Consider the following 69,194-nt stretch of genomic DNA (forward strand, 5'->3'; position numbering starts at 1 on the left):
ACATGCAAAATATTTTAAAAAGTTCCCAGGATACACACCTTCAATCTAGGTGTCTTTAATGCAGTCATGTGACAAGCCCCCCTCACATCAGTGTGTCCCCATCAGCAGCCCCCTTCACATCAGTGTGTCCCCATCAGCAGCCCCCTTCACATCAGTATGTCCCCATCAGTATGTCCCCATCAGCAGCCCCCTTCAGATCAGTGTGTCCCCATCAGCAGCCCCCTTCAGATCAGTGTGTCCCCATCAGCAGCCCCCTTCACATCAGTGTGTCCCCATCAGCAGCCCCCTTCACATCAGTGTGTCCCCATCAGCAGCCCCCTTCACATCAGTGTGTCCCCATTAGCAGCCCCTTTCACATCATGGTGTCCCCATCAGCAACCCCCTTCACATCATTGTGACCCTATCAACAGCCCCCTTCACATCAGTGTGTCCTCCCTCTCCTACGTGTACTCACAGTTTTGAAGGCAGCTTCTCGTTCCTCTCTCCAGTAAGGATGAGCTCAGGCGTGTTCGCAAGCCGTACGTGCAGAGCCCACCAGGAAGTCGGCACTGCGGAGCGCTAAGCAGTGAGACATTTCCCGATCTCTGCAGCCAGGCATTGGGCCAATGTCTCACTGCTTGTGATTAGCACTGTGCAGTGCCGACTTCCTGGCGGGCTCTGCACATTTGGTTTGCGAACACGCCTGAGCTCATCCTTACTCTCCAGTCATGTAATAACAAGTGATAAGGGGAGAGAGGAAGGAATGTCTGCCGGCTGTCTATCTCCCCCTGCAGGCTGGAGGGAGCATAAAGCCTAATGCTCTCTTCAGCTAGTGACGGCAGCTGCTCCTCCTGACAGGAGTGAAATCGCAATCACTCACTGTCAGTGGAGAGCGGCTTCAGGACTGCACCTGACCGGCCCACTGAGCCATCGGCCCACCGGGAAACTCCCGGTAGTCCCGATGGCCAGTACATGCCTGGTTACGAGGGAGCTACAGAGCACAAGGTCTTAAGAGCGAAGAGGATCGTTTGGGTGATAGATTGAGATGAGATTGGTGATCTAGCTGAGGGCAGACTTCTGGGTAGCTTTGTACGTTGTTAGTATTTTGAATAATATAAGTAGTATAGGGTAGTATACAGTAAGCAAAGTGCTGAACAAGGTTAGGGGTATTCCAGCTCTGCTGCTATGCATACAGAGGACTGAAAGGAATAAACAGTAGAGAGGAAAGGAAGGGGGCCAGATGGGGTAGGCCCTACAGTGCTTACATTGTTAGGAGGATGTTTTTCTTAGGTCACTGATAGGGCTGAAGGTGAACAGAGCTGGACTTTTTAGAGAGAAAGCCCACCACCAGCTGATCATTTTGTTGTCAGGAACAGCAATGCAGACAGGTAAGAAAAGAAAAAAGAGGGGGTCCCTTCTCTGCATTATTCAGCAGTGTGGGTAATTCCTTTTACTGCTATGCAGGTCTATTCATAGCATAGGCCAGGGATATGCAATTAGCGGACCTCCAGCTGTTGCAGAACTACAAGTCCCATGAGGCATAGCAAGACTCTGACAGCCACAAGCATGACACCCAGAGGCAGAGGCATGATGGGACTTGTAGTTTTGCAACAGCTGGAGGTCCGCTAATTGCATATCCCTGGCATAGGCTATTCACATGATAGCAGTAAAGTCAGCTAACCTAGAGCTAGATGTGCTGACTTCACCAGGTGAATATAAAATGTTAATTTCCTATCCACCAAAAATAAAAAGAAATAATTCCAATTTCAAAATGTATGTAAACCCAATAGTTAAAGTCAGAAGTGTTAACAGGTACACTCTATTACCAAAAGTATTGGGACACCTGCCTTTACACATACATGAACTTTAATAGAATCCCGGTCTTAGTCTGTAGGGTTCAATATTAAGTCGGCCCACCCTTTGTAGCTATAACAGCTTCAACTCTTCTGGGAAGGCTGTCCACAAGATTTAGGAATGTGTCTATGGGAATGTTTGACCATTTTTCCAAAAGCGCATTTGTGAGGTCAGGCAGTGATGTGGATGAGAAGGCCTGGCTCACAGTCTCTGTTCTAATTCATCCCAAAGGTGTTCTATCCGGTTGAGATCAGGAATCTGTGCAGGCCAGTCAAGTTCCTCCATCCAAAACTCGCTCATACATGTCTTTATATATAGATACGTTTTCACCATGTCAGAGATTGTTGTGTTGTTGCCACATCCCTGTTGTATAGGAAAAAAGGAAACCACCTTGCTTGCGACTTTAAAGGCAACAGCAACACACAAGTATAAAGTAAAAAAGCATTTATTATTACACATAAAATTTGATCATACAAGCATGTCATGATCAGTTAAAAACAAGACATAACAAAAAAACCAAGAGAACAAAAACGTAACAAAATTGCATAGCAAGCATAGAATTGTATCATAAATACTCTCCGATTATTATACTTGTACCTGACACATTTCTGGTTCAAGCCCTTCATCAGGGATATTGGATAGGAGAATATGTAGTCATAGTTTATCTAATAAAGGAAATAAAAAACGGATATCATAGCAATATGACATGGATTATGGCAGCCATAAAAGAAGAGGACAAAAAGTTGTTCATGGGAAACCTACCATAAGGTAAGCAAAAGCTGATGTGAAGGAGTATACTGTACTATGCGAACAGAAGAAGATGATAAGACACTGCAGAGGATGGCGTTAATGGAAGCCTATTGACACTGCCCCACGGATTCAAACAAGTGTCTTGTGGGGGCCCTCCATGAACTGGTTGGTCACAGATCAAGGTGATATATGAAGTGTAGCAGAGGAGGATCTGTGACCAACCAGTTCATGGAGGGCCCCCACAAGACACTTGTTTGAATCCGTGGGCAGTGTCAATAGGCTTCCATTAACGCCATCCTCTGCAGTGTCTTATCAATGTCTTCTGTTCGCATAGTACAGTATACTCCTTCACATCAGCTTTTGCTTACCTTATGGTAGGTTTCCCATGAACAACTTTTTGTCCTCTTCTTTTATGGCTGCCATAATCCATGTCATATTGCTATGATATCCTTTTTTTATTTCCTTTATTAGATAAACTATGATTACATATCCAATACCCCTGACGAAGGGCTGGAACCAGAACGTGTCGGGTACTGGAAATTTTCAATAATCGGACAGTATTTATGATACAATTCTATGCTTGCTATGCAATTTTGTTACGTTTTTGTTCTCTTGGTTTTTTGTTATGTCTTGTTTTTAACTGATCATTACATGCTGAGTGTCATGAGGGGTGACAACAGTGGGCCATGCAGGCATAGTTGGAATTAGCTGCTAAGAAGCTGCAAGGAGATCAGCAGGACTAAGATGCAACAAAAGATGTAAAAAAAGTAATACCAATTTTTTTTTTATTGGAAAAAAAGGCAACTACTGCTAACACACCTTGCTTTAACAAAGAGAATATCATTGGATGGAGATATTTACTAACTTTATTGAACACAGACACAACATACAGTCCCTTTAGGAGAAACGTAAGCCTGCAGCGCCACCCAGCGGACAGCCGCAGGAACTTCTGTCTACCAATACCCTGGTCTTCTCCTCAGCGGCGCCGCTCTCCCTCTTTAGCACAGCGCTGACTGTGAACCCCACACGTCTCCCTCCATAGGGCTCTCCCACGTGACCTCTGCCGTCCCCACCACTGACAGCTGTCACCTGAAACGTCCTCCTGTTCCGCTGGCGTCATGTGACGGAGATAGGCCGACTTCCGGGGTACGGCTGCCGGGCGGGTTCATCTCAAGCGAGCTGCGGAGGTATCGGGCGCTGAGCTGTGAGTGGGGTTCGGGTATAGGGCGCTGTGTGGGGAGAGAGTTCTGTGTACAGGCCCTACTCTTCCCTGTCCCCAACACCATTGGAGCCGTCACCATGGTGACCTGACCCAGGAAGGAGAGTCTCACTCAACACTGACAGCCATGGGCTGTGTCCTCCAGGGTTATGTACATTGGTATACTGGGGTCTTCCTATATGAAGGGATCTGGGATACACTCTCCATTTTTGGGAACCTTTCCTTCCTTCAGAGCCGGGGTCTCCAAACTTTCTCAACAAAGGGCCAGTTTAATGTCCTTCAGACTTTGGGGGGGTCGGACTAGGGCCACTGAGAGGGAAAAAGGTCCTGGCATCCAGTGGGAGTAAACAAATGCCCCATCTTTGGTGTTAGTGAGAGAATTGTGCCCCGTTGTTGGTGTCCCGGGGAGGAACTGTGCCCCGTTGTTGGTGTCCCGGGGAGGAACTGTGCCCCGTTGTTGGTGTCCCGGGGAGGAACTGTGCCCCGTTGTTGGTGTCCCGGGGAGGAACTGTGCCCCGTTGTTGGTGTCCCGGGGAGGAACTGTGCCCCGTTGTTGGTGTCCCGGGGAGGAACTGTGCCCCGTTGTTGGTGTCCCGGGGAGGAACTGTGCCCCGTTGTTGGTGTCTCGGGTAGGAACTGTGCCCCGTTGTTGGTGTCCCGGGTAGGAACTGTGCCCCGTTGTTGGTGTCCCGGGTAGGAACTGTGCCCCGTTGTTGGTGTCCCGGGGAGGAACTGTGCCCCGTTGTTGGTGTCCCGGGGAGGAACTGTGCCCCGTTGTTGGTGTCCCGGGGAGGAACTGTGCCCCGTTGTTGGTGTCCCGGGGAGGAACTGTGCCCCGTTGTTGGTGTCTCGGGTAGGAACTGTGCCCCGTTGTTGGTGTCCCGGGGAGGAACTGTGCCCCGTTGTTGGTGTCCCGGGGAGGAACTGTGCCCCGTTGTTGGTGTCCCGGGGAGGAACTGTGCCCCGTTGTTGGTGTCCCGGGGAGGAACTGTGCCCCGTTGTTGGTGTCCCGGGGAGGAACTGTGCCCCGTTGTTGGTGTCCCGGGGAGGAACTGTGCCCCGTTGTTGGTGTCCCGGGGAGGAACTGTGCCCCGTTGTTGGTGTCCCGGGGAGGAACTGTGCCCCGTTGTTGGTGTCCCGGGGAGGAACTGTGCCCCGTTGTTGGTGTCCCGGGGAGGAACTGTGCCCCGTTGTTGGTGTCCCGGGGAGGAACTGTGCCCCGTTGTTGGTGTCCCGGGGAGGAACTGTGCCCCGTTGTTGGTGTCCCGGGGAGGAACTGTGCCCCGTTGTTGGTGTCCCGGGGAGGAACTGTGCCCCGTTGTTGGTGTCCCGGGGAGGAACTGTGCCCCGTTGTTGGTGTCCCGGGGAGGAACTGTGCCCCGTTGTTGGTGTCCCGGGGAGGAACTGTGCCCCGTTGTTGGTGTCCCGGGGAGGAACTGTGCCCCGTTGTTGGTGTCCCGGGGAGGAACTGTGCCCCGTTGTTGGTGTCCCGGGGAGGAACTGTGCCCCGTTGTTGGTGTCCCGGGGAGGAACTGTGCCCCGTTGTTGGTGTCCCGGGGAGGAACTGTGCCCCGTTGTTGGTGTCCCGGGGAGGAACTGTGCCCCGTTGTTGGTGTCCCGGGGAGGAACTGTGCCCCGTTGTTGGTGTCCCGGGGAGGAACTGTGCCCCGTTGTTGGTGTCCCGGGGAGGAACTGTGCCCCGTTGTTGGTGTCCCGGGGAGGAACTGTGCCCCGTTGTTGGTGTCCCGGGGAGGAACTGTGCCCCGTTGTTGGTGTCCCGGGGAGGAACTGTGCCCCGTTGTTGGTGTCCCGGGGAGGAACTGTGCCCCGTTGTTGGTGTCCCGGGGAGGAACTGTGCCCCGTTGTTGGTGTCCCGGGGAGGAACTGTGCCCCGTTGTTGGTGTCCCGGGGAGGAACTGTGCCCCGTTGTTGGTGTCCCGGGGAGGAACTGTGCCCCGTTGTTGGTGTCCCGGGGAGGAACTGTGCCCCGTTGTTGGTGTCCCGGGGAGGAACTGTGCCCCGTTGTTGGTGTCCCGGGGAGGAACTGTGCCCCGTTGTTGGTGTCCCGGGGAGGAACTGTGCCCCGTTGTTGGTGTCCCGGGGAGGAACTGTGCCCCGTTGTTGGTGTCCCGGGGAGGAACTGTGCCCCGTTGTTGGTGTCACTTTCGTTGGTGTCACGGGGAGGAACTGTGCCCCATTGTTGGTGTCAGAGGATGAAATATTGCCCCAAGGGCTGGATAAAAGTAAGCAAAGGGCCACAGTTTGGAGACCCCTGCTTTAAAGGCATAGTTCACCTTTACCCCAAAACTGCCTATGCAGATAAGGGGTGTCTATAGATAAAAACTAACTGTGCAGCTTTAACCAAATCTGAATAATGCCTTTCCTATAAAGTTAAATTCTACTTATGTACCTCATACATTTATGTGTTTATTTACCTCCAAAAAGCCTGACTGGAAAACTTCCAGGACGTTGCTAAGAGAGTTCAAACCATTACTTTTCACCTTAAAGCGGAGTTCCACCCAAAAATGGAATTTCTGCTTTAAGGGAAGGTGACCCCCTGACATGCCACATTTGGCATGTCATTTTTGGGGGGGGGGGAGGGGAGCGGAAACCCTCTAAAAAGGTTTCAGCTCCCACTTCCTCTTGGGGCTCCACGCCACCCCGGAAGGAAGTTCACCTCTCCCCCCTCCCTCTCGCCAATCATCTGGGACATGTCACAGGTCCCAGGTGATTGCCCGGCCAGTCAGAGCGCACCGTGCGGCTCGCGCATGTGCAGTACATGCCCAGCTGTGAAGCCACAGCCGGGCACCCACAATGACAATGCTGGCGTCGCAGAGAGGAGGGGGGAGACGAGTGGGGCTTCGTTCCCCAGCATCGCTGGACCCCGGGACAGGTAAGTGTCCGGTTATTAAAAGTCAGCAGCTGCAGTATCTGTAGCTGCTGACCTTTAAGTTTTTTTTTTTTTTAAGCAGAACTCCGCTTTTACCATCACAGGCTCCAACACTGAGCTCAGAGCTACTGCATTAGGGAATAGAAAGCACACGTGAAGGGGTTTGAATCAAAGTAAGAGCTCACTGATGACCTCTGTGATGGTGAAGGTGAACAGTAATAGCTTGGCATCTCTTAGCAATGTCCTAGAAGTTTTCCAGTCACACTTCATGAGGTATATAAACAGCCTACATCTATAGCAAGGGCAATATTCTGCTTCGCTCAGAGCTGCACAGTTTGTTTTTCATCTACAGACACTGCTTATCTTGATGGGCAGCTTTTTGATAAAGGTGAACTATATCTTTAACCATTTCAATACTGGGCACTTTCACTTCCTTCCTGCCCAGGCCAATTTCCAGCTTGCAGCACTGTCACGCTTTGAATGACAATTACTCAGTCCTGCAACACTGGACCCAAATGAAATTGTTATTTTTTCACACAAATAGAGCTTTCTTTTGGTGGTTTTTAATCCCTGCTGAGCTTTTTTTATTTTTTGCACTACAAATGAAAATGGTTTCTGTTTTGCAAAAAAGTAATTTTTCGTCATAAATTTTGACCAAAATTTATACTGCTACATTAATTTGGTAGAAATAACCCAAATCAGTGTATATTATTTGGTCTTTGTGAAAGTTATAGAGTCTACAAGCTATGGTACCAAGCGTTGAAAATTGATCACACCTGGAGTACTAATGGCCTATCTCAATTATTGAGACCCCAACAAGCCAGGAAAGTACAAATATCCCCCAAATGACCCCTTTTTGGAAAGTAGACAGTCCCAAGGTACTTAGTTTGAGACATGGCAAGTTTTTTTTTTTAAATTGTAATTTTTTTCCCCACAATTCTTTGGAAAATAAATAAATTGCTCCCCCCCCACCCCACAAATGTCATATTAAACACTTACGGACCGCCCGCCGTCATTATACAGCGGTTCTTTGAAGAGGGATATCATTATGGCAGCAGCTAGCTACCATAACCCCGGTATCCTCTTCTTCAGTGGGCAGTCCGGTTTCAGATAAAAGTGGTCTCTGGGTCGATTCCCCGCAAGATCACTTTTATCCGCGGGAGGAGAGGGCCCCTCCCCCTTCACGCCGCGCTCTTCTGCTCTCCGCCGCCGGCAGAATCGATCGGGTTCTTCTCCCTGTTTGGTATGGAGACGAGTGAGGGAAAGATGGCCCCCACCCATCTCCATACCATTGCAGGGTGGAAGCGACGTCAAAATGTCACTTCCGCCCATAGCTCTTTTTGTTTAAAATAAAATTTTTTTTTTTTTTTTTTTTTTAATTGCATTTTAGTCTAAATATAAAATCTGAGGTCTTTTTGACCCCAGATCTCATATTCAAGAGGTCATGTCATGCTTTTTTCTATTACTAGGGATGTTTACATTCCTTGTAATAGGAATAAAAGTGACACAATTTTTTTTTTTTTTTAAAGAACAATGTAAAAATAAAAATTAAAAGGTAAAATAAATAAGAACATTTTTTTATTTTTTAAACGCGCTCCGTCCAGCCGAGCCGCGTGCAGAAGCGAACGCATACGTGAGTAGCGTCCGCAGATGAAAACTATGTTCAAACCACACATGTGAGGTATCGCTGCGATCGTTAGAGCAAGAGCAATAATTCTAGTCCTAGACCTCCTCTGTAAAAACATGCAACCTGTACAATTTTTTAAACATCGCCTATGGAGATTTGTAAGGGTAAAAGTTTGTAGCCATTCCACGAGCGGGCGCAATTTTCAAGTGTGACATGTTGGGTATCAATTTTCTCGGGGTAACATTATCTATCACAATATAAAAAAAATTGGGCTAATTTTACTGGTGTCTTATTTTTTTAATTCAAAAAAGTTTATTTTTTCCAAAAAAAGTGCGCCTGTAAGACCGCTGCGCAGATATGGTGTGACAAAGTATTGCAAAGACCGCAATTTTATTCTCTAGGGTGTTAGAAAAAATACATATATAATGTTTGGAGGTTCTCAGGATTTTATAGCAAAAAAACCTGTTTTTAATTTGTAAACAACAAATCTCAGAAAGAGGCTTGGTCCTTAAGTGGTTAACAAGTTATTTCTCACACACAGCATAGGCATACTTGAAACTACACCCCAAAACACATTCTGCTACTCCTCCTGAGTATGGCTATACTACATGTGTGAAATTTTTTACACAGCCTGGCCACATAGAGAAGCGCAACATCCAAGGAGTACCTTCAGGCTATATCCACTTTAGGACTGCATTCACACCTGAGCGTAGCGTCTTTGAGCATTTTTCCAGCGTTTTATACGCTTATCCTCAGTACACATACTTGCGCAGCAAAACCATTGTTGCCCTGCTGTAATCTTGTGCTCTGCTGGCACACACACCAAGTCCTGTGCCGCCATCTTCCTTTCCTATGTCATCAGGAGCCAGCTGTCTCTTCCACTTTCTTGCAGGTGACCCCCCAGGGATGCGTCACCAGGACCAACCTCCAGCAACTGCGTGTCCCTGTTCCTGCATACTCCTGGGATTATACAGGAGCTGGGACACTACATTCTCTCCTAAGCAAGAATGGAGGCTGGGGGGTGCCGATACCGAGCATTTGCAGGAGTCCTTTCCTCCCGCAAATGCTCCGGATGCCTAATCTGATACCTGGACGCTCAGGGATGATCGGTGCGGCAGTGGGGGAAGTTATAATTACCGATCTCCCTGTGTGGCTTTCAATAAAGCAGCTGACAGCCGCTTTTCCTTCTGTCCCCTCCGTGGCTGTCAGCTGCTTTATTGAAAGCCACACAGGGAGATCGTGATAACTTCCCCTGCCGCCACCCAGATCGTTCCTGAGTGTCCCTTATTTCCTCCTCCAGCTCCCCTCTGTGTACTCCTCCGTGCTCCCCCCCCCCCCCCCGTCTTCCGCTCCCCTCCATCTGCTCCATTGCCCCCCCTCTGTGGGCTCCTCTGCTCCCCCTCTGTGGGCTCCTCTGGTCATTCTCTGCCCCCCGTCCCCCCCTCCCGTCCCAGATCTTTCAGGATGGAGAGTGGAGGAAGGAGCCGGTAAATCTGTCATTTACTGGCTCTTTCCTTTTCCAAATGCACAGAGTCAGTGATCACTGACTCTGTCCATTCACAACTGAGCATCGTAAACTGTAATGCTTCAGTTTATGAATGGAGAGAAGCCGCTGTCTCCTGTCCATTCATCTTCAGTGCAGCTAAGGCTGCAGAGAAAGGGACTGAGGAATCTGTGTTCTTAGTTTCTTTCCATGTGTCAAAGTGGAGATGTCAGAGGTCTGTTTAGACACCTGACATCTCACCAAAGCCCCTCCTATTTTTAACCACTTCAACACCGGCAAATTCTGACACATCTCACATATATGTAAAAAGCTATTATTTTTTTTGCTAGAAAATTACTTAAAATATATATATATATATATATATATATATATATATATATATATATATTAAGCAGAGGCCCTAGAAAATAAAATAGTGGGTGGTGCAATTTTTTACGTTACATGGTATTTGCACAGCAGTTTTTCAAATGCACTTATTTTGGAAATAATACACTTTAGTGAATTTTAATGCACAAAAACACAATATAATACCCAATTGTTTGATAAAATGTAAAAGATTATGTAACCTTGAGTAAATAAATACTTGTCACACTTTAAAATTGTGCTCACTTGTGAAATGGCGGAAAACTGCGCTTCTTACAAATCTCAACAGTCCAAAGGGTAACCACGACACTCTATGCTTGAGGTACAGTCCCAGGTGCTCACCCACAAAGAAGTCCATACAAATCCAAAACCAATATAGAGGCATTCATGGGTCTTGCAGAGGAGGTAGATCAAAACAGCAGTGTTTTTATTGTCGTTTCAATAAAGCTCAGTCCATCTTTCTCAAGACTTGCTTACAAATCTCCATAGGCGACAATTTTATAAGCCTTTTACAAGTTATCAGTTTAGCGTTACAGAGGAGGTCTGGTGCTAGACTTATTGCTCCCACTATAACGTTTGCGGCGATACCTCACATGTGTGCGTGACATACGTATGTTTTTTCCATTGCGTGCGAGTACAGGGGCTCGTTACTTTTTTTTATTATTATTATTATTTTATTAAAAAAAATGACACTCTATCTTATTTAATTTTTTTAAAATCTCTGTTATTGCTATAAGAAGGGATGAACAACATCCGTTGTGATAGCATAGACCATGACAGAGAGATCTGGGGTCTATTACACCTCAGATCTCTCCTCTGCCCTCCAAAACATCTGATCAAACCAAGATCCAAGACTGAAACCGTAAATTATGAAATCCTCATTGCTTCCGGTTTCTGATGTCACACAGTCGCATCCTTACCAGGCTCCCCGATCATACCAGACTCCCCCCATCCTTACCAGGCTCCCCGATCATACCAGACTCCCCCCCCCCCCCATCCTTACCAGGCTCCCTGAGGTAAAGGTGGTAGCTGGAGTGGGGTGGTACCCCCTTCCACCACCAGTAAAAGTAATCCAGTGGCTTCTTAGCCACTAGGATTACTTTTACATTAAATGGAAATTCTCCAGCCCCAAAGAATGATATCTCCATTATTGCTTCAGCAATGATGGAGATCTCACCCTTCCGATCCAGCAACATACCAGTATGTTGCTGGTCGGCAAGTGGTTAAAGTAGAAGTCCAGTAAAAACCTAAAAAAGCTTAAATCTGCTTTTGCCCCCAGTTCTATACTATCCTGTAAAGGAAAGATGCCTACTTACAGTATGTAATGGAAGAGCTCTCTGGTCCGGTCAGTACCGGTTTCAGAGGGGGGACAGCCGACAACGGATGCCCCATATAAGCCTATGGGTGACGTCATTGCCCAGGCTCTGCTGCCAGTATCGGCAATCTCTCCTGTCCCCTGAAGCCGGCCACTAAGGGGATCACATGACCAGACTGGAGCGCCCTTAGACTAGGTAAGTATAAGCAGCTTACCTCTACAGCAGTGTTTCTCAACCGGTGTTCCGTGGAACCCTAGGGTGCCAGGAGAGGTCCCCAGGGGTTCCGGCACAATCCGCCGTTCATCACAAGCAGATAAATGGCAGATCACATCCCAAAACATCTGACAGGCTGCAGAGGAAAACTGACATCACTGTCCTGCACCTGTTGCGGGCAGCCCCCCCCCCCATCCATTCTAGGAGCCTGTGTGTAGATGTGACATCACTCGGGAGGGGAAGGAGGGTTGTGAATCGGTGCACGAGATAACCAGCAGCTTCCCTGAGCTACTCTGCATGAGGTTCACGGTGAACCACTACAGATTCCAACATAGTACCCTCCAGTTTCCTCCTGCCCCCCCCCCCCCCCGTACTATACTTTTCTCTCCTGGCCCCCCTGTACTACTCTCTCTTGGCTTCCTGTACTATTCTCTTCTACCCCCCCCCCCCCCCGTGTACTATTCTCTTCTGCCCCCCCCTGTGTACTATTCTCTTCTGGTCCCCCTGTGTGCTATTCTCTTCTGGTCCCCCTGTGTGCTATTCTCTTCTGGCCCCCCTGTGTGCTATTCTCTTCTGGTCCCCCTGTGTGCTATTCTCTTCTGGTCCCCCTGTGTGCTATTCTCTTCTGGCCCCCCTGTGCTATTCTGTCCTGGCCCCCCCTCTATACTGTTCTCTCCTGGCCCCCCCCTCTATACTGTTCTCTCCTGGCCCCCCTCTATACTGTTCTCTCCTGGGCCCCCCCCACCCGTGCTGTTCCCTCCTGGCCCCCCCCCGTACTGTACCCTCCTGGCCCCCCCGTACTGTTCTTGTTCTCTCCTGGGCCCCCCCGTATTGTTCTCTACTGGGCCCCCCCCGTATTGTTCTCTCCTGGGCCCCCCCCGTATTGTTCTCTCCTGGGGCCCCCCCGTATTGTTCTCTCCTGGGCCCCCCCCGTATTGTTCTCTCCTGGGCCCCCCCCCCGTACTGTTCTCTCCTGGGCCCCCCCCCGTACTGTTCTCTCCTGGGCCCCCCCCCCGTACTGTTCTCTCCTGGGCCCCCCCTAGTACTGTTCTCTCCTGGGCCCCCCCTAGTACTGTTCTCTCCTGGGCCCCCCCTAGTACTGTTCTCTCCTGGGCCCCCCCTAGTACTGTTCTCTCCTGGGCCCCCCCTAGTACTGTTCTCTCCTGGGCCCCCCCCCCGTACTGTTCTCTCCTGGGCCCCCCCGTACTGTTCTCTCCTGCCTCCCCCCTCGTGCTGTTCTCTCCTGCCTCCCCCCTCGTGCTGTTCTCTCCTGCCTCCCCCCTCGTGCTGTTCTCTCCTGCCCCCCCCCCCTCGTGCTGTTCTCTCCTGCCCCCCCCCTCGTGCTGTTCTCTCCTGCCCCCCCCTCGTGCTGTTCTCTCCTGCCCCCCCCCTCGTGCTGTTCTTTCCTGCCCCCCCCTCGTGCTGTTCTTTCCTGCCCCCCCCTCGTGCTGTTCTCTCCTGCCCCCCCCCCTCGTGCTGTTCTCTCCTGCCCCCCCTCGTGCTGTTCTCTCCTGGGCCCCCCCCCGTTCCCCCCCCCAGTACTGTTCTTTCCTGGTTCCCCCCTCAGTACTGTTCTCTCCTGGCCCCCCTGTGCTCTCCCCCCCCCCCCCGTACTGTGCTCTTCTCTCCCCCCCCCGTACTGTGCTCTTCTCCCCCCCCCCGTACTGTGCTCTTCTCCCCCCCCCCCGTACTGTGCTCTTCTCCCCCCCCCCCGTACTGTGCTCTTCTCCCCCCCCCCCCCCGTACTGTGCTCTTCTCTCCCCTCCCCCCCCGTACTGTGCTCTTCTCTCCCCTCCCCCCCGTACTGTGCTCTTCTCTCCCCTCCCCCCCGTACTGTGCTCTTCTCTCCCCTCCCCCCCGTACTGTGCTCTTCTCTCCCCTCCCCCCCGTACTGTGCTCTTCTCTCCCCTCCCCCCCGTACTGTGCTCTTCTCTCCCCTCCCCCCCGTACTGTGCTCTTCTCTCCCCTCCCCCCCGTACTGTGCTCTTCTCTCCCCTCCCCCCGTACTGTGCTCTTCTCTCCCCTCCCCCCCGTACTGTGCTCTTCTCTCCCCTCCCCCCCGTACTGTGCTCTTCTCTCCCCTCCCCCCCGTACTGTGCTCTTCTCTCCCCTCCCCCCCCGTACTGTGCTCTTCTCTCCCCTCCCCCCCGTACTGTGCTCTTCTCTCCCCTCCCCCCGTACTGTGCTCTTCTCTCCCCTCCCCCCCGTACTGTGCTCTTCTCTCCCCTCCCCCCCGTACTGTGCTCTTCTCTCCCCTCCCCCCCGTACTGTGCTCTTCTCTCCTCTCCCCCCCCGTACTGTGCTCTTCTCTCCCCTCCCCCCCGTACTGTGCTTTTCTCTCCCCTCCCCCCCGTACTGTGCTTTTCTCTCCCCTCCCCCCCGTACTGTGCTTTTCTCTCCCCTCCCCCCCCTACTGTGCTTTTCTCTCCCCTCCCCCCCGTACTGTGCTCTTCTCTCCCCTCCCCCCCGTACTGTGCTCTTCTCTCCCCTTCCCCCCCGTACTGTGCTCTGCTCCCCCCCCCCCCCCATACTGTAATGTGCTCTTCTCCCTACCCCCTCCCCCCTGTACTGTGCTGTGCTCTTCTCACCCCCTCTGTACTCCCCCTTCCCGCCTCCTGTACTGTTTCCTCCTGTGCTCTGCCCTGCTGACCCCCTGTACACTGCTTATCTTAGGTTTGACCCAGAGTTGAGCATCTTTGCAAAAAAAAGCAAGCACAAGTTTCACATTGATAAGTAAGTAAGGTAAGTTTTAATATTTATTCTGTTGCTTAATGCTATTTCTAAGCATAATTGGTGCATAATTGATGTTCTATCTACAGCTTGCTGATCTCACCAATGTTCCGTGAGCTGTAGATAAGAAAATTATTTTGGAGGTTCCCCCGAGCTCTCAGGCTTGTCGCCAGGGGTTGCTCTAAGGTAAAAAGGTTGAGAAACGCTGCTCTACAGGATAATTAGTATAGGGCTTAGAATGGCGTTGGGAGCAGGTTTAAGCTTAGTTAGGATTTGACCGGACTTTCACTTTAACACCCAAACCTAGTTTTGCAACTTTGACGTTTGTTAGTAAAACTGTACATATTATTGCAACTACTTAGTGCATCCAGGTGAATTATAGCTTGTTTTTTTTTTTTTTTTTTTTAGGACAGATTGAACTTTCATTTGGTGTAAATGGTTATGGACATCTCCTGAATATGTTTTATTATGAAAGGAAAACTGGCCCAAAATAGTAAAAAATATAATTTTGTAAACTTTAGCTGTATATTTTCATGCCTTTACCATGACCCACCACCAAAAAAAAACCCTGCAAAATTAAATTCTCCCTCTCCTGACATTTGTTGCGATAACGCATACAGTATATCACAAAAGTAAGTACACCCCTCCTCTCACATTTTCGTAAATATTTTATTATATCTTTTCATGTGTACAGCTTCTATAACAGTGTAAATTTGCTGTCCCCTCAAAATAACTCAACACACAGCCAATAATGTCTAAACCGCTGACAACAAAATTGAGTACAAAAGTGAAAATGTCCAAATTGGGGCCCATTAGCCCCGGTGTCATGTGACTTGTTAGTGTTACAAGGTCTTAGGTGTGAAAGGGGAGCAGGTGTGTTAAATTTGGTGCTATTGCTCTCACGCTCTCATACTGGTCACTGGAAGTTCAACTTGGCACCTCATGGCAAAGAACTCTTTGAATTGTTGATCTACATAAAGATGGCCTAGGCTGTAAGAAGATTGCCAAGACCCTGAAACTGAGCTGCAGAACGGTGGCCAAGACCATACTGCGGTTTAACAGAACAGGTTCCACTCAGAACAGGCCTCGCCATGATTGACCAAAGAAGATGAGTGCATGTGCTCAGCGTCATATCCAGAAATTATCTCTGGGAAATAGACGTATGAGTGCTGCCAGCATTGCTGCAGAGGTTGAAGGGTTGGAGGGTCAGCTCAGACCATACGCTGCACACTGCATCAAATTGGTCTGCATGGCTGTCGTCCCTGAAGGCAGCTTCTTCTAAAGATGATGCACAAGAAAGCCCACAAACAGTTTGCTGAAGACAAGCAGACTAAGGACATGGATTACTGGAACCATGTCCTGACGTCTGATGAGAACAAGATAAACGTATTTGGTTCAGATGGTGTCAAGCGTGTGTGGTGGCAACCAGGTGAGGAGTACAAAGACAACTCTGTCTTGCCTACAGTCAAGCATGGTGGTGGGAGTGTCTGGGGCTGCATGAGTGCTGCCGGCACTGGGGAGCTACAGTTCATTGAGGGAACCATGAATGCCAACATGTACTATGACATACTGAAGCAGAGCATGATCCCCTCCCTTCAGAGACTGGGCCGCAGAGCAGTATTCCAACATAACGATCCCAAACACACCTCCAAGATGACCACTGCCTTGCTAAAGAAGCTGAGGGTAAAGGTGATGGACTGGCCAAGCATGTCTCCAGATCTAAACCCTATTGAGCATCTGTGGGGCATCCTCAAATGGAAGGTGGAGGAGTGCAAGTTCTCTAACATCCACCAGCTCTGTGATGTCATCATGAAGGAGTGGAAGAGGACTCCAGTGGCAACCTGTGAAGCTCTGGTGAACTCTATGCCCAAGAGGGTTAAGGCAGTGCTGGAAAATAATGGGGCCACACAAAATATTGACACTTTGGGCTCAAGTTGGACATTTTCACTTAGGGGTGTACTCACTTTTGTTGCCAGCAGTTTAGACATTAGAGGCTGTGTGTTGAGTTATTTTGAGGGGACAGCAAATTTACACTGTTATACAAGCTGTACACTCACTAATTTATATTGTAGCAAAGTGTCATTTCTTCAGTGTTGTCACATGAAAAGATATAATAAAATATTTACGAAAATGTGAGGGGTGTACTCACTTTTGTGAGATACTGTATGCGTGCATTATTATTTCTTTGTGCCCATAGTAGGTTCAAAAAACAATAGTGCACAGTTTTGTTTTTTAATTGTCCTACCTAAACACACTAAAGCCTAGTACACTGAGTTTTTTTCGGGCTGAAGGAAAAAAAACGATCGGAGCCGCTGTACTAACTATCCAATGTTAGTACAGCGATCTCCCCCGGCTTCTGTTGGACCGGCTGGCATGCACACGGGCTGAGTGTCGGCCTTTTTTTTTTTTTTTTTTTTTTTTAACCGGCTGATGTAAAGTCACATTTTATTTTTTTAAAGTTTTGGATAGAGAAGGTAAAGTGTTAGAACAACTGTGAAAGGGTCTCTCTATTTGTAGACCATTGTCACTGAGAGCCAAGTGAGAGGAAAGCCAAAGGTGTGAGTTGCAAGAAGAATAAGGGAGAAATATTCCAACAAAGCCACTTGTTTTGGTGACAACTAAGGCCAGGGCCATCTTAAAAGCATTATAGGCCCCCGGCAATACAGTGCGCTGGAGCCCTGTCTACACAATCACACACGAGAATAAAAATGCAAATTATCAATAAGGCTATATTTATTGGTACTTCCAACAAAATCACATGTTTAAACATTAACACAACGTTTGGACAATATAACACGAGCTTGAAAAGCAAGAAATTGAAAAACAAGAAATTACAGATTGAAATGGGACAGTACAAAAGCACTAATTATTTATTAAATTTGCGATACTTCTTTGTAGAGGATTCCTTTATAAATGGCTTGAAGTCAATGGTTTTTAGGATGTCATTTGATGGGCACCGTGGCTGCGTTTGATGGGCACCGTGGCTGCGTTTGATGGGCACCGTGGCTGCTTTTGATGGGCACCGTGGCTGCGTTTGGGCACAGTGGTAGCTTTGATGGGCAGTGGGCACAGTGGCAGCTTTTGATGAGCACAGTGGTGGCAGCTTTGATGGGCAGTGAGCACAGTGGCTATGTTTGATCGCTGTGTTAAACACAGCCACTGTGCCCATCAAAAGCTGCCACTGTGCCCATCAAACACAGTGTGTTTGGGCACAGTGGCTGCGTTTAATGGGCACAGTGGCTGCGTTTAATGGGCACAGTGGCAGTGTTTGGGCACAGTGGCTGCTTTTAATGGGCACAACTTCACTTGATCTTACTTAAGTCTGACTTACACAGTTAGACTTACTTGAGAGGTCTTCAGAAACTGAAGGTTTCGCTCCGCTGAGTCCGCTCCACTCCTTCTGAGCCACGCTGGCTAGACGACCCTGTGTACATGTACTCATTTAACATAGAGGAGAGTTCAGGAGCAGTTGAAAAAGAATGCCCAACTGCTCCTAAACGTCCTTATAGCAGCAACAGTATACATGAGGCCTAAGAGAAGATTTCCCTTCATTTGGAGAGATCTTATCTTACTTTCTGTTGGGTATTGAGAGAGGAAGCCAAATTGTATCTATATTTATAACTTTTCTTAGTTTTGGATGGAATGGAGGAGTGGAACCCCTGTCAGATTGTACTAGTAACTATCTGGGGGCTCCATAGGAGAGATTTCCCATCCTGTCCTGGGGACAATTGGTTTTTTTTACCAGACAGGAAGTGAAGGAATGTCTCCAACGGAGCCTCTGACTGCAGTAAAATCTCACAGGAGTCCTAATCCATCTCCACTCTTTCCAAAACTAAAGAAAAGGTTTGGCTATAGGTACAGTTTAGGCTTAGCCCTTTAGGAGGTTTCTGATGCCGGGAGGCTGGGCGGGGTTTCTGATCATGTGACCACCGTGATTGGCTGTCACAGCAGTCCCATGATTGGTAAGCTCCCAATCGCAAGTAGAGATCAAGAGCCACCAGTAACTGTTCCAGGAGTGCGCAGGGCAAACGCTCTCGGCACAGCTCTGTTTAAATTCTGGTACGCATATATGCGGCCTCTTGGCGTTAAGGCCCACCCTCCGAGAAGCCACATATATGCCTACCGCCAGCGCGAAGAGGTTAAGTAAAATCTTCCCGGGGGAACACAGGCCACAGAATACAACCTAATGGGTTTTAAACATTCTCTACAACTATATTAAAAAGCAGAAAGTTTTTGAGCTCATGGGTTTTAAACATTCTGTATCCTATCTAGGGCTGAAACAACTAATCGATTTATCGACAACTAATAGATTATGAAATTAATCGATTACTATTTTCATAATCGATTAATCGGCCAGCCAATTAGTTGGCCTGCATACAGAATGCATTATTTGTTTAGATATCAGGTATTACAGTGCAGCACACATACAGCTCAGTACACTGTCCATACATTTGAAGTAAACTTTTATCAGCATTGTGTATTATATTTAAAATGATTATATCCATGAAAAAAAAAGTCTCAGCTTTTAGTACTACTTTATTTTTTTTTTTTTAAATAGAAATCTTTTATAAGTAGTACTATCTCCCTTCCACCCTTCATATAGCTTCATGTCTGACTCCTAGTTATAATGCCCATATATCCTACTTGTGGGTGTATTTATTATTATATATATGATATAAGTAATATTTATTACTTTCACTGTTCCACGGTAAAAAATAAACCCCTTTACAGTAGAGATTATTTGCTCTTTTTGTACTATAAAGGGCTCATTTTAGTTTTTTTTTACCCCATTATGACAGGTGATACAAATAAAAGTAAGCTGCTGCTACTAAACATCTTAGGCCTGGTTTATACTTATGCGTTTTTTGGTGCTTATTGCAGAAACGCACTACAGTTCATTTAACATGGTTTCCTATGGGACTCACATCTATGCTTTTTTCAGCCGCTGCGTATTTGGAAAGGGTGAAGGACTTTTTTCAAGTCAAAACTGCTTTTTTGGTTCAATATACTTCAATGGAGAAACTGCAGAAAAGCATGTAGTGCCTTTTTGCAGCAATTTTGTGTTTTGTTTTTTTAATCTGCCCAACAACAAATCGGCCAAAAAAAGCATAACTAAATACGCAAATCGCAGCAAAATCAAGTGCGCAAAAAACAAAACCGCACAGCAAAAAGCACTGCAGAAACAGACCAAAAGCAAACTGCATAGGTGTGCACCAAACCTTATGCTGGCACATGGTTACATGCCTTTAACATTCTGTTTTTAGACATTCTATCTTAAATGAATGTAATTTCTGAATGAAAACCACATACACTGTCTGAAAATTCCTGTGACCAAGAAGTTTTTTATTTCAAAATTTTCCCTTGTTGCTTTCTTGGTGCTTCAAAGCATCTTCAATGCCTTCATAGAAATCTATGACAAAGCTCACTAGCAGCACCTGAAGCTTTTGAGAGGCTTCTATTCAGCTTTAGCTTCGTTTGGTTTTGGAGGTATTGCAGGTGTGAGATATCCCTGGATGCACTGGGAAACCAATAAGTGAACTGTAAAGATGTCATTAGCAATCACTTCTGGCGCAGACATAATATCTGTTGTGTAGTGAGGAGTAGCAGGAAGGTGAGTGGGGTCCTGACTGGAGCAAATAGACAGCATACACGGTGTGCAATATGGGAATGCTGTAGCGGAAGGTGAACGGGGTCTGGAGAGAGAGAGAACTGAGCGGCAGAGGATCAGCAGAGCTAGGGGACCGGAGCAGGAGAAACTAGCAACGTCACATGTGGTACACAGCATGGGAGCAACATAGCGGGAGGTGAGCGGGGACCAGAAACGAGGATCAGCAGAGCTGGGAGTTACTACTGGGTAGGGGATCAGCAGAGCTTGGGGATACTACTGAGTGGGGCATCAGCAGAGCTAGGAGTACTACTGAGCAGGGGATCTGCTGAACAAGGATACTAATAAGCTGGGGATCTGCTGAATGAGGGTACCAATGAGCTGGGGAATCTGCTGTACAGGGGTACTAATAAGCTGGGGATCTGCTGAACGAGGGTACCAATGAGCTGTGGATCTGCTGCACAGGGGTACTAATGAGCTGGGGATCTGCTGCACAGGGGTACCAATGAGCTGGAGCATCTGCTGTACAGGGGTACCAATGAGCTGGGGATCTGCTGTACAGAGGTTCTAATGAGCTGGGGACTTGCTGAGTGGGGGTTCTCCTGAGCTGTTGTTCTACTGGGTCCCTCTTAAAACAAATAGAAAATCAACACACACACAGGGCATTTGCCAAGCTCCATTAAAGCATCACTGAAGCATCAAAAATGCATACAAAAGCATGTTGAAGTGGTAGGCGCATTAATGTGCGTTGAAATTGAAGCAAGTGTAAATGAGCACTACCTGTATGAAAATGTGCAAAAAAAAAAATAAAGTGATTCCCGAATATCCACCAGTTTTTGGTACCAATACCCCTTGGCATTAATACATAAATAAACAAACCCCCTAAGGATACTACTTCCAGGTCTGGTATATGTCATTTCCTTTTTTTAAACCTTATAAATATATTGACAAACAGACGTACCCTTTGAACCCATCAGAATTACCCCTATGAGAACTTGTAGTGTAATCTGCCATAGTGTTAGGTCCTCTTTTTACATTCATCTTGCTGTGATTATAAGTATGATAACCTTAGAGATCATTGGCTTTTTAGCAAGGACTCCACAGAAAGGCCAACTTTTGGGGAGGTTCTCCCTTTAGGTCAGCCACTATCGGCACACCTTTGGTTGCTTGGCTCTGCCCTGAGTTTTTTGAATGTCGGCCACATGCTTCACTTCAGTGGGATGACTGCTTTAATTCATACTGTAGCACTGAATCCTAAACTGCACAGAGAGCAGAGATTTTGCTATATCGTTTTGAAGCCAAGGACACAAATAGGACTTGAAACTCACAGATTACACTTGTCTCCCCCAAATGCTGCAGAGGATACATTTCTGAGATTTAATTTCTTTAGTAGTGAAGTATATTGTGCATTCTTCCATCTTTTTAGGATGAACAGGGACTTTTCATCACCTGCAGCAGAGATGGCGGAGATGAACCGCATGCAGTATGAGATTGACTACACAGAGGGTATCAGTCAGAGAATGCGGGTCCCCGAAAAGCTGAAGGTTGCTTCAAGCAACACTGAATCAGATCCCAAAGCAGATGGTGAAATTTCTTACCCTGGTTCTATTATGCAAGTACCAGAGAGAATTGTGGTAACAGGTGTGTATTATGTATATTGTTTTAAATTACACATCATAGAAAACGGTTAGACTGAGTTCACACATATGCGGCCGCGGGTTCCCAGCATGGGGTCCAGTGCGTCCTTGTTCACCAGCTCAGGTGCGAATCGGGTCCAAATTTTTGCCTGAATTCGCACCTAAATCGTACCAGAAGTGACAGTGACTTGTAAGGGCCCTCCCCCTTGATACTCGCCTTGTCAAAACTCCCCAGCCTCATTTTCTCCATCTCAACTGGCACCAAAATACCTGTTGTTGAAGGCAAGGGGGACTGGTGATGTCACCTCCCCCCACTGTCATGTGACAGTGCTTGGTCCTGGCAGCCACTCTCTAGGCCCAAGTACTCTCACCTGGGGGTAGGTCATTCACCTATGCAGAATGTTTGGTGCTCCCTGTCAGCCACACTTATGAAGCCACAGTTGTGAGCACAGGGTCTATCTCAATTTAGCTTACAGAACGTGTGGGACAATATGTGATAGATACCTTACACTTATCTGCAGCTTGGCATGACACTATTCATCTGGGCAGCAGCACAATGGGCTTTCAAGCACTGCGCTGCTATTCCAGAGGTGACAAGGAACTCATTTAAAGGCAGCCTTTCTGTCACGTACTTCATATTTGTTACATGAAGTAGTTATTCTTAAGTGAAACCTGCGTGGGGTGTAATGCTGATCCTATGGCTTCAGTACTTTCTGAAGCACTGACCTAAAACAAGTTTGTAGATTAGGGGCTCAGACGTTTTTGATTTACAGACTTGTTTTAGGTCAGTTTCTCAGAAAGCGTTGAAGTCTGAAAACCAGTATTTTCAGAAGGTCAGTACTGGCAACAAAGTTTTCTTTCTTGGTGGAGAAGAGATTTGACCTGCTTCAGCATACATACTGTATAATAACCCTACCCCATATACTTCAATAAGAAGTTGATTAGGTAACCTAGTTATGTTTAAATGACAAAATGTTCATGTATATTTATGTTGTCTGTAAATAAACTATTGTACAGGTCAAAGTGAAGATGGATCTTTCTCAAGGCCTGCAGATCTGGACCTTATTCAGACCACCCCATTTGAGCCCTTGTCTCTGAAGACTCCACCGCGGGTTCTGACCCTCAGTGAAAGGCCGCTAGACTTCCTGGACTTGGAAAGAACCACAGCAGCCACTCCACAGAGTGAAGAGGTAAAGTGTCACTGTCCAAGTAAAAACATGAAGCCAGTTCCTCCTGTCAAGCTATAAGTAGCTTTGTTTTGTTGAGGGGGTGGATACTTGGGAGCTTTCTGTTTACATTTTATTAACCTCATACAGTTATCAAAATGCAATATTTTCCTGATGAAAACTTGGTAAAAAATATAAAGGTGCGTGACAAAAAGATTGCGTATGCTGAATCTTTGTGATGAAGGTTGTTTTATTAGCTAGTAACACTTTGCAATAAGTGGCTAACCATCACTAGAAGGATTGTCTTTCACTTTTGTGTATAGCATATTTATTTTGCATTATATCAGTACTCTAAATGTGGTGGCCCATCTTATGACATATTCACTTGTCAGTTAGAACTTGATAAACATGCCATCTCATGAATGACAAGTTGGCAAAGGGATTTTGTCATTTAGCAATGCCTCCATTGTATACAGATTCCCATGACCCAAGTCTTCCATCCGTGTGTGTGTGTACTAGCAAACACCCCAGCAGTTTTCTAGAGAATAAGCAAGTATGACTATAGAGGAAAAGAATCTGGTCAGCCGCACATCCGACAAAATCACCTTTATTTGGATAAATTCAAGAAAGACTCTCTACACTACAATCAAGGGAGTGCTATGTTCCCCTTATTGTAGTGTAGAGAGTTATTCTTGAATATGTCCAAATAAAGGTGATTTTATCTGACGTGCAGCTGACCAGATTATTTTCTTCTACTGTGAAGCCTGTGATGAACAGGGCCAGCACCTGCTAGCTTGCAGTGGAGGTGATACTGGTGGAAACCAACGTTTGAGCGATGATTATCTTCTAAGTAAGTATGACTTCTCCCACTTCCTGCCTCTAAAATCATAAGTTGTCTTTTAAAATTGGATTACCATCTGGCAATGCAACTTGCTTGGAACACAATCTGAAATCTTTGAGGCTCTGCTGGTCAAGACTTATCAGGGGAAATAGTGATTGGACTGCTTAGAAAACATTTTCCAATTGCAGCTGTTTTTCCTCCAATAAGCTGCCACTGGAACTGTCTACAGCATGCCTCCTCTGCCTCTCTGCATGGACTAATCACAGATGTTCACAAGACAATCTTTTGTGTTTAAGGTTGCCATCACAGAAGCTTAAGGATAGTTTTAATTTTGACTGCATATCCAAAACTCTTTACTTTATAGACCAGCTATGAACCCACTGTGCTTGTTTATCCTTTTCATGACTAAGCCTATTTTTGAAATGTAGTGTTTACAAGTTAAAATCCATATTTTTTGCTAGAAAATTACTTAGAGTTCCCAAACATTATATATATTTTTTTAGCAGAGAATCTAGAGAATAAAATGGAGATTGTTGCAATATTTTATATCACGCGGTATTTGTGTACCGGTGTTTTAAACGCAAATTTTTGGAAAAGGGACACTTTCATGACTTTTAAAAAATCCAAACAGTAAAGTTACCCCAATTTTTTTGTATAATGTGAAAGATGATGTTACGCCGAGTAAATAGATACCAAACATGTCACCCTTTATAATTGCACGCGCTCGTGGAATGGCGACAAACTACGGTACCTATGAATTTCCATAGGCGACGCTTTAAATTTTTTTTATGGTTACCAGGTTAGAGTTACAGAGGAGGTCTAGGGCTAGAATTATTGCTCTCGCTCTGACGATCGCGGCGATATCTCACATGTGTGATTTGAACACCATTTACATATGCGGGCGCAACTTCCGTATGCGTTTTCTTCGCTGCGCGAGCTCGCGGGAACGGGGGCGCTTTAAAAAAATTTTTTTTCTTTAATTTATTTTTTTTTTATACTTGTAAATTGCGTTTAAAAAAAACATTTTTTTTTTTTAATTTTATTGCTGTCACAAGTAATGTAAACATCCCTTGTGACAGGAATAGGTGGTGACAGGTACTCTTTATGGAGGGATCGGGAGTCTAAAAGACCCCCGATCCCTCCTTTGCACTTCACAGTATTCAGATCGCCGAAAACGGCAATTCTGAATACTGTGTATTTTTTTAAATTCAGCGCCATTGGCAGCCGAGTAAACGGGAAGTGACGTCATGACGTCGCTTTCGCGTTTACATTCAGAAGGCTGGAACGAAGCTTCGTTCCAGCCTGCCCCCAGCCGCCGAAGGCGGACGATTGGACACTGGGCTTCCCGATCGCACGGGAGGCCCGGTAAGAGCGGCAGGAGGGGGGGGATATCCCCTCCCGCTCCTCCGGTATAACAGCCGAGCGGCTTTTAGCCGCATCGGTTGTTATACTCAGATAGCCGATCGCCCGCTCTAAACAACGGTACCGGGATGATGCCTGCAGCCGCGGGCATCATCCTGGTATAACCCCCGAAAGCCGAGTACGCAGATGTGCGTACGGTCGGCGGGAAGGGGTTATGGAAAGCTCTTTTTGCCAAGTACCACTTGATGTAATGATGTTTAAGTGTGAGTGGTCTGTCAAAGAAAAGTTTTTCATCATACACTAAGCATACTTTTCCTTTTTGTCATACAAAAACTCCTATTCTCCTAGTCTCATTTCCTTTTCCTTAAAGGCTGCCATAGATGACTGCTAGCATTACCTAAGCTTGCAAGGTATATTAAAGTGTCATTGCTTTTCTACCAATATTCTTGTCCTAAATTTCTAGGTGCGTCACATGGGGCGTCAGAAGAGAGAGAGGTCAGTTAGTGAAAACACCATACGACAAAATGGGCAGTTGGTCAGAAATGACTCAATGTAAGTAGATAGAGAAGGATCTTCAGCTTGTGTGTATGATTATCTCTGTGCTTTAATTATCTTAATCATGCTTCCTGAAATCATTCATTTGCTATATGTATCGTGAAAGCCTTATACTGTCTGTTTTCCGTTTCTCCTGCAGCTTAATTTTCACAAGCATGTAAGGGCACCTTGTGGACCTTAACCACTTGCCCTCCGAGAGATTTACCCCCTTCATGACCAGTTCATTTTTTGCGATACGGCACTACAATATTTTAACTGACAATTGCACAGACGTACGACGCTGTACCCAAATAAAGTTGATGTCCTTTTTTTCCCACAAATAAAGCTTTCTTTTGGTGGTGATCTGATCACCACTGCGGTTTTGATTTTTTGCGCTATAAACAAAAAAAAGACCGACAATTTTGAAAAAAAACTATTTTTTTTACTTTCTTAAAAAAAGTCTAATTTCTTCATCAATTTAAGCCAATATGTATTTTGCTACATATTTTTGGTAAAAAAAATCCTAATAAGTGTATATTGATTGGTTTTGCGCAGGGTGGATTTGATTTAAATTAACTCGATTTAAATCATAATTTTTAAAGAGCAACTGTCATCTCTTTCCCTCATCGGCTCCTCCTCTGACCCGCTCTTGACTCACCGACAGTCCCATTCACTTTAATGGGACAGCTGGTGATGCGGCAGTGACACAACAAGGTGAGGGACGTGGCGACAGTAGGCGAGTGGACACCCACTAACAGGCGCTGCCATGATGGATCTGAAATAACAGGTCCTCTTTAAATGTAAGGTCTTATCCTTGCTGGTAGTTAGAAACTTTAATACTTGCAAACAAAATGAAGGTTTCCTATTTATAATAAGCTTAGGTTAGTAAAACAGCGATGTCAAATCTGATTTAATCATACAGTTTGTAGTGTACATAGATTTGCAAAACGATGGGATAAAGGAATATTCCTGAACTTTGTTTTACTGTGAAATTGTGTGAATGCATCAATGCAGTGCATGTTATCTCAACTTGCAGAGCTTGGATTAATTGAATGAGTTTACCAAAAATGTAAAAACTGCAGAACATGCTACATAACAAAGCTCCATTTCATGCTGAATAAACTAAATTATAAATGTGTCTTAAATAGAAAATTATCTTTGGATACATTTTTTACTCCAAAAGCATTTTATTAAAGTAAATTTGATAAAAATAAAAAAAATCTGATTTTTTTTTTTTTTTTTTTAGATCATTGATTTATATCCACCCAGGTTTTGCACAAAAGTGGCTGGGAATGGGTTAAACACCAGGGGCGATCAAAGGGTTAACTGTGTGCCTAACTAGTGTGTTAATGTAGTGTGGGAGGTGCTTTTACTAGGGGAAGGCATTGATCCATGTTCCTGCTTTGCAAGAACACAGGATCAATGCCTTCCCTTCTGACAGAATGGCGATCTGCCTTGTTTACACAGGCAGACTGCCGTTCTGGCTCTCTGCCTAATGATCGGCGGGTGCCGGCTGACATAAAGTCTGCGGTACCCGCAGATCAGCTCCAGCTGTGTCTAATCGCGGAAACCAGTCGCTGGCGACGCACATGAGCGCCCCAGCCTGGAAGTGTTGGATCACGTACTAGGTACGTGATTCAGCGCAGAGCGGCCACCCTGCCACAGAATATTACGGTGGGCAGTCTGCAACTGGTTAAGGACCCGTTCATGTCAGGTGTGCTGGGGCTATGCTGACTTGGAAGTGGAGGTTGGGGAATGAGACCATGTTTTATATTAAATGAATATAAACAATGAGAACCGGCGCCAATAGTGAATAAATTACTGATTACAATGCTGCACCAAAAATTTGTATAAACTAATAAAACACAAAATAATAAACAAATGGGTGCAAAAAACCTCTAAATCACACAACATAGCATGAATATAATGATACACCATAAATAAAAGTTTCAACACAGTCCAGCACATATATATGTGTGTATGTGTGTGTGTATATATATATATATATATATATATATATATATATATATATATATATATATATATATATATATATAAAACTATGCAGTGATGCAAATCTTCTATATAGTGTTCTTCCAACACCGTGCCTTCTAAAGTGCAATGTGCCCAAATCTTCAAAAAATCAAACGTGCTTCACCCGAAGTGACATATAGATGTGCTCAGCAGATATCGCCGGCCACAGAGTGACCACCAGGCATATAATGGAGAGAATCCCTTCTCATTTAAATCGAACTTTCCAAGCCACATGCTATTCTGATCGGCTGTTTCCAGAGATCAATCAGACTCCACTTCAATCATGAATGTAAAAAAGATTTTCTAGCTAATACATTCTAGGATGCATATCCACAGCTCCTTCCATAGAAATCTGTGAATTTGGGCTCCCCAAAAACGAGCCACAGAGGCAATATAGTAGAATATTGTCTTTAATAAAAGCACTTACATACGTATGTAAGGCGCAAGTAGATAGCAGCACAGCTGTAGGATGAGGCGGGGGCCGGTCCGTCACTCTGTGGAGATGCAGAAAGCGCGGCATGTGTCTCAGATGAAAATGAAAGAGGAGAGCTCCTGTATAGGACGAGACAGCCTCAATTTCTATGCATTTCGTGCTCTAGCGCTAGAGCACGAAATGCTAATAATCTTAATTCACATCAATGCGTGTCTCGTGAGGGCAGCATGTTTACTGTGCGGGAAATGGTCATGAAACACACTTTTCCCACACCGTGTTCTGGTTTGAATGGGCACTAAACTTTGTACTTTGAAGTGATATTCATTTGTTTTTTGCTTTTTACTTCTCTGTTTACTGTAAACATTGTTATTTTAGATGAGTTTGTATTCTGAGATTTACTCCAGAATGGGGAACAATGAAGGAAAAGGATCTAGGAAAGATATGTGTGCTCTGGGTTGGGTGGGAATTTGATTTCCATGGTTCAACATCTTGAAGTGGAAGTTCACCCATTCCCATTAAATTTATCCATAATTTGCCACTTCTCTTTGGTCTTTTATTAAAGGAAAACATACTCGCAAACTCAGCAAATTCTGAGTTGTCATTTTATCCCCTTGCCACTCTTCTGCTGTACATCCTGTCCCACACCGCTTTCCTTGTTTACTTTGTCAACAGGAGCCAGCTGTCTCTTCTGGGCTCCTGGTGTCGTGGGGAAGCCTTCTGCAGCCTCCTGGGATATGTGGTGTGTATCCCAAGAGGATGCAGGTAGAGGCTTCATTTTATCCTCTCCTAGGTGAGAATAACAGCATGGCGAGGATTAAATAGAGAAAAATAAGTTAAATAAAAATATTTTAAAAGATTTTATTAAATAGTTCTGCAGGATACTTTCTGCCAGGGTTTTCAGTATCAAGGCTATAGAGAAAATGCAAGGTCACCTTTGCAGTTGGAAGTGAATACATTTACAGAGCCTCTAAATACAGCTCACAGGCATTTTTTGTGTTACCATAACATTCAACTGTTCTCCTCATGATGAAAATGCTTATCTATTTTTTAATGTTTGCTCCTGAGCTGTCATTCTTTTTATCCTGTTTAGTGAGTCACTGGCAAAGACATGTATGTGCACATTAGGTCCTAATATCTCACATGCTTGTTCCAAGTCAGTGACTTACCAAGTGAGCAAGGTATAAGAGTGAGTGCCCCAAAGCACGCACAATTAAAAACAAGGCAGCAATAGTAAATTCCATACTTTTAACCTGACAACATAATTTGAAGTAAGAGTAGTTTGAACAAGTAAGTTACATGAATGTCCAATGTCACATTTTTGAGTAGTTATGGCTGTACACTTGCATACATGTGAATGTTACTTGTAGCTCATGTAATAGGGCAAACATTTTTTGTCTTTTTGATGAATTGATCCTTACGGAAAGGATGGTCCTTATTTCTGCCATTCTTTATTATATTCTTTAATACTGGAGTGGGAAGTAAAAAGTAGAAATGGGTTTTTGCGGGCAGAAAGAATCATACCGCAAATGGTACTGGTTCAGCTTTTATTATTGGCTGCAGTTTTCCTTTAGAAGGCGATGAGCCTTGAAATTTTCCACAGTTTGTCATGTTACAACCATGTTACAAAAGACTTGAGACTGGGACAGAGGTTCACCTCCCAGCAGGGCAGCAACCCTAAACATACAGCCAGAGCTACAATGGAATGGTTTAGATCAAAGCATATTCATGTGTTAAGCCCCATACACACTATTAGATTTTCTGCTGATTTTTGTCTTCAGATTTACCAAAACCATATAATATGAGGTCAAACTTTAAGAGTTTCAATTTGTATGCAATCAGGCAGGCCCTTGCACTACATGGTTGTGATAAATCTGAAGACAAAAATCGGCAGGAAATCTAATAGTGTGTATGGGGCCTTACTATGGGACTTCCGTTGTCGGCTGCCACCGCTGACAGCTCAGCGTGGGACAGCTTTTTCTGCGCACTTTTTTTTTTCCCATCTCTGCAAGGACAGAGAAAGATACAATGTATCTGTCTCATCCATTCAGAGAGACATAAAACAGGGGGGGGGCGGGCTTCACAGTGACTGATCACTGTGATAGCCAATCAATGGCTATCGCAGCAATCAGGTGACCCGGAATCGGACGTTACAGGTCCTGATCGTTAGAATGGATGCCCGGGGCTCTCGGTGAGACCCCGATCTCTGTCCTGGGAGCGCGGCGTGCTCCCAGCACAAAGAGAGATAAGCAAATATGCGGCCCTGTAAAAAAAAAATCCGAGTCCAGTGAGGCCGCATATTTCCGTACGGTCGACTTGAAGGGGTTAATCGAACAAGCAGTAGTTTGAAACTGATTGATTACTATGCACAGCTGGACCAGATTCTGAGTGCACCAGTTTTAGTAAATCAACTCCACTGTCACCTTGCCCTTTGCAATGGAGGAAGGTTTTATGGGGAAGCACAGCCAAGGTAAGTATAAAAGGGGTTGGGCCCCCTTTGCAATGACACTGCAACTTTGCCCTGCATGGGCAAAGTGACAGTGTCCCTTTTAAAGCTTGGGTATGTTATGTTTTTTTCTATTTCTGCAATTCAGTGATTTTAAATTTATGATTCTTTTTCGTAAAATATTGTTATTTATCCAGATTATGGTGTTAGTGTGGTTTAGTCTGGCAGTGGAGCTGCTTACAAGAAAATAGATGGTGAAAGGCCATGTTTGCATGGTACGGTTGCTGATTGATTTTATATATATATATATATATATATATATATATATATAAAAAATCAATTAGTATATTTATTAATTTGCACACACACAGTATTTTTCCTAACAAATTCATTCAAGACCATGTTGCAAAAATCAATACACTTCAATGAAAGTCTTAGGAGCAAAGCTACATTTAAGGCCCCTTTCACACTTGTGCAACTTGGGACTGCAAAGTCGCATGACAAGTCTTACCCCATGATTTCCAATGAGTACAATTTATATCTGTGTGACTTCAAGTCGCAGCGACTTCAAAGTAGTCCCTGTACTACTTTGGTCCGACTTTGATGTGAGTTGAGGTCCATAGACCTCAAGTTTACACAGGCATTCCCTGAAATTGTGGCAAAATTGCGTGACTTTAAAGTCGCAGCTGTGTGAAAGGGGCCTTAGACAACAAAATCTTGATAAGCAAGAATTCAACTACAAGTGAGTGTAATTATTCAGTAAACAAGTGTCCAGCAGACAGTTGATTATAAAAGGGTGTTACTTAAGGCCCCTTTCACACATGCGGACCGTATGTCCGTATTTCATCCATCCGTTTTCGGATGAAATACGGACATACATGCATCCCTATGGGATAGCGGGTGTCAGTGGATGTACATCCGCTCACACCAGATGTTGTCCGGCTCCGCTCTTGTCCGATTCTGCGGACGGAAGAAAATCCTATTTTTCTATCCGTCTGCAGAGCGGATCGGATGAACACGGACAGACGGTCCGTGTTCCTCCGATCCCCCATAGGGGAGAGCGGAGATCCGACAGGGCGGTCCCTGCACAGTGTGCGGGTCCCGCCCTGTCATCTGCCGGCTCAGCTGGGGAAAGCGGAGCGATCCCCGCTGAGCAGCGGATAAACACGGGGCGGATCAACACGGATCCGTCCCGTGTGAAAGGGGCCTTACAAAGAAAACCCCCTTCCATTTTATGCTGTGTGCAATGGCACCACATGGAAGAGAAAAGGTCTGAGAAAGAAAATAATTTCTTTACAAAGGTGAAGGCTACAAGAAGATCAGCAAAGCTTTACTTATCAGTCAGAATACTGTAGCAAAAGTGATAAACATTTCACAAAGATGGAACTGCAACATCTCACAGAGACGTCCAGGCTATCTATGGAAGTTAACACCTCGACAGGCGCGTCTTCTGACGAGAAGGGCTGAAGAAAATCACCATCACTGCAGTTAGCCAAAGAAGCAGAAAGCCTAACTGGGGTGATTGTTTCCCGTGACACAATATGGCGTATACTGCAGAGGAATGGCACGCATGGGTGTCGTCCACGAAGGAAGCCTCTCCTAAAGCCCATGCAAAAAAAAAGCCTGCCTAGAACTTACCAGGGCCCAAGCTGAAAATGAAGACTACTACTGGGACTCTGTACTCTGTAGTGATGAGACCAAGATAAATGTTTTTGGAACTGATGGTGTCGCAAAGGTGAGGAGTACAAAGAAAAAGGCGTATTGGCAGTGTCCTTCTGTGGGGCTGCATGAATGCTGCTGGTGTTGGGGAACTGCATTTCATTGATGATATCATGAATTCACAGATGTACTGCTCTGTATTGAAATCGAAGATGCTACCATCACTCTGTGCCCTTGGTCGTCGTGCACTTTTCCAACATGACAATCGTCCAAAACACACATTAAAGGCCACTGTTGCATTTCTGAAGAAGAACAGGGTGAAAGTGATTCAGTGGCCAAGTATGTCTCCTGATCTGAACCCAATCGAACACCTATGGAAATTCTGAAGAGACAAGTTGAGCATCACTCTCCATCCAGTATCCAGGCTCTATAAGAGGTAATTCTTGAAGAATGGAAAAAGACAAATGTTCCACTAATGTACCAATTTCTCCATAAAGCTGGTCTGCAGAGGGAAGCATAAAGTTAAAATTTCCTGGTAGAGCGCTGCGCTGACCTTGGACTTGATAAAACACAGTGGACCAACACCAGCAGATGACATGGCTCCCCAAATCATCACTGACTGTGGAAAATTTTGCATTTCATTATGGAAATCAAGGTCCCAGAGTCCGGAAGAAGAGTGGAGAAGCACAGAACCCAAGTTGCATGAGATCCAGTGTGAAGTTTTCACAGTCAGTAATGATTTGGGGAGCCATATCATCTGCTGGTGTTGGTCCACTGTGTTTTATCAAGTCCAAGGTCAGCGCAGCGCTCTACCAGGAAATTTTTACTTTATGCCTCCCTCTGCAGACCAGCTTTATGGAGGAATCGGTACATTAGTGGAACATACAGCTTTTTCTTAAGAACAGAAACAGGTAGGACTCGGCTACAAAGTTTGTTTAAAATCCATGCAAGATCACCCAGAGCGGATTTGTGTTTTTTCTCTCATTTTAGGAATTCAGTTAAGAGTTACTGTCTGCTTCAGTTTAGTATACCTTAGACATCAGAGACATATATGAAACTTTCTGTTTTTTTTCTTCTACTCGTTTTTTGTAGCAAGAGACTTGTACTGAGAATTAATATGCCAGAGTCCCAGCACCATAAGCTAACACACACAATATTGAGGTTCATGATAACAAAAGTTGCTCAACCAGCCAATGTCCACCTAAAATTGAAATATCAGTTCTGATTGGAAGGAACCTTTAAACAAGGCAGCAGACTGAAATTCAGGGCTACATAAAAAAAAAAAATGGAACTCCAGGCAGACACATGCATGTGAACTGTTTTACCTGCCAGAGGATTTGTGATTCTGTTCATCTAGTCTTTTCTTATTAATATCTGCCACACCAAACTACCTTCCGGCTTTCTGTATCATTTACCTAACTGGGGTGTAATTTGGCAGCATAATGATATTGTTCATTGAGCAAAGAGCGGTGACATTGGAGGTTAAATTGGGAAATAATGGTATTGCTTTATTTTCTATGCTGTCTGGCAGGGTGGGGGGAATACAAGATTGCCAGAACCAAAATGCAAATCCTTGGGCGGACTAGATAGTTCACATATATGTATCTCTGCTGTGTATTTAGCGGTTTGCCTGGTGTGCAGCTGTAAGTGAAATTTTTTTTCCTGTTGTCTTGGTGCAGCCAGCACCAGCCTGCTGTGCTTGGCTTGGTGGGTATGCACAGTGCCAAAACACTCAGCATGCACAGCAAGGCTAGTATTTCCTGTTCAGCTGGCTGCTCAGGCACGGTTGAATCTAACCTTGAGCTCCATGACTATGTCTGTATAAATGTATATCTTTTGTGTTGAACTGAGCAGCACTTAACTTTTTTGAAGTGATATCCTAAAAGGTCTGTTCCTTTACTAGGGATGAGCTCAGGCTTGTTTTAACACAAGTCCAAACCCACCTAAGCTATCCTGCCAGGAAGCTGTCAAAGTCAACAACCTGTCATAGGTGATGGAGCCATCCCCTGCCCTGCAGCCATGTATACGTGCCGCTGTGGGGCGGGGAATGCCTCTGCCGCTTATGATTGGCTGTTGGCTTTGACAGCTTCCCAGCAGGATAGCTCAGGTGGGTCGGGACTTCTGTCTGAACACACCTAGCTCATCGCTGTTCCTAATCATTACCTGTACTGTGACTTTAATTTAGGGAATTCTAGGTGAAACATGGACCTTTTAGGAGATCACAACCATTATTAGCAGTATTAAGTACTCTTGTTGCCTGCCTCTTCCTTGTGTTGTATCCATTGCACGGCACTGCTAGCTTTAGTATTCCTTGATGAGTGCATGAATTAAGTGTTGCCCAGCTCCTCATTGCCTCATATTTAAGTTTTTAGTGGCCTTGTTTCCTTTTTTGTGAGCCTTGCTCTCCTTTTTATCTTAGCCACACTTATCTGTATTACTATTCTCTCTATAACTCTGTCACTTTTTATTTACTCTTCTCTGTCCATACTTCTTTCATAATATCCTTCCTTCTCGCCCACCACTATTGCCTATCCTCATAGTGATTTTTCTTTTGATTTTTCATGTGACCGCCACTCACTGTCACACACAGTCTGACCTCTGTGTTTCTCTTTGCTACTCTCCTCCGGTCAGCCCGACTACACCTGCCCCCACAGGCCGCCCGTGCCCTGCTCCCTCGCCCCCTGCAGATGGAGCAGATCTTTTCTCTGCCCGTGGCATTCTGTCGCTCATCCAGACCTCCACCCGCAGGGCTTATCAGCAGGTCCTTGATGTGCTGGATGACAACCGCAGGTGAATGTCTCCCCTCTTCTCTCTCCTACCCCTACTGCCCAAACATGCAGTGCTTGCAATAATTAATATATCAGTGTGGACCCTTGTGATTCTATACATGTACAATCGCTGAGTGACTCCATGTTTCCAGCCCTTCTTGTCTTCACGCCTTCCTCTTCTGTCCTTTGTTTCCCTTCCTGAACACTCCAGGCCAGTCTTGCGTGGAGGGTCTTCTGCCTCTGTTCCTGCTCCCCATCATGATAATACCAGGTAATTTGAGTGTAATTCCTGCCAGTGTGTTGACTAACAAGCTTTATGCTTCTTAATCTGGATTGCTTAGCAGCAATAAATTCTGCTGTTTGTGATTTAAGTGCTGCTTTTGTCTTGCATTTTTTTTAATCAGCTCATAAAACAAACCTAAAAGAAAGTTGACGATTGGATAGAAATTATTATTTCTTTACATTTTGGGGTATTGAAGGGTCACTCACAAAAACAGATATTTTTGATATGGTTAAATTCTGCTAGCCTGAATGACTCACTGTTGTCTTATATTTCTTATATTTTTTTCAACTGTAAAGAATCTCACTCCTGCTGTAGTGACAAGGGGAATTGTACACATCTGTGTCCTCTGTAATGTAAAATAAATGGTACATCCTGACAGACTTCCTTGTTGTGGCTGTAGGTGAAGCCAGGAATATGGGTCTTTCCCTGGATATCTGAAATCTAGAAGAAGCTAGTCAATGATTCCACCAACCTGCTATTGCCTAATATCTAAGTTTTTGTTTGGAATGACCCTTTCATATCCTTTATAATACTATTGCATTTTTCAGATGCTTAGTGTTAACTGCCTTGCATCAGGATTTCACAGCTTGTTTTCACCCACAGAATAAAATCAGTTTCACCAAGTAGGTTTTTGTAAGCGTTATATGTCATACATGCATTTTACTACACTCAGTATCATTTTGTGACACGCTATCTTAATCTGCTACTATATATTGTCCCTTTTCATGCAAAGCAGAATTTCAAACGGTCACTTATACCCATGTGTACTGTTGCTTCTGTAGGTATGCAGTTGCAACATTAGACTCTACTATGGATGGGACTCCAGATGACCTGACTTTAGTGGATGCAGCTTCACTTAGAAGACAGGTACTTTCCTACCATAGTTTTGGTGCATTTTCCATGTTTCCACTGACTTTGGTTTGTAATGTTTAACAAAGTGTAATGCTTGTCTTCAATTATAAATTATATTTTTTATCGCTTTCTTATTCTATGCAGGGACACATAAGTGCACATTTATAGTGCATTTTTAGTAGTTGAATAAATCCAGGCTTGCACATAAACATGCTTACTGTACTGGTTCCGCTAAGTCTCCGTCAGATGCCCTGGTGACCGACGGAGTACTTTTTTTGCTCTGCCCACCCTGACTGGGTATAGGCACCTCTGATATCACCTGCCTCCAATCCATAAACATTATGTCAGAAGCAACCAATCCTTGTCCGAGCAGATAAGGAGAGTGGAAACAGTGGCTTTGTGTTGCCTAGGCACTGGCAGACCTGTTTCCAAAGGCTTCGGGCAACCAGCATGGTAAGAATCTTTATGTAAAACCCCAGTCCTGTGTAATTAACTGCTAGATGTGGACTCACACTTGAATTGGGAAGTGAAAAGACAAAAAATTAAAAAAAAGTGTTATAATCTGCTTCCACCCAGTGAATAAAAGGTTCATGAGAGCACCAAGCTACCAATATTGAGGTTCAAACATATGGCTGGAAGAATGTTTTCATTATGAAAAAAAAAAAAAAAAAAAATATATATATATATATATATATATATATATATATATATATATATATATATATATATATATATATATATATATATATATATATATATATATCAAAGCGCCAAAAGGATTACTAGCAATATAAATCCCCTCATGTATGTATTAATATCATGGATAAAAATTACCACATGATTTAAGCAGCTGCAGTGCAAAATTGGTGTAAACAATTGATAATGAAAAATAAATATACCGCGCTAGATGCTATATGCAATATATTGCTACATACAGAAAAATAAATGTGAAATACTAAAAACAATCAAAAAATAAAACAGTCCCCAGTGAAAAGTGCTTGTGGAACAATGATGAAGAACATATGCAGACATCCCAACCTGCAAAAAAATCATTTCAGGGAGGTGGCGCGCCCCCCCCCAAAAATTAAATGCAGCCTGATTAGTACCAATTAAAGTTTGCCGTTTTTGACATACATAGGCATTCAGTGTCGTCTCTTATCTTTCTTTTTTACTAGTAAGGCTGCTTTCACACTGAGGCACTTTACAGGCGCTATAGCGCTAAAAATAGTACCTGTAAAGAGCCTCTCCTCTCACTCCAGTGTGAAAGCCTGAGGGCTTTCACACTGGAGCTGTGCGCTTGCAGGACAGTAAAAAAAAGTCCTGCAGCACTGTATACACCGCTCCTAAAGCGCCCCTGCCCATTGAAATCAATAGGCAGCGCTGCCAAACCACCGGCAAAGCTCCGCTGCATCGATGCTTTGTGGGCAGTTTTAACCCTTTTTCGGCCGCTAGCAGTGGTTAAAAGCACCCCGTTAGTGGCCAAATAGCGCCGCAAAAAGTACGGTAAAGCGCCGCTAAAAATAGCAGCGCTTTACCTCGACGCCCCCAACGCCTCAGTGTGAAATCAGAGATTCATCAGAGATGCATCAGAGAGAAGGGAGAGTGTAAAACTAAGTGCTGGAACATGGAAACTTCAAGTTAAATTTGCAATAAAATGTATAATGTCATATTATGGCAAGTTCTCCTGCCATATCCCCAGAAATCAGCTCTTCCCAGAGGAATCTGCTAGGACTGCCATTGTAACATCAAATATTATAAAGACTTTTGGCATAATCTACTGAAAACTTCTATTTGCAATATACATTAGCAAACAGTGGCATACCTTAGGTGTAGATAGGATATGAAGAACAGTCAACCTCGGGTAGAGCAAACTGGGGATGCTCTAAAATCACATTCCAATTCACCTGCATATACAAGAAACCCCCAGTGGCAGGAAGGGAGAAGTGCACGTCTAGAGGGAAGCCTGCTGTCTATTTGATAACTCTGGGAAGGGAAGCGGCAGCGTGTCAGCTCAGTAACATTCTGCCGCTCGGACTGCTCTGCCTTTCTGAGTGACAGGCTCAGCCGGGAGATCGCCTGGCACTCCCGGTGTCTGTGACCCAGCATCAAAATGTGGGAGTCTCCCGCGATTTGCGGGAAACTTGAGATGTCTGCTTATGTGCTTAAATAGGGTGCCCCCTAATAGATGTGCACTCACCCTTGGGATTGGATCAACTATCGCTAGTTAGGTCAAATGCATGTGTGGGGCGACCTCTGTAGATATCCTCTGGACCGTTGGTTGACTATGATGAATGTTCCTCATATAGACGTATATAATAGAGAAAACCTCATTGCACAGTACCGTTTAAAAAGAACTTTTATTCCAAAGAATTAAAAGATATTCAACTCGCATGTATATGTGCCTGGTATCCTGGCACCCGGAGTGAACAGCAGGTAAAAATATCATCTGTGAAATCCGGTGAAGGGCTCGATTTACGGGTATGGGCGGAAGTTGTCACGATCACGTGACTCAACCTCTATGCATTTCGGCCTATCAGATTGGCCATCCTCAGGAAGTTACAATTCCGCCATTTTAGTTAAGGGCATAACTTAACTAAAGACCTAACTAGCGAGAGTTGGTCCAATCCCAAGGGTGAGTGCACATCTATTAGGGGGGGCATCCTATTTAAGCACATAAGGAGCACGGAACTACTTATCAAGTCACAGCACTGTATATGAGTTCTTCATCAACAAGCAATTTTCACTAGGGGCCTTTTTATTTTTTTGATTGTTTTTAGTATTTCACATTTATTTTTCTGTATGTAGCAATATATTACTTATAGCATCTAGCGCGGTATATTTATTTTTCATTTTTTTTTAATGATGTCATTATGGCTTGTGTTGTAGTTTCCTTGTTTTGCTGCGAGGTAACCTAAAATAAAAATTGGAAATGTTTGATTTGCATGGGATGTGTGCATTAAGTGTTTTTGTACATAACATTTAAATGAAGTTTTATTTAATTTCTTGATCCATAGATTATCAAGCTGAATAGACGGCTTCTTCTTTTGGAAGAGGAGAACAAGGAACGAGTTAGGAGAGAGATGGTCATGTACTCCATCACAGTGGCCTTTTGGCTACTGAACAGTTGGTTCTGGTTTAGACGTTAAAAACGTCCCTAGTTGTCACCTGTGAGGAGCTGGCCGTTTAGAGAAACACAAAAAGAACTACCAAACCTGAAAAGAAAACTGTCTTGGATGATGCACATCCAGGTTCATGGCACCATTTTTTTTTTTTTTTTTTTTGCCAGCAGCAGGAATCTAGCTAAAACACTGTGCATTCTTGCTCCTGGTTTTACTCCCTGAAACACAGCTGGCCTGCATAGTGTGCATGCAACTCTGACTGTGATAGGGTTCAAGTAAACTACATATATTCATTCCCAAGAAGGGTCTGTTTCATCACTGAGAACAAGACTTAATTTTTATATAGGGCATGCTAGAATCATTCCTGACCTGTAAGAGTATAAAGACCTTGTCTTGTGGATTTTTGTGATAAGCTGAAGAAAAAAAATTGAAATGGGCACTTAGCATTGTAGAACAACTCAACCTAAAGTGTAATGCTGCAGTTTGGGTCTACTGGGGTATGGTCCAATACCTTTTTGGACTGTTGAAGGTTTCTGGGACTCCAGCAACGTGAGCTCTCTCCCTAGCTGAGTCCTGGCACTGTTCGAATTTTGCTTTACAATGAATAGCACTGTTGCTTTTGCCTGCTTGAATCTCCATATGTTCCTTTATGGAACTTAGCAAGCTGCATGTGACAGAATGGCTGCCAAGTGGGCAACTGCCTAGCACAGTCCTATAGAACACTATAGGGATTCTGTCGCAAAGCTAAAACACCTATATTTTAAGCTGAACTCCAGGTATATACACAGTTTAAAATGCACATAATGTTTATTAAATGCAACTAATGTAAGCATCTTAAATTTCTTGATATTGGCTTTTTTTTTTAAAACACCGGTATAGCAACATTCTGACTGTGAGAGGTACAAACTCGGTACTCTTAGCTAATCAGGGATTGCTGCATGCACTTTTTCTGACAAGGAACGCAAATACTGTGCGAGAGAATAGAGAGCTCACCAGTTTGTTCCTTTACTGACCAAATACAGGCTTGGGGCAGGGAAGTAACCTTGTTGTTTTGCTGAACTGCAGTAAAAGAAAAGTAAGGTCACTTACCTACCTGTGCAATCTGGGAGGACTACATAAATCTCAGGACTGGATAGACAAAATTCTAAATCCTTTGGCAAGTGAAACCTGTCCCATATGTGTATTATAGCTGGTATTTAGTGAGTTGCCTGGAGTTCATCTTCAAAGTAAACATTTTTGGATAGAGTATAAAAAAGGTTAGTACCCCTATCTCTCTCTTTTTTTTTTTTTTTTTTTGTATTGCCGTCTGTGTTCCCATTTGTCCTGGAAACAGTAAGTGATAGAAAATACAAAATATTTTAGTTGCAACTGGAACAGGCCATGGGTAATATTCTAATGGGGAAACCTTATTCTGTGAATTTTGTCTTAGATGAGATATCCTGTAGGTTTCAATATTTCCTTTTTTCTTCCTGCTGTGCCTTTGGAACAAAAAGTGAAGGGAGATCTCTGCAAGAGGACACAGGCAGAAAAAAAACCTGACGTGTTGTCTGACCATGCCCAAATGTTTTGGCTTTACATACATTTGAGCCTCAGCTGGAAGCTGCTCCTGACCACTAGTTTGAATACTAGTTTGAGGTCAGTGACATTGCTGGAATACTAGTACATGGCATGGGAGTCATGGAATGGCATCTTGCAGGTGCGTTTTTTTCTGAAAAATTTCCTTTCAAGAGTTTCCAAACAGTCAAATTCAAAATAAACCAAACCATTTTAGGTTGGATTGATTTAAAAAAAAGTGCTTGGGTACAATGTAATTATCTTTATAAAGGACCCTATATTGTAAATATTTCTAGCTTTTGCCGCTTTTATTAGTTCAGATTTCAAACTTTGGATGAATGGTATTGCCACTATAAAATGAGAGAAACAGTTTATACAACAACAAGCTGGTTCCATAGACCTGTTTGAACGGACACTGGAAAGGGAACAGTAGTTTTCCCACTTAGCTGTGGTGATATGTACCACTTATTGCAAGGATTTACTGGAAAAGTGTTATATTTGTACACTTGTACTACTACTATACTCTAGTGATGTTTGTGCCTAATACCTTTTTGTGCATTCACTAGATGGTCTGTGTGCTGTAACTTATGTTTCAAAAATATAATTGAAGTGTATATTCCAACTTTAGAAGATGCAAGACTCGAGCTACCAAATATGAACACTGAGGAGTAAAACTCCATTTAATTCAGTTCTTCTGTCCATACTGTGTTTTTTTTTAAAGCTAGGTTTAATGGAAACCTCTACTGTGAAAATACATAAGCTGTCACTTCTGCATTTTTTTCAAATATTTTTTGACATAGGCTTTAATACTTTTAGTCACTGACTTAGAACAAGTATACAGATTAGGTGTTATTACTTTCCTTTAATTTCACTCACTGCATGCTTGTTCTGTTTTAGTAACTCAGAGAGAGACAGCCAGTCCTATAGCATTTAGAGGAGGAAGGCACCATTGGCAGCCTACAATTTCAGTACAGGCATCTATTACACTAAAGAATGGAGCAAATCCATAAAGTGAGAGACTTGATTTCTAGGGGAAAAAAAAAAAACTCAAGAAACAATACTCTTCTCCTGGTCCTCAGCATCAGTACAGGTTTCAAGGAAGTCCCCTATTTTCCATCAAATAAATTAGCAAACCAGATGGTGCTTGTGACAACATTGTAAATAATAAAAAAAAAAATTGGGCGCACATACTGGTATAATAATGCTTATAGGTTTAGATATAATATCTATCTTCAGTGTTTGTTTGCTCCAAGTAACCGAACACACTACATAATTTAGGACAATTTAGCTATATCACATGATTTTCTGTGTCAGATGAGGTCCCATAGGTAGTTTACAAGGTTATGAAATGGTGTCACATCACATTATGTCCCCCATTTAATCAGGCTCCCTTGGACATTGCATAGTGTAGGTGACAAACTAGTCCTATCACACATGAGATTTGGCCCCATTCTGGTCACTACACGCTAGAGGCATGTAAAAATGCTGTGCAAAGGATTAGCGGAGGTTTGTAAGTATGAAGATGGTAAAACCCAGAATAAAATGTCGACATGCCCATACATTCAGAGGTCTCTTTTTTTTTTTTTTTTTTTATGCACCAGGCAACACATTAAATGCAGTGCACGCTGGGTCTTAGTTTTGGTGTGAAGTACTTAAGTTCCTGAAGCATTTTGTGTACAATACTTTTATAACTTATTTATCTTCTTGTTTTGATTGTGTGCTCTATTTGTTTTAATACATTTTTTTATGTCCTGCTTGTCAAAAGTACATATACTTCAACAAAAGTTGATGTAACTATACACTAGTCAAATAAAATGTAAAAAACACTGTTTATTTGCGTTCTTGCTTCACTCTGAACAGTGTGCGTATATACTGTAGTTTCACTTGTTATAATAGTAAATTGTTAGCATGTCTTGAGGGCTGTAAAGAATGCTGTATTAAAATCTTTGACTTTAGGACCCCTTTTACACTGAGGCGCTTTACAGGCATTTTTGCGCTAAAAATAGTGCCTGTAAATTGCCTTTTCTGCAGCCCCAGTGTGAAAGCCAGAGTGCTTTCACACTCGGGCGGTGCGCTTGTAGGACAGAAAAAGTCCTGCAAGCAGCATCTTTGGGGCGGTGGAGGAGTGGTGTATACACCACTCCTCCACCACCCCTGCCCATTGAAATGAATAGGGGCTGCTTTCAAAGTGCCTTAAAAGCGCTAAGCGGACACTTTTAACCCCTGCCAAAGCGGGGGAAGTGGTCCTGTGCAAGTTCACCTTACAAATTTTTCTGTAAAGGTGAACTTACACTTTAAAGAAACTTTTCAAAAAACAAAAAAAGATTATTTGCCATATGCATAACATTGGAAATTAGCTGAACAATACATTTCTTACAGTACAAACGTTCCTTACATAACAATAGACAGCTATCTATCCAGCGCAACAGAGCATGCATACAGTTCTGTGTGAAGTTCCAGTTCCAGATATGCAATAGAAATTATAGTTTCTTTAATCGTACAAACACGGGACACAGAGCCATAGTAGTTACTATGTGGGTTATAGGCCACCTTCAGGTGATGGACACTGGCACACCCTAAATAGGAAGTTGCCTCCCTGTATAACCCCTCGCATACCGGGATTACCTCAGTTTTTTTGCAAGTGTCTAAGGTGTTGGTCATGAGTAAAGATGTGCTGTGCTGAGCTCCACTGGAACAATCCTTGCTGGGGCTAGCTATGCAGCCGGATCCATTCAAAGTGTCTTTTAGGCCGATTTAATGGTACCTGGGCTTTGTGTCCGAAGAAACGAGGTTTTACCTGTAACGCTTCTCTTTTTAGAGAGCTGGACCCTGGGATCCAGTACTTTGGTATTTTCAGCCATAAAGTTTTACTGGCGGGGTGCTATTACGGGTCCAGGAGTGTGGGTTCGCCGGGGGTCCCCGGTTCCTGAAGGTTTGTTAACAGAACCCACCGTGAAGGGTGAAGATTGGGTCTGTTGGTTTTACCACTGAAAACCTTGCGGCGGGAAAGGTAAGTGGAGTTTTTCTAAAGAATTTTTAAATTTTCTTATTAAATGTCTCCTTAAAAAAAAAAGTAAATGTTGTCATGCCTAAGAGTCATCACTGGGGGCTGTATAGAGCACATACCTTCTCATGCTTTCCTCAGAGATCACGCTGTGTCAGGGAGCAGCAGGCTTTTTTCCTCCGGCTAGCAGGCAGACCTCCGGTAAGTTTGGGGGGGGGGTTTCTCCACCAGACACCCCCCACATGGACAAAGCATGCCACTCCGTTTTTCCTATTGCCCCTGCACGGCGGCTTGTCTAGATCTCCTCCTCGCCATCCCTCCCTCACACACAAGCCATTCCCGTCGGATCGGAGGCCAGTGCTTGCGCAGGAAAACGATCTTTTGAAAGAGAGAGGAGGGGGGCGCGATGCGATGGAGGGGGTGGGGCTTAGGGCGGCGTTGGCTTCCCCCAACGTTCAGCGCACGAGTGGGTTTAAAAAGCTCAATTTTTGCTGCTGCAAGTTGTTGGAGGGACACAAGAGCAAAGAGAGGCATGTAAAAAGGTTTGGTGACACAGGCATTCCTATTGACACATTTACTATTTGCATCAGGCTGAGCGTTAATAGCAGCAGCAGTGGCTGGACTATTGCTCAAAAAAGTGGATGCGATTCTTCTGGTAGTACCTCTGCATTTATGGATCGGGCTATGGTCAGAAGGGGAGGTAGAAACACTCCAAAAGAGGGCTAAAGGGATCTCCCTCAAGCCCTGAAAGCCTAAAACTCATCTCTACAATGGCATCCTCCCCTGAGAGGGGATGGCTGATCAGAGTGAGCCTTCAAGGGCCGTGGAATGTTTGCAACTGTTTAAAACACTGCAGCCACTGTCTATATTTCTAAAAAAAGTCTTTTTCCTCAGCCATGATAGCATGGGAAAAGGGTTAGTGGTTTTAATCGCATCCCAGATTGGGATAAAAAATGCGACAGGTTCCATGCCATTACCCAAGGACCTCAAACTGAGGATCTGGGGGCTGGAGAAGATGTTTTCTCTCAGGGGACCGTGAACAGGCTGATGACTCCTCTTCTGAGGGGTCATATGCGGAAGGATCAGCTTCACATTGTGGGTGCAATTCCTTACTGAAATTGGTCCGCAACCACTTTTTATGCTACCCTTAACTGAGTGTCCATTTCTTTTTTTGGGTTTGCTAAAGCCTTCTCAAAGCTGTGTATGCCTTTCCTGTCCATTCATTGTTGGGAAAGTTTATATATACTGAGTGGGATCACCCAGATAAGCATTTTTTCCCTCCTAAAAAGTTTTTCACACTTTATCCTATGTCGGAAAAAACGTATTAAAGGTGGAAGATACCAGCAATTGACGTTGCTATATCTTCTGAGTAAAAGTTTGACTTGTCCGGCAGACAATGCTGAAATACTTAGGGATCCAGCGGATAAAGAGTTGGAATTCCTATTAAAAAAAAAAAAACATATATTGTTTTCCTGACAGGTTGAGTGTCTCGGCCTCTGCTGACAGTAATTGGTATATGTCAAAATCCTTGAGGGACCAGTTTAAACAGGTGCTCAAGGTTACCACTGTTCAACAGGCCCAGGATTTGGCAAGCTCCTAGTAGCTTTATGTTGGAAATGGATGCTATGAGAGATTCTATCTTCAAGCCTCAGGGCTTGAAGTTGCTCAAGGGATCCCTGCAACCTCTGAAAGTACCCAGGCTGACAAAAACGAAGAGGAAGAAGTTTCCTAAAATTAGACCACATTTAGAATACTGTGTCCAGTTCTGGAAAAAGAACTAAAAAAAAAAAAAAAAAAAAAAAAAAAGATATTGATAAAACAGAACAAGTCCAGAGACGGGCATCAAAAATGGTGAGGGGTCTGAGGTATAAAACCTATCGGGAGAAGCTGCAGGAAATGAGTATACATCCCTTCTTTCTGCTTGATGTTCACACCATGAGAAATAACTACAGTAAACCGATAGCTGCAAAACCTGCGGATCCAGGTAGGCTGAAATTGCTAGCCTGCTTCTGAAAATGCTGGCTGCCTGGCTGTCTCACCATATTTTCTCAATTGCCCATCTGGAGCAAGTACACAGACAGGAAGGTCAGAAGTGAACTCCAGGCCAGGACCCATTCACATCAGTGATCACTTTGTTTACTTTTTATTTTCACAGAACTTTGTTGAAATGTAATGAGTGACACTGCAGTAGGGTTATAGTTACTGTGACAGTGTTGTGATGTGGTGTTTTGCGTCACAACCCGCTTCGCTGAAAAAAAGTACTTTTTTGGCACACACCAGAGCAACACTATGGTGGGAACTGACACGTCAGCTGAGGAGCAGCAGCAATGTCCAATAGGGCAGCTGTATGTTAAAATGCATGTAAAAGTTGCACAAACATTTACATGCAAACAATGTTAATTAGGCCTCATTCATGCCCATGTACTTTAGGCCTTGTTCACATGGGGTGTATTTGTACCCATTCATGCCAGTTGGGACACACTGATAGAATTGCTAATCCCAATTTGATATCTGTGTAGGTGTCCCCAAACTCACACTCAAGAAAGACAGGTGGCCACCAAACTGCATGGTAATGCAGCACCATACGGTTTAGTGTAGGGCAATCTGAAAGTGCTCACACTACGTTTTCTGCATGCTAGGACATTTGGAATGAATGGGCTGTCAAAACCGGGACAGCCCTTAGGTCGCTTTCACACCTAAGTGTTCTGTGAACGCTGGCAGAAACACAGCTCTCTGCCCATGTTTATGGAAACATGCAAAAAACATGGTGAAACATGCATCGTGCTGGCGGAGCCATTATTTCTTAACGGTACCCTAAATGTAGGTAGCAGACCTGCGTTTTGTTTTGCGCAATGCAAACCGCACTTGGCTCAGTGCATGAGTTACTTTGGTGCTCATAGGGCAGCCCATTCAAGTGGATAGGCTGCCCTATGCTGTCACCCAACAAAAAAAAAAGTTAAAAATATGATGCATTGGACAGGTGTGAATGCAGCCAAATGGTACTGCCTTAGGGTTGCCACTTTTTCTTCCCAACCCAAACACTTTAGAGGCGCACAGTAAATTTTTTTTGTTTTAGTATACAGTAAAGGATTGGAACAGACCTGGGACACCTTTGGACACTCCAAAGAAAATAGTAACGTGGTGCACAGTTTCCCCTCACCCTCCTGTCAAGCCTTGTTCCGAGCCATATTCCTGTCTGAGTAATGTGTCCGGGTTTCAAGTTGGATTGGAACCTGGACACATGACTCAAAACCTGGACTGTCCTGGGTGAGTCCTGGACAGGTGGCAACCCTATGATGGAGAGAACACCTGTGATCCCCATGAGGGTAAACATGACCACATGGGCATATGCTGTATGTAGTATGTAAATGAAGTCTAGAAGTGTTGGGACTGCGCTGGAAATAAGAGCCAGGGTCTCCTCAATACACCCATACCTCCCAACATTTTGAGATGGGAATGAGGGACACCTACTAGCAAATGTACGTAGGCATAGGACATGCCCCCTTAAAGGAGAATTAACCAAAAAAAAAGGTTAATTAAATCCACAAGTGTTTTTTTTTACCTCTACTATTCATTTATACTGGCTTTAAAAATTTACAAATGCAGCAATTTAGAATTTGGATGAAAGGTTTAGCACTGGGAAACACTGTTTGAAAGATAAATAGTGCATTTTATATACAACTATATAGATCGGGACAAATGAGGAGGAAGGAGGGACAGAGGGACATTGCTCCAAATCAGGGACAAGTTGGGAGTTCTGTACATCTGTTATAAAGGGGACCTTCACGTCTCCTAAGTTGGAGGATTGGCATGACCAGAAGACAACCAGGATTTCCATCAGGTCAGCAATGTCTCCCTCCTCAGCAGATTTCTATTGTATCCTGAACCTTAAATCTAACATAACCCAAGAAAGCAGCTTAGAGTGGCCGGCTTAGCCAGACGCTCTGCACACTGGGAACCCTGGAGAGGCGGAACGGATGTGTCCCGGCTCTGGGCGGAAGTTGATGTTCACGGGAGGAAGTGTGCATACCCTCTACCGCCCCCCCTGTCATCACACATTGCAATGTCCTCTTTGCTGTCCTGTGTGCGGTGTGTGGCGTTGCTGGGGCCCTGGTACACCCAGGTGAGGGGGGTGAAGCGATGGCTCCGGCCTTATCTCATGATGCTGGAGAGGAAGAAGCGGCTGGAGGAGCCCCCGAAGCCTGTGCCGAGGTGAGAGCTGACTGGCCTCCTTCCTCTATAGGGGACACGCTGTACCGTACACCCCGGAATCTGTATAAGGAGAGACACAGGGGATAGGACGGGAGGCTCAGGACATGGACCTTCACAAGGTCATCGGGAAGCAGCATTGTGTCCCGGGATTCACATTCCTTCCTAGGTTGGGGTCCTGTATAGATCACAAGGCAAGGACACAGAGAAACTGATGAATCTCTATGAGCCTTGTGTACATGTAGGGAGGGGTGTGCTGTGTACATGTATGGAGGGGTGTGCTGTGTACATGTAGGGAGGCGTGTACATGTAGGAAGGCGTGTACATGTAGGGAGGGGTGTGCTGTGTACATGTAGGGAGGCGTGTACATGTAGGGAGACGTGTACATGTAGGAAGGCGTGTACATGTAGGGAGGGGTGTGCTGTGTACATGTAGGGAGGCGTGTACATGTAGGAAGGCGTGTACATGTAGGGAGGGGTGTGCTGTGTACATGTAGGGAGGCGTGTACATGTAGGAAGGCGTGTACATGTAGGGAGGGGTGTGCTGTGTACATGTAGGGAGGCGTGTACATGTAGGAAGGCGTGTACATGTAGGGAGGGGTGTGCTGTGTACATGTAGGGAGACGTGTACATGTAGGGAGACGTGTACATGTAGGAAGGCGTGTACATGTAGGGAGGGGTGTGCTGTGTACATGTAGGGAGGCGTGTACATGTAGGAAGGCGTGTACATGTAGGGAGGGGTGTGCTGTGTACATGTAGGGAGGCGTGTACATGTAGGGAGACGTGTGCTGTGTACATGTAGGGAGGCGTGTACATGTAGGGAGGGGTGTGCTGTGTACATGTAGGGAGGCGTGTACATGTAGGGAGGGGTGTGCTGTGTACATGTAGGGAGGGGTGTGCTGTGTACACGTAGGGAGGCGTGTGCTGTGTACACGTAGGGAGGCGTGTGCTGTGTACATGTAGGGAGACGTGTGCTGTGTACATGTAGGGAGGCGTGTGCTGTTTACATGTAGGGAGACGTGTGCTGTGTACATGTAGGGAGGCGTGTACATGTAGGGAGGGGTGTGCTGTGTACATGTAGGGAGGCGTGTACATGTAGGAAGGCGTGTACATGTAGGGAGGGGTGTGCTGTGTACATGTAGGGAGGCGTGTACATGTAGGGAGGCGTGTACATGTAGGGAGGGATGTGCTGTGTACATGTAGGGAGGCGTGTACATGTAGGGAGACGTGTGCTGTGTACATGTAGGGAGGCGTGTACATGTAGGGAGGGGTGTGCTGTGTACATGTAGGGAGGCGTGTGCTGTGTACACGTAGGGAGGCGTGTGCTGTGTACACGTAGGGAGGCGTGTGCTGTTTACATGTAGGGAGACGTGTGCTGTGTACATGTAGGGAGGCGTGTGCTGTGTACATGTAGGGAGGCGTGTGCTGTTTACATGTAGGGAGGCGTGTACATGTAGGGAGGGGTGTGCTGTGTACATGTAGGGAGGCGTGTACATGTAGGAAGGCGTGTACATGTAGGGAGGGGTGTGCTGTGTACATGTAGGGAGGCGTGTACATGTAGGGAAGCGTGTACATGTAGGGAGGGGTGTGCTGTGTACATGTAGGGAGGCGTGTGCTTTTTACATGTAGGGAGACGTGTGCTGTGTACATGTAGGGAGGGGTGTGCTGTGTACATGTAGGGAGGGGTGTGCTGTGTACATGTAGGGAGGGGTGTGCTGTGTACATGTAGGGAGGGATGTGCTGTGTACACGTAGGGAGGCGTGTGCTGTGTACACGTAGGGAGGCGTGTGCTGTGTACACGTAGGGAGGCGTGTTCAGTTGATTGCATTGTGGGAGTGTGTGACAATGCACATTACTTGTGTTGGTGCTGTGTGTTGTCCTTCATTCTCAATGGCACTCCAATGTATGGTGACGGACTAAGGTGTACTGCCAGAAAAGGTGCAGGTCCATTGGCCGGGCCATAGAGGTGCATTGTGAGCCCATAACACAGTGCGGGTGTTAATACATGTCTTACTGCAGTGCCCCCCCCCCAGCATACTGGCATTATTCACCGCATTTCACCACGCTGCAGTGTGTCACGAGGCACTGAGGGCAATGGAGTTAAAACAAGTGGCATTTTGTGACACTTTACATTGATCTGTCTTAGAATAAAAAAAAATTCTGCTTACCTGCTGTGTGCAGTGATATTGGACAGAGCAGTCCCTTGTGTCCTCTTGGCAGTACCCTGCTGATGCGGTCCACCGCTTCCTATGAGTGCCCCCATAGCAAGCTGGCTGTTAAGGGGGCACCTATCGCACTCCTGTCTTGGGCTGTGTGCGTCAATAGTTCCACACAGAGCTGATGAGCCACACCCCCCGCTCATTGCTCACAGGAGTTTGACTCACAGCAGAAGGAGCCTACAGCTCCCACTACTCTCTGTGTCTCCTGTGAGATCAGAAAGTGGAAGTGAAATGTTGCAGCTGGGACATCGCTGGATTGGTGAGAGGAGGCAGGTATGTGTTTAGGGATGGGGGTGGGTAGGCTAGGTAGAGGGTTTTTTAACCTCAAATTGATACTAAAGTCTTTTTTTTTTTTTAATAACAAACATGTCATACTTACCTGCTCTGTGTAGTGGTTTTGCACAGAGCATCTCAGGTCCCTCTCCACTGCTCCTGGCCCCTCCCTCCTGTTAGGTTCACCCACAGCAAGCATCTTGCTATGGGGGGGCAGCCGAGCCACAGCTCCCTGTGTCCATTTAGACATGGAGCCACAGCCCGGCACCGTCCCCCTCTCCTCAGTTAGCTGACTAACTTTGATTGACAGCAGCGGGAGCCAATGGTTTCACATTGTTGTCTCAGCCAATGAGGAGGGGAGTCCCGGGCAGCTGAGACACTCCTACAACATTACTGGATCTAGATGGGCTCAAGTAAGCATTAGGGCAACTGAGAGGGGCTGCTGCACACAGAAGGCTTTTTTTCTTAATGCAAAGAATGCATTAAGATAAAAAACCGTCTGCCTCTACAATCACTTTAATGCATAAAAGTGGGAGTAAACTCCCATGGACGAATTTTACGTATAGGTAAGTCTATAGTAATTCTTACCAATAGGTACAGTAAATATCTCCTAAATGTGCACCGTTTAGGAGATATTTACTTGTGAAGTCGCCGGTGACGTCACCGACACATGCGCGCTAAAGGAACGGCATACCTGTGCCATTCCTTCAGAGCCCTGTGCCTTGAACAGTGGCTTCCGCTCACATGTGTTGAAGTGACGTCGTTGTGGCTCATCCAGTCAAAGGACCGGAACTCGCCAACCCTGAAGGAAGACCAGGTGAAGAGGGAAGCCCTGTCAGCGGTGACAGTGTGCCGCTGGAGGGCTTTGTTTTAAGGTAAGTTTCAGATAATGTAGTATGCGATGCGTACTAGCACATTATAACTTTGCTTTGCAGGTTTAAAAAAAAAAAAAAAAAGCATTTTGACTTTAGGGCGAGTGAGCTTTTAGGCCTTAATTCACACCATATGTGCATAAAAACTGATAGAAAAAAAAAACACACAGATTTGACTTGAATAGAATAGTTTGGGCTTGTTCACACCATGTGCAGAGAAGTGCCCTTTTCTAGCATAGGTCCCTGAAAGGACGCAAAGAAAACAATTGTTTTCTATTAATCCTGTTCACACTACAGTGCTGGTGTCATGAATTTTTTTTTCTGTGCAGAAAACGGCATACAATATTCACTTTATACCATTGTTGTGGTATGATCAGGGCACATAGTAAACAGTTGTTTTTGTTGCATCCCTGCAGAGTTAGGTGTAAAAAGATGCACGTCTGTCCTTATGGTGTGAACAAGGCTTTAAACCCACATGCCGCACATATGTATCCATTGAAAGCAAAGCTTTCTGTGCTGAGTGTGCTCAATATGCACTCCCGGCACAGTGATAAAGACAGTCAGTCTCTATCGATTACTGGGAGACAGCAGGACCAGCTCCCGATCTTGTTACCACTGTGACAGCCAATTCTAGTAGTCATATGATCAGCCAGTCCATCCTGGGCATAAAGACCCTGTTAAAGGGATCTTGAGCAGGAAAAGGTTAATAAAGTAAACAGTATAACACACCATTCCACCCCTACACAATGCACACTAGCACACACTTGCAGGGCCTCTGATAAGGGGGTAGCACTGGTCCTCCTGTACTGAGCCGGGCTAGCAGGGGGACCCAGGCAGCCGTTGAATCGGTTGTGAGCAGGAGAGAGGGTGATCGGTGCAGCAGAGTACCAATTACAGGAACTGATCCCCTGCAGCAGTTGAAAGCCTCCGCTCCCTCCTGTCAGGTTTCAGCTGCTGCACGGAGAGACACACAGAGGATCAGTTCTTGTAATTATGCCCTTCCCACTGCATCGCTTAAAGGGGTTGTAAAGGTAATTTTTTTTTTTTTAAAAATAACAAACATGTTATACTTACCTTCACTGTGCAGCTCGTTCTGCACAGAGTGGCCCCGAACCTGGTCTTCTGGGGTCCCTCGGCGGCTGTTTCAGCTCCTCCCCGCAAGCATTTACCACCTTAATGCGAGCTCCCTCGCATGGTGGTGAGTGCTTGCGGGCGCGCTCCCGTGATACAGCCGGCGGCTATAGCCGCTCGCTGTATCACTCGGCCCCGCCCCCCGGCGCGCCGCGTCATCGGATGTGATTGACAGCAGCGCGAGCCAATGGCTGCGCTGCTTTCAATCCATCCACTGCAGCCAATCAGCGACCAGGCTGAGCTGCAATGAAGATGACGAGGACGAGCAGCGAAGATTCGAGGCGTCAGGTAAGTAAAACGGGGGGCCTGGGGGGCGGCGGTACTGTCAAAAGTTTTTTCACCTTAATGCATAGAATGCATTAAGGTGAAAAAATTTTTACCTTTACAACCCCTTTAACCTCCCTGTGCAGGATTCAATTTTACCTGCTGTGTGGGGGAAGAAGATCAGGGAAATTCAAATCTCTGGACTACCAAGTCAGTAGCAGCTAATCGCCCATGGAGATAAGTGCAGCTGGCACCACAGGGTTCACACAGTTCACCTTTTCATTTTTTGTGAAAAGATGAACTTAAACTTTAAATGTACCCCCCTCAGTGTAACCTGCACACCTGAATACCCTTAGTCCTGTTTCTGAGCTCTTTAATGTGTGGTCCTACCTCAGCGCTGCAAATCCTGCACTAGGCCTCTGCCTAGTGCACGCTCTGCCCTATTCGTTCCTGTTGAAGACGTTCTGTATTTACGGCGGTCCCCAGTAATCGAGTGGAGCATCTATAGCAAGGGTCTCAAACTGGCAGCCCTCCAGCTGTTGCAAAACTGCAAGTCCCATTGTGCTTCTGCCTGTGGGAGCCATGCTTGTAACTGTCAGCCTTGCAATGCTTCATGGGACTTGTAGTTTTGCAACAGCTGGAGGGCCGCCAGCTTGAGACCCCTGAATTCTATAGAATGAATAGGGATGAAAATGCTTTTCCCCAGTTTAAAAAGTTATCAGCTATGCGAGTCAAGATCTGAGATATAAAATATGCTTATATATTGTAGTAAGCACCTTTATAAGTAGTTGGTGACTTGTGTAGTAAAACAGCTAATGAAACATAAATGAATGATTGATGTGTGTGTGTGTGTGTGTGTGTGTAAAACAGATCCATTCCATTTGCCTCTTGTATCTCCCCAGGTACCAGCAGCCACACTTTGACTATCATGCAGAAATTGTGGCTTTTTCCAAACGTCTAAATGAATCCTTTTCCACTGATCTACTAAAAACTGCATTTGTGAACCATTCCTATGTGGTAAAAGAAGAAAAAGAACGTAGTGAGCTTGGCTTAGACAATGAAACCGCAAGCTTGAATCTACAAGACAACAGAGAGCTTGCACAACATGGTTTGGACTTCACAGTTTCTTATCTTACAAGTACAATACAGCAGGCCTTCCCTAACCTTCCCACTGTTGGAGTGAAATCTTTAGTTGACTACCTCACCTGCCAGCAGGTTTTGTGTCATATCGCTAAACATCTTGGTGTCGAGGACCTAACATTGAGCTCTGAATGTCCTGTGTCTCCAGAGACCCTACAAAGTACCTTCTATGGAGTCATTGGAGCCCTGCTGCAGAGCTCTGGTGCCAATGCAGCTGGAATATTTCTCCAGGTATGTCACTTTTATGCTTCCATTGCAAGATCTGTCTTTAAATTGTAAACGTCTGCTAATAGTTTGACTTTTGTTTTTTGTTTTTTTGTTTTTTAGGATTTCCTCATCTCTCAACTGATTGGCAAGGATCTGTTTGATATTTGGTCTGTTATGGATCCTATGACTTTGTTGGTTGAACAACTGTCAAAGCGAAATTTACCACCTCCTGAACCCAGGCTTACAAAGCAATCTGGAGCCAGCACTGTGCTGCCTGTGTATTTTGTGGGTCTCTATTGGTTAGTATTATCTATCCACTGTATTGTTTGATCAGTCATGTAGATTATGTGCATGGCATTGGAACACAGTTCAGTAAATGAATGTTTATTGCTTCTCTCCCTTAAAAGACCAGTTGTAGAGGAACACTTTGGCGATGTACAGGTGTAACATATTATTATACAGGATTTATATAGCGCCAACAGTTTGCACAGCGCTTAACAAAATAAAGGCAGACATTACAGTTACATTACAATTTGGTACAAGAGGAATCAGAGGGCCCTGTTCATTACAGCTTACAATCTAGAAAGGGAGGATCAATTGATACAAAATCTAATAGCTGTGGGGGATGAGCTGATGGAGGAAGTAAAACAGTGTATTAGCTAGAAGCAGGATAGGTTTCTTTAGAGAGAAGGGTTTTCAGGGATCGTCTAAAGATGGATAGATTAGGGGACAGTTGGACAGATTGGGGAAAGGAGTTCCAAACGATGGGAGAAGCTTTGGAGAAATTCTGGAGGCGAGCATGGGAGGAGGTGACAAGGGAGTTAGAGAGCAGAAGGTCCTGGGAGGACCGAGGAGAGCCGCTTGGTTGGTATTTAGAGACTGGGTTAGTGATGTAGTGGGGGGCAGAGTTATTGATGGCTTTGTAAATTATTGTTAGTACTAGTGAATTTTATTCGTTGGGTGAGTGAAAGCCAGTGGAGTGATTGGCAGAGAGGGGTGGTAAGGTGGATGAGTCTTGCAGTGGCATTCATTATGGACTGAAAGGGGGTAGTCTATATATGCAGACCTTCAGTCAAAATATTACAAACTCTAGAAGCTCCAGAGTTTTCAATAGGTTGGTCAGTACACATATAATTACAACCTTTCATTAGACATATATAGGGGCTGCCATCATGACTGCACACCAGAAGATGCCATTCTGTAATACTGATATTAACCAAACGTTGACAGCAAGATATAGTCTAAAACATTTTTACCGTCTTATTATGAATAATTCCAAGAAATATGTTTCTTGCTTTTCGTTTGAGTGACAATCTAGAGCACAATGGGCCTACTAAGACCCAAGAAAGGCCACATAAATTATCCAACGCAGAGACTTACTGGAATTTATTTCACGTGCTTTCCACTGTACTTATTAATTGTTCATGATCAAGTAGAGATGTTGACCATTACAGTCACACATATAAGCTGTGTGCCTATTTTTGATAGGAACCCCAGGTTCCACATTTGCTGTCTATGTTTAAAACAAGATGTAACAAGTTATAAAGTTATACAGCATAAAAGTCAAGTATTTTATTCGAAAATATTAAAATAACCCCTCTAAACACCATTGTTAGCGGAAGTGAATGTAAACATTGTTGACAAAAAACGAAGGAAAAATTTCATACAACATATAGCAATATTCCTGATTAAGAGATTCCAAAATGCACTGACGCATTTCGACCTTGATGGTCTTTCTCAGGGGATTGTTCTTGGATAACAAATCAAGACGCTCTCTAGGGTACAAAAGTATGAGTATGCACATAAGCACACAACAAGGTATAGACTTGTCTATAAACACTCTCCCATATAGTAGAAATCATGACACAATGCACTTGCATAGCTTATGGTGTACAACAGACAGAGCAGGTTATATAATGCTGAAGGTCCACAGAGAAAATGTGGGAAAAGGGAAGGGGGGAGGGAGGTTTTGGTTTCTTCCTTCCTCAATACCCAGTAGGTGTGTCCGAAGCACAAGGGATAATGGTCAGTCTGATGGTGTAAAGCTTCCTGACAAAAAGATGGAATGGGTAGCAAAAAAAATTATATAAATGATATAATAATCATGGGAGTATTCACAAAAGTATAAAAGATAATAAACAAATGGAACAAAACGTCCATACCTGAAAGTATCAATAGGCATCTACTGGGTTAATGACCACAAGAAGAGAACACGATATGGCCAGCATCCACTAGTCTACTAATAAGCCATAAAAATCAAAGCCCACCATATGAGATCTTAAACAACATGGACAAAAAAGCTAGATACCATTTGAAGCTAAAAAGAAGAAAATAATAATATAGCCTAAGAAGCCTCAAAGCTTCAGCATACAAGACTAGGATTGGAACCAAAGAAAATGCAATTGTTGTCAGACGTCTTCTATACTCCACCCGCTCTGGAGGAAGCTGAGGCGGTGCGCGATATAAGTATGATTGTGAGAAGATCATATGACTCAAAGGAGTCAATGTATGTAGCGCAATTGGCGCCAAAATTGAAGTTTCTCAGCTGGCTAATGGACAATGTCTCCTCTATTCCCCGCTGTCAGAGCCAATAGAGGGTTCCGCCGGAAGTGACGCTAAAGGCCGGGGCTGATGGCACCAGACATGACATTCTAACCGGAAATGCCGCAGCCATCTTGGAAACTGGCGGCCAAATGGAAAAAGACAGCGCCGAGATGCAAAGAATACAGGAAGACGGGGCACTGTAATCTGTCACTGGAACAAGTGTCCCCATTGGAAGTTTTCACCTCTACTCCTGTTCTGATGGCAACTCAAAATGGATTTTCACTCTCAATCCCAATGACAGTGGCCAGCAGGACAATTTGAGAGGGTGACCTTAGTGGAGACAGTCAGCAATGACAGGGGTTTTAAATTAACTCAACTTAAAGGCTAAATTCACCTTTTGCTTAAAAAATAATAAATGCACATGTTTTTGCAAGAAAAAAAAAGGTAAATCAGTGGATTGCGGGTGCAATGTCAGGCTCCTGCAGACACCTCATACAGCTTTCTGTCAGTACCTTTTTGAAAGGGCTGTCAGTTTCAGAGCTGCAATGTCAGTGGACTAAGAGGGCGCTGATCAGCGTTCTTGTAGTCCATTGACAATTACAAGTCCATCTGCCACTGTGGTTCATTCCTTCACAAACTGCCGTGAATGAATGATGTGGCTATGCGGATAAAGCCCCACGTAGTCATGCCGCTTTGAAATGTGACACTGAGCCACGAAATGTGGCTGAGAAGAACCCCCTTCTGCTTTCACAGTGGGGGGGTGAGGGGGAGTTCATAGCTATATGTTACACCCATATTTAGGGTGTAACATGTTGCTAAAGGTGAACTTAGAATTAAAATAAAAATTCTGGCAGCCTGTGTCTTAAAATTGCTGCCACTTCACTGTTTCCTGGCTGCTGAAAGTATTCAATTGTTCTAGGTGAATACTTCTAGGTGTAGCATGTAGTGGTTTCTTCCACTGGTACTTATGTTCTGTAGTAATGTAAAAGCTGGCTGGAAGAACTGCATTCAATTTTGATGGGCTTTAAGGGACAATGTAAACAGTGCCTTATGTATGAGCTCTATACAAATGTATGTATTCCTATATTTTTGCTAGACACTGAATTCTGAGAACAGAATCATGTACTTATAGAGAAAGATATCTGTTGATTCATATAATTAATTTACGTTTATGACATCCTAGTGAACGATAGATGGTACAGCTTTAGCCCATGTGTTAATGTCAGACTATTTTACTTTCCCTTTCCCCAGTAATAAGCAGCTGATTGCAGAAGGACCAGGAGAGACAATTTTTGCTGCAGAAGAGGAGGCAGCTCGGGTAGCTTTAAGGAAGATGTTTGGATTTGCAGAAAACAGGCGGCCTTGGGATCACTCTACAAGCAGACAAGGGACTGAAGATAGCGCCACATTAGACTCTGTGTGTTAATTACAGCTCCACATTAAGATGTATGGCTAAGCACTTAATACGATACAAGAACAAACTTTGCATAATGTCCAGAGACTCCTTTCTGCGGTGGCAACTATGGAGATACCTTCTGCTGGTTGTGAATACGATGACTTACCACTTGCTTTCCACACTTGCCATGGATTTTCATGACAACAATGGAACGATAAACAGTTGCAACCTTAATCATGATTCCTCTTTTCATTCATCTTGTATCCTGAAAAGTACCTTCCCAGTGTAAAATGCCTCTTTCTTATATTCTCAAATATAAGTCCATCTGACTTTCACAGTGTGTGTGTTTTGTGACACCAAGTGCAGAAATGGGTTGTGAAATGGTCCAAATCTGGATTCCCCCTTATAATTCTGTATCTTTTACAAATCAACATTGCCTATTATGGTCTCTATAAATTTCTGTTCTTCTGACATGCCCATCACTGTATGCCATGTGATCTGAAGATTAAACTGAAACTGTATATATTAAAGCGAACCTTCAGACATTTTTTTCAACTTTACATCTATTAAATCTTCTGCCCTTGTTGTTTTACCTTTGGGACAGTAAAACATTTTTTTTCTGCCAGTAAATACCTTATACAGCCCACTTCCTGTTTCTTGTCTGGTAAAAAGCAGAGGCTTATGACATGCACAGCTCTCTCTCTCACTCTTGTGAGTGTTTTCCAGGAAGGGAGGGGGGGGTGAGTCATAAGAGGGCCAATGAGAGCTGCAGAGCTGGAGGTGTGTGTCTGTGTAAATCCAGGAAGTGAACAGGCAGCAACTTCAGCTGCTCACAGATAATATGGCTGCAGCCAGACTTAGTGGAGGGGGATTTCTGCAGCATATTTGGCAAGTACAGAATCACAGTATATATAAAATAATATGCAAAGTGGTTGGAGGGAAGCTTCAGAATGGCAAAGATGTTTTTATTACAAATTTCTGTGAGCAGACTGCAGTTTCTCTTTAACATCATGTTAAACCAACCAGAATGTGCTGATAGTTAGTGTCATCCCTGCAGACTGCAGATATTGACTTCAAAGCACCTTCCCTGCACCTTAGGCGTTCTATTGCAGTACATGCTCTCATGCAATTATAAATAAAGTATTTAAAAATCTTTTCCCTCCCCGTCTTTCAGAAAAGCCACATTGAGAGAGACCTTGGCTCCTCCTCTTCCTGGGAAACACTGCGCCAGCCCCCATAAATTTCCACCTCCCCCTGCCAGCCTCAGTTATTTGTGTTTCCCCTGGTGGGGAGACACTGTGTTGGGAACCAGGCCTAAAACAGTCAGGGAGACTGGGGGCTATATTACTAAAAAGTCCCTAACTAGGAGACAGGGGTCTCTGGGGCAGCGGCAGGCTACATAACGGCCGCATCTTGTCCGCCTCCCCACTTCGCCGAGCGCTGGTGGAAGTCTGGGGGGCCCTCTTTCACAGCCACAGGGCTGTTTGCAGGAGGCATCTCTGTCCCCCCTGTACAGGGTACAGGCCGCAGTGGAGCCGAGCGGGCCGGACGGCGGGTGACGTCATTTCCGGCGGGGGGGCAGAAGTGTGTCCTTTGACCCGCGACTTCCGATTCCGGGGTGTGCGGCGCTAATAGAGGGCCGGGCACAGGCTGGAGAGGAGTTTATTCACTGCACAGGCAGTGTGAAGACTCCACAGGCCGCCCACCAGCATGTCGGAAGCAGATGCTCAGACAGGGCTCAGCGATGCCAGCTCCCTGGGGAAGGGTTCCCCCTCTACCTAGGCTTTCCCTCCCCCCCTTATGGTTCCTGTAGTAGGGGGAGGGGAAGGAACCCCTCTAGGTGGGCAGGGGGGGAGACCAGGTCCCTCATTTTTAAAGGAGGGACTTGAATCTCCCCATGGTTGTATTTCTGTGTGAGGCTTTGTGGGGATATTGATTGGTGTTTGGTTTTTCCATGTTTTTCAGAAATCTTCTGAGAAAAAGCCCCCACATAGCTCTAAGAGAAAGTGTGCCTCCTGTAGGGACACCCTGGGGGAGGCTTGGAAAAAGGTCTTATGTAAGAACTGTATTGATGCTCTTGTTAACGAAAGAACTTCTGAACAGGAGTCAGGGTTAGCAGCATCAGTTAAGGAATTATCTTCAACCTTCCAATCATTTAAGACCCTGTTTGAAGGGTTACAGGTTTCCCTTAAACCCTCACCTGCATCGCAGAATACAACCCCACGCTTAGCACAGGACTCTGCATCTTCCCAACCGGGGGCCGCCACTTCAGCTAAAGTGGCAGGCACTTCCAGAGAGGAAGCAAGGGAGGAACCAGACAGTGCTACCTCCGGGTCTCAGGACTGCTCGGAGGAAGAGAGTAGGGAGGGGGAGTGCAGGAAGCCCTCAAGGTACAAGTTGTCCCTTGATGAGGTAGAGGACCTCTTAGGGGCTATCCACACTACCCTGGGTATCCAGGAGGATAAAAAGACCCTATCTCTCCATGACCAGATGTATAGGGGCTTGAAAGAACAGAAAAGAAAGGTATTTCCTGTTCACAAGGTCCTAATAGAAACGGTCAAAAAAGAATGGCAGGATCCCGAACGGAAGCCCTTCTTTTCTGGGGCCCTAAAAAGAAGATTCCCTTTTTTGGACGATCCTGCCTCAATCTGGAACAAAAACCCCAGATTGGACGCAGCATTCTCTCAAGTGTCCAGACACAGATCTGGCCTTCGAGGATCTGGGAGCTCTGACAGATACCATGGACAAGAGAATTGATTCCCTGTTAATAAAGACCTGGGAGCCAACTCTAGGTAATCTGAAACCAGAGATGGCAGTCACGGTGGTGGCCCGAAACTTCGAGCACTGGCTTACACAAATCCAGGCCCATATTGAGGCAGGTACGGCAAAGGAGACTATTTTGGCGTCCTTTCCAACGATGCTAAGAGGCGTAGCATACATAGCGGATGCTTCGGCCGAGTCAGTGCGCATGTCAGCCAGGACTGCGGCACTTGCCAACTCAGCCAGAAGAGCCCTCTGGCTCAAAACATGGCCAGGCGACAATGCCTCAAAGGTCAAACTGTGTGGCATTCCGCTGACCGTTGATCTGCTTTTCGGCCCAGGTCTAGAGACAGTATTAGACCGTACCGCCGATAAAAAGAAGGCATTCCCAGTAAAACGGAAACCCCTGAATCAACCCAAGAAGGGGTTTCGTCTACAAAAAAGAAGGCCTCCCAAGTCACAGGAGAAAAAGACTTGGAGCCAAAGGGGTAAGGGAAAAGGAGGAGCGATTTTTTCTTTTGCCCTCCTGATCAGCCCAGTAAGACCCAGTGACTCAGGGGCCACAGTGGGGAGAAGATTGGGAGCCTTCCTTCCACAGTGGGAAGTAATCTCCCCCAACCAATTTATACTGGGGATCATACGAAGGGGGTATTGTATGGAATTTACAAAGCCCCCTCCATGTCGAAGCTTAACGCTTCTCCCCAGGTGTTCGGCAAAAGCAGAAGCCCTCCTAGGGGCATTAAAGGAACTAGAACAACAAAATGTGGTGTGCAGAGTTCCAAAGGAAGAAGGGACAGGCTTTTATTCACATGTTTTCGTGGTGAGAAAACCCTCGGGGAGTTACAGGTTAATTCTAAACCTGAAACCTCTGAACAAAGTGATTGTTTACAAAAGATTCCGGATGGAGTCAATATTCACAGTCAGGGCGTTACTTCCCCAGAACTGTTACATGGTGTCACTGGATTTAAAAGACGCTTACCTCCACATCCCCATTGCGGAGGCCTTTCAAAAATTCCTGCGCCTGGCAGTAAAGGTAGAAGACGAAACTATTCACCTGCAGTTTCAGGCGCTGCCATTTGGCCTATCCTCGTCACCCCGAGTATTTACGCAGGCCATGGCTTTTTTGCGAACCAGGGGGGTATCAATTATTGCTTACCTAGACGATCTTCTTCTCTTCGCACCATCCTCAGAACAACTAATCAGGGATCTGGAACTCACAAAGACAACCCTGAAAGAGCTAGGATTGCTACTAAATCTGGAAAAATCCAGCCTTATTCCAGCTCAACAGATTTCCTATTTGGGATACATGCTGGATTCTACTCAGCTGAGAGTTTTTCTCCCACAAGAGAAAATTCTGAAGCTAGACCAAGCAGTAGCATGCCTTCAGAGCAATCAGCAGGTACCAATACGGGTGGCCATGTCAACCCTCGGCCTACTGACTTCTGCCATCCCGGCAGTCCAGTGGGCAGGCCTTCACTTCAGTCCCCTGCAGGCACTGATTCTAAAAGTGTGGGACCACAGCCAGGAGTCTTTAGACACTCTGCTTTCAATCCCTCCTCGGGTCAAAAGGTCCCTCTGGTTTTGGAGGAAGCAGATAAATTTGTCACAGGGGTGCCTGTGGATCATTCCAGTGTCCAGAGTGATTACTACAGGCGCAAGTGGCAGAGGCTGGGGGGCACATCTGGGACCTCAGTTGGCGCAGGGGACATGGAAGAAGGAGGAGCTCAAAAGGTCCTCCAACTGGAAAGAGCTAAAAGCAGTGGGATTGGCACTCAGAGCTTTCAGGGAAGACCTACTGGGACAACATATCCAGGTACGGTCCGACAACTCTTCGGTCATTGCTTATATAAACAAGCAAGGTGGCACGAGAAGCGGGGTTCTGTTAAGCCTAGCCACAGAGATTCTCGGCTGGGTAGAAGCCAATGCTCTGTCCCTTTCAGCAGTGTTCCTAAAAGGGAAGGAGAACATAGTGGCCGATTTTCTCAGCCGAACACAGCTGAGAGAGGCGGACTGGGTACTCAATCAGGAGGTTTTCGACCTCATAGTCAGGAGATGGGGCCTCCCAGATGTAGACCTATTTGCCTCAGGGAGCAATACAAAGAGCCCCCATACTTCTTCTCTCTCAGCAGATGGGAGAACGCGTTAGGGGTAGACACTCTGACACAAAGTTGGCACTTCAGAGTTTGCTACGCCTTCCCACCTCCGGTGCTTCTGCTAGCAGTTCTAAGAAAATTCCAGGTAGAAAACACCACACTAATTTTAGTGGCTCTGTACTGGCCCAAGAGAGCTTGGTTCTCGATTCTCGGTCAGTATGCGGCGGAACCTCCCTGGCTCCTTCCGCCCAGGAAGGATCTCCTGTAACAGGGCCCAGTTCTCTGTCCCCAGGTAGCCCGCTGGAACTTAGCTGCTTGGCTTCTGAAAAAGAGATTCTAAGAAGCAAGGGCTTTTCTGATCAACTGGTAGCCACCCTCCTTGATAGTAAAAAAGAGGAGACGCGCCAAATCTACCAAAAGGTTTGGGGGCAATTTAAGGCTTGGTGCCTAGAAAACTCTTTTAAGGTGCAGAGCCCTATAGCAGTCCTGGAGTTTCTGCAGTGCGGGGCTGATAAGGGGTTAGCCATCAGTACCCTTAAGAGCCAGGTTTCAGCACTTAGCGCATACCTTGAGAAATTCCTGGCCAACAACACCTGGGTGGTCAGGTTTTTCAGAGCCCTGTCAAGACAGAGGCCAGTGCAGGGTCCTTCCTTCCCTAAGTGGAACCTTTCCCTGGTCTTGCAGGTTCTGACTGAACCCCCATTCGAACCTTTAGAGGAGTGTACTCTAAAGGACCTAACATATAAAGCTGTTTTTTTGGTAGCTGTAACCACAGCCAGGAGGGTCAGTGGCCCTTTCAATTAGACCCCCCTTTTGTGTTGTATTTTCGGATAGAATCGTTTTTAATACTGACCCGGCTTTTTTACCAAAGGTGGCTTCGAAATACCATAGAAGCCAGGAAGTAATTTTGCCAACTTTTTGTCCTAATCCCTCAAGTGAAAGGAAATTTAGGTTTCACACTTTAGACGTCAGGAGATGTATCCTACGTTATTTAGAGCTGACGAAGAGTTTTAGAAAGTCAGACTCTCTCTTTATTTCTTTTTGCGGAGCAAGAAAGGGACAGAAGGCGTCTAGACGCACCATTGCCAGGTGGCTCAGAATAGCTATTAGTCAGGCCTACAGGCTAGCGGGTAGAGAGGCCCCCATGGGAATTAAAGCACACTCTACTAGAGCTGTGGCAGCTTCACAGGTGGAAAGAGCTGGAACAACGCCAGAGCAGATTTGCAAAGCAGCCGTATGGTCCAGTTTCACCACATTTGTGAAACACTACAGAGTGGATCTGGTATCAGCGAGTGAGCAATCCTTTGGGCGAAAGGTATTGCAAGCTGTTGTCCCACCCTAAGTGGTAAGTGCTCGTCTATCCTCTCAATGTGGCTGTCCTGAAAGACGGGGAGGGAAAATTAAAGTTACGCTTACCGGTAACGTCCTTTCCAGTAGTCTTTCATGACAGCCCTAGTAGCCACCCGAAGTTTTGGGGGTCTTGAGGAAGACCTAAAAAAGGGGCACAATAGTAATATTTGATAGTATGTTATTAACGTGTTCTTGTGTCTCACCAGCTAACCGGAGGTGCTCTAGAAAAAACTGAGGCTGGCAGGGGGAGGTGGAAAAATATGGGGGCTAGCGCAGTGTTTCCCAGGAAGAGGAGGAGCCAAGGTCTCTCTCAATGTGGCTGTCCTGAAAGACTACTGGAAAAGACGTTACTGGTAAGCGTAACTTTAATTTTTTTTTTTTTCGTTCCGGGTGTAAGACAGGAAGTCTCATCCCACACCTGGAACACAGTGCATTATACTGTTTGTAGCTGAGGCTGCATACAGTTTATATAGCGCACTAAGAGGGCGCACATGTTAGTGAAGGAAATAGTTTTCTTTTTTTAACATTTTTAACAAGTACAGATTATAACTGTTGATCTTGCTGGAAATGCAGTGTCCTTGTCGCTTTTTGTGAGCTGATCTAAAAACATATTATCTTTCTTCAGTAATTTACTAATCTCTATATAGCTGAGACAAACAAATGCGAACATATTGGTAGTTCAGCCTGGTTGAACTCTGTAAACGTAGCCACCCAGGGACAAGACAGGGACAAGTGTTCTCTGCAGATTGTCAGACAAAAATAAACAAATACAACCATGTCATCTAAGCAGTGGCAAGCTGCCGTATATTACATTTTTAGTTTTGGATTTAGATACACTTCAAAGTGAGACTTTCCTTATTATTTATTTTTTAACAAGCAGGCTTTTAAATACGCCGGAGATATACTGGGGTTTATTTATCAAAGCTGCAAAATCAGGCTCACTTCTGCATAGAAGCCAATCAGCTTCTAACCTCAGCTTGTTCAGTTAAAGTGGATGTAAACCCTCACATATACCCAGTGAAGTGAACAGCCACAGATGATAAACAGAGATGAAACAAATCCTCCAACATAAGTTTTACATGTGTACAGTATCTGCTGTCTTCAGTTTTAGAAACTGTTTAGAAAGTGCACGTCCCGTTAGATTTTTCTCTTTCTCATTCAGCAGTAGCAGTGTAGTGTTGGATTACACTGGGAGACAGCTGATTGGAGAAAAGTCACACACCTCCCTCCAGATAGGCAGAGACTTTCAGAGCTGTCCTGTGAGTAGAGCAGCTTTCTGCTAATCTATTTATAGCAGTGGTCATCAACCCTGTCCTCAGGGCCCACTAACAGGCCAGGTTTGCAAGATAACTGAAATATATCACAGGTGATATAATTTGCCAATCAGTGATTGCAGTATTATTGTCTGCATCTCCCCAAGGTATTACATAAAACCTGGCCTGTTAGTGGGCCTTGAGGACAGGGTTGATGACCACTGATTGATTTATAGCACCCACCCTGGCACAAAATTCAGCCTGGTTTTATTACCTGAGAAGTTGTCATGCTGATAACAGAAAAAATTAGCAGGAGAAACACACAGGACATAGTGCTTTGAAGAGAGATAATAAAACACTGCAGATATATGTGCCCAGCTCAAATTTCATGAATCAGGTTTACATCCACTTTAAGCTTTGGCAATAAAACTTTGAAGCTAATTGGTTTCTATGCAGAAGTGAGCCTGATTTCGCACTCTCCAACTTTTGTAAATAAACCCTACTATGTCTCTTCTGCATTAAAGTAGTCTTACCAGCCTGTGTGCAATGTACACTCAGCAACACATACAGCTCAGTATAAAATTTCAGCATCTGACAAAAGAAATTAACTCCTGCACATGCATGGCAGTATGTCATATTGGCCCAACCAATCAAAACACTGAAGATGTCAGCGGCTGGTAAGGGAGCTCCTGGAGATGAGTATAGTGCCTCTTTAATAACCAGTCTGCAGCTATAGATATGTGGCTGTATTGAGAAACTAATCATGGCTTAACTTTTTTTTTTTCAATAGGATAGGTACAGTTTGAATATTTGCAACCCTTTTTCAAATCTGATAGGTGCGGATGTGCGATGTGCTTAGTGTTTTATACAAGTGTATTGTTAATTATGGCCACTAGAGGCAGCATGTTGCAAAAAAAACAAACTAGAGGCAATCACAAATTTTGCAACTTACCGCACATGTTTTACACTAACGTTCTCTGTGACCTGTATTCATTTTCTTTTAAGGTGAAGCTGGTAAGTAATCTGAAGACTAGAGCTGAAGGCATTTCTTCATGCTTTGCAAAAGCAGGGAAGATAACAGACAGTTGTCAGTAAATTCCAGACAAGGTGAATATGTTTGTTGGCTACAGGTACAAACAACAAATAATATAGACGTATATGGTATTGCCACAAACTTCAGGAGTAGCAGACTTTATTTATTATGGGTGGTGGATCATAGTAGTGGCAAGAAAGTAACTGAATCTATCTTTATCAGCCAAAGGCATAACTAAAGATCAGAAGGTCTCATAGCTACATTTTGATGAGCCCCCCCCCCCCCGGTGACTTCTCTCATTGACATCTGGCAGTGTCAGCTGTGACATTACGGTCATTGATATTAACATAAAGTATGTCTAGATAATGGACAGGTGGCATGAGAGCTGTCAGCATAGTCAGTACATTAATAGGTACTAGTTCTGTAAATTTAAGTCAGAGGATTACCTTTTAACAATCATCCAGTTAACTCTGTCCTCATGGCGAATTTCAGAGTCACCACACAGTGAGTTCACTGCGAATCCAGGCGTTATGAAAGTTTGCGATACGGGAAAATTTTGCCAGATCCAAATTTGGAATCCAGTCCTTCCTGGACCCTCCCCTGTGGCGAGCAGGGTAGGATAGCCAATAATTGGGCTTTAATAAATGTAGGTCCCCTCACTATAAATAGGTGGGTTCCCTGCAGCCATGTCAGTGTGTGATAGAGCAATGTAGGGAGGACTGACGGTCTGTGAAGGGAGAGTTAGCTACACAGTGCTATGTTGCACTACGCTACTGTGGATTGTGGTGTGGTATGGTGGGCTATATTTTCTTGTGTACCACCCCCCTCCCCCATTTTATTTCACATTTATCTATTTAATTGTGACGTCAACTCTTACCACCACGGCCTGCAGCCCTTCAAGGAAAAGTTCACCTTTGTAAAAATAAATAATAAATGCACATCCTTTTTGCAGGTAAGAAAATTGTGCATTTATATTTTTTTTACTAGGAGCCTGCGAATGCAAGACTCCTGCAGACTGTCAGTGTAAGCTGTCTGTTTGTACCTTTTGATATGGGAAGAAACAATGAACTACTAAAGCTCTCCACAGCACCCTGGTAGCTCATTGAGAACTACAAGCTGACAGTCGCAAGGACCGTCGATACTTGTAGTTTTCCCCTCTGGAAATGAATGATGGGGCTGGGTGGGCAGAGCCCCGCACAGTCGTGTTTTTTTTTTTTATTGTGAAAGCGAGTTCAGGAAGCAGAGTTCAGAGGCGGGGGGGGGGCGGGGAGAGGTTGCAGCAGTAGAAACATGTTACATGTTCCACCCTAAAAATGGGTGGAACATGTAGAATGGTCCCAAAGGTGAACTTATTCTTTAGCTGCTGGCAGCTCTTCAGGCCCCGGCCAAGAGGTGGCCGACTTCATGCTATATTCAAGCAATGTTTTGTGTGTTAACAGCACTAACCTGTTGGCCACCCTTCGGCAGGAAATATTCAAACGTGTTCCTTGCATATATCCTCAACCTTGTGGTCTTCAGACTATGAGGGTTTATGGGCACTTTAGGTCGCTTGGCAGAAGATCAGCTTTCTGCTTAGCATCTCATTGTGACACCCCACATGCTGAAATTCAATGTGGCCATGCTTCACCATCACCAACACACCATCAATTAGTATCTCTGCAATTATGAGCTGCCAACAGCCCATTATTCATGACACAGGGAGAATTTTGGCACCAAATTGAGCAGACAATGTAAATGGTGAGCGACAATGGGGCACTAGAGGGTCGACATCAGGAAGAAGGGGAAGACTTGTTGCTGTCCCAGGTCTAACAGGAGCATGTGCCCTCTACCTATCCCTTTGAGGCAGGAGAAGAAATACGAGATAGATGAGGAGGGTTGAGGTACTGAATGGGATGTGCAGGAGAAAATGGGGCAGACTTCAAGGGGGACCTACCAAACCCTGGGTGTGGCTGAGGTGAGATTGGGGGGACATGCAAGGAAAATAAAAAACAGCATTTTAGCTTGCACATGATTGGATGATAAAATCAGCATAGCTTCCACTCATTTCAGATCTACCCCTCAGATTTACAGCGACTGCACATCCAAGTGCACTTTCAGTGCAATTTCAAGTGCACTTTGCACTTGTGGTTTGCACTTGTAGTGCAAAGTGGATTTGCCTTTCGTAAATAACCCCCACAATAACTATTCCAGAGGTAATTTAAACATGATATTGTCTGAAGACACCTTATTTACCAGTTTGAATAGGTAGATTAAAATAAAAAAATAAAAACCTAAAATCAACAAAACATGTACAGTATCTCACAAAAGTGAGTACACCCCTCACATTTTTGTAAATATTTTATTATACCTTTTCATGTGACAACACTGAAGAAATGACACTTTGCTACAAAGTAAAGTAGTGAGTGTACAGCTTGCACACTGGGGCGGGGGCGGCGTCGGCGGTAAAACGCCGCTATTATTAGCGGCGTTTTACCGTCGGTATGCGGCCGCTAGCGGGGCGGTTTTACCCCCCGCTAGCGGCCGAGAAAGGGTTAAATACCACCGCAAAGCGCCTCTGCAGAGGCGCTTTGCCGGCGGTATAGCCGCGCCGTCCCATTGATTTCAATGGGCAGGAGCGGTAAAGGAGCGGTATACACACCGCTCCTTCACCGCTCCGAAGATGCTGCTGGCAGGACTTTTTTTACCGTCCTGCCAGCGCATCGCTCCAGTGTG

The 69,194-nt window shown here is 45.0% G+C and overlaps 2 protein-coding genes across 8 annotated transcripts; both read left to right on the forward strand.

The window, feature by feature from the left end:
* The first annotated feature begins 3,520 nt into the window (after nucleotides 1-3,520).
* On the forward strand, nucleotides 3,521-41,358 carry MFF (mitochondrial fission factor). 7 transcript variants are annotated; one of them, XM_073625667.1, is made up of 9 exons: nucleotides 3,521-3,787; nucleotides 14,389-14,457; nucleotides 21,477-21,691; nucleotides 22,705-22,877; nucleotides 25,520-25,608; nucleotides 34,791-34,949; nucleotides 35,139-35,198; nucleotides 35,993-36,077; nucleotides 39,077-41,358. In XM_073625667.1, the coding sequence occupies exons 3-9, from the start codon at nucleotides 21,478-21,480 to the stop codon at nucleotides 39,206-39,208; spliced, it is 912 nt and encodes a 303-aa protein (XP_073481768.1). In that variant the 5' UTR covers nucleotides 3,521-3,787; nucleotides 14,389-14,457; nucleotide 21,477; the 3' UTR covers nucleotides 39,209-41,358. The 7 variants fall into 7 exon arrangements, with proteins under 7 accessions (XP_073481768.1, XP_073481767.1, XP_073481769.1 ...); XM_073625666.1 differs by having other exon boundaries at nucleotides 14,389-14,448; XM_073625668.1 differs by lacking the exon at nucleotides 14,389-14,457 and having other exon boundaries at nucleotides 3,521-3,770.
* Nucleotides 41,359-47,718: 6,360 nt separating this feature from the next.
* On the forward strand, nucleotides 47,719-58,523 carry MRPL44 (mitochondrial ribosomal protein L44). Its single transcript, XM_073625673.1, has 4 exons — nucleotides 47,719-47,951; nucleotides 53,609-54,077; nucleotides 54,174-54,352; nucleotides 57,849-58,523. The coding sequence occupies exons 1-4, from the start codon at nucleotides 47,803-47,805 to the stop codon at nucleotides 58,021-58,023; spliced, it is 972 nt and encodes a 323-aa protein (XP_073481774.1). The 5' UTR covers nucleotides 47,719-47,802; the 3' UTR covers nucleotides 58,024-58,523.
* The last annotated feature ends 10,671 nt before the right edge of the window (nucleotides 58,524-69,194 follow it).

Source organism: Aquarana catesbeiana, linkage group LG04, assembly GCF_042186555.1.
Source record: "Aquarana catesbeiana isolate 2022-GZ linkage group LG04, ASM4218655v1, whole genome shotgun sequence".
NCBI classification, from domain to species: domain Eukaryota; kingdom Metazoa; phylum Chordata; class Amphibia; order Anura; family Ranidae; genus Aquarana; species Aquarana catesbeiana.

Excerpts from the sequence above, each read along its gene's own strand:
- MRPL44 (XM_073625673.1), top strand. The coding sequence starts at position 47,803 with ATGTCCTCTTTGCTGTCCTGTGTGCGGTGTGTGGCGTTGCTGGGGCCC. Across the intron at positions 54,078-54,173 it reads CAGCTGGAATATTTCTCCAG|GATTTCCTCATCTCTCAACT; the intron begins GTATGTCACTTT and ends TTTGTTTTTTAG. Across the intron at positions 54,353-57,848 it reads TATTTTGTGGGTCTCTATTG|TAATAAGCAGCTGATTGCAG; the intron begins GTTAGTATTATC and ends CCCTTTCCCCAG.
- MFF (XM_073625667.1), top strand. The coding sequence starts at position 21,478 with ATGAACAGGGACTTTTCATCACCTGCAGCAGAGATGGCGGAGATGAAC. Across the intron at positions 21,692-22,704 it reads AGAGAGAATTGTGGTAACAG|GTCAAAGTGAAGATGGATCT; the intron begins GTGTGTATTATG and ends ACTATTGTACAG. Across the intron at positions 22,878-25,519 it reads CCACTCCACAGAGTGAAGAG|GTGCGTCACATGGGGCGTCA; the intron begins GTAAAGTGTCAC and ends CTAAATTTCTAG.